The 72,089-nt window shown below is 48.9% G+C and overlaps 5 non-coding genes and 2 pseudogenes across 5 annotated transcripts; 4 read left to right on the top strand and 3 right to left on the bottom strand.

The window, feature by feature from the left end:
* Positions 1-7,035: 7,035 nt before the first annotated feature.
* Positions 7,036-7,107, top strand: trnah-gug (transfer RNA histidin (anticodon GUG)). The gene has a single exon. It is a non-coding gene; the product is annotated as a tRNA-His (tRNA).
* A 1,964-nt stretch (positions 7,108-9,071) lies between these two features.
* Positions 9,072-9,183, bottom strand: LOC125992934 (U5 spliceosomal RNA). Its single transcript, XR_007489870.1, has one exon. It is a non-coding gene; the product is annotated as a U5 spliceosomal RNA (small nuclear RNA).
* Positions 9,184-10,137: 954 nt separating this feature from the next.
* LOC125992929 (U5 spliceosomal RNA) lies at positions 10,138-10,247 on the bottom strand. The gene has a single exon (XR_007489865.1). It is a non-coding gene; the product is annotated as a U5 spliceosomal RNA (small nuclear RNA).
* Positions 10,248-18,859: 8,612 nt separating this feature from the next.
* Positions 18,860-18,932, top strand: trnat-agu (transfer RNA threonine (anticodon AGU)). The gene has a single exon. It is a non-coding gene; the product is annotated as a tRNA-Thr (tRNA).
* A 4,029-nt stretch (positions 18,933-22,961) lies between these two features.
* Positions 22,962-23,113, top strand: LOC125992912 (U1 spliceosomal RNA; annotated as a pseudogene).
* A 1,302-nt stretch (positions 23,114-24,415) lies between these two features.
* LOC125992925 (U5 spliceosomal RNA) lies at positions 24,416-24,500 on the top strand (annotated as a pseudogene).
* Positions 24,501-29,106: 4,606 nt separating this feature from the next.
* On the bottom strand, positions 29,107-29,297 carry LOC125992916 (U2 spliceosomal RNA). Its single transcript, XR_007489862.1, has one exon. It is a non-coding gene; the product is annotated as a U2 spliceosomal RNA (small nuclear RNA).
* Positions 29,298-72,089: the final 42,792 nt, after the last annotated feature.

The following is a 72,089-nucleotide window of genomic DNA, read 5'->3' on the forward strand; positions in this document are numbered from 1 at the left end:
ATTACTATTATTACTTATTTATTTATTTGAGGATCCTCAATGCAGGTTTAAATTGACCTTTCAACAAATTACTAGCCTGTTTTTTTTGCCATGGATCAACGCTAGAACTGCTTTTTAGTCATTTTATCCTACCAGTCACACACTCAATCACACTAACTCCAGCGCTTTTTTAGGCCTCATGGCTCGGACAAACCAAAGCCGTATCTCATAGCTCGGATAAACCAAAGCCGAATCTCATAGCTCGGACAAACCAAAGCCGTATCTCATAGCTCGGACAAACCAAAGCCGAATCTCATAGCCCGGACAAACCAAAGCCGTATCTCATAGCCCGGACAAACCAAAGCCGTATCTCATAGCTCGGACAAACCAAAGCCGTATCTTTAGCGCTTTAACTTACTTGTCCCCTGGTTCGTTGCACCGCCGGATCCCGTCAATCCACCTCTGTCAGACGAAGGCAGACCTAAGATGCTGGCCCAGCGAAGAATTCTCTTCCCAGGACTTTCTTTTCCAGGTCCTCCTAATGGACGCTGGCTTGTCGACAATGCAGCACGTCCTCCTTCGCCGGTCAGATGGTGGGTATGAGGATCCCGGGTTTCGGCACCAAAATGTTAGAGATTTGCTCACTCCAACTTATTTTGCAAGAACGAAACAGGAGACAAGCAAGTTCTTTTAGACACCTGCAGGTGGAGAGTCCATTCGTCGCTGTCTGAACAGCGATTATCGAATGAAGTCTAAAAGTCTCCTCCCTGCAAGGGCATATTTATTAGGAAGAACAGAGTGGGGGTGGGAGTGGACAGGTTTGGTGAACCCCCGGCCTCTGATAAGATCAGAGCAGGGGGTGTTTTACACTATAGTGGGAAACAGACTCACATTGTGAGGGCCAGACGTGGTTGATTCAATTATCACATTGTGAGGGCCAGACGTGATTGATTTAATCATTACAGTCTACATTCCAACATAATCATAGGATCAAACTAACCTGAAAACCCTAACAATGGCCAGTTTGCGCGTATTCTTTCAGGGTCATAATTGTATGTCTACCGCTGCCTCGTGGCAGCCAGGCCTAAAAAAAGATGAAATAAAGTGGATATTAAAACATAGGTGGACGTAATGTCTGGAAGCTTGTGTTTAACAGAAGACTGTTTGGCAACAATGAACAATGGACAAATTCAGCAAGGTAATTTAATTAGGCCGTGACCCAGATTTGTTCCGGGGATGCTGCGGCCACAACGCTACACGATCATGCAATAGCATACAATGAGTTTAGGGTCTTTTTTTAGGATCTGCAGCCAGGACACCCAGGCATACAATGAAAGAATGTTGATGTTAAAATGTTGGTGGAACTATCAGACTTCCAAAGACTTGAGATGAGACAACATTGGAAAAACTTGACAGTGTCCTTAAGTCACTTCAATGCATAAGTTTCAAGTGCACATAGCTAATGTTGACCAAAATGTGCCATATAAGGTAGCGAGGAATTGAAACTAGAATCTTCTGTTCCGTAGTCAGATGCATTATCCATTGTGTCCATTGCCCAGGAATAGGTTGTACCTTCCAAGCTTGTGTGTAATACTTTTGCAAACATGATTCAACCGGAGTTGCTGGGGCCGCAACGCAGAGTACTTATCACTATACGATCATGGCTTATATGTGGAAGCATAAAATGAGTTCAAAACCTTTAGGATCTTCAACCAGGACACCTAGGCAGACCATGAAAGAATGTTGATGTCAAAATGTTGGTGGAATTATCCAACTGCGCAGATCCGATAATCCCAAAGATTTGGGGTGAGACAACATTGAAAAAACGTTTTTCTTTGTTGACAGTGTCACTTCTTTTGTGGCTTACCTCTTCATCATTTCACATCTAAAGTATCGTATCATATTACCTTGCGGGTTATACCACACCGTACATACCATATCATGTCGCCCATACAACTCATGCATGAGATGCAGTGGCTGAGATATTCAGGCGATGTGTTGCTACCCGATTGTGGTCTCCACTCATCATTTCATATCACATCCTCGCCGGATTTTCAATATCTTCACATCGAAAGTATCTTGGCACAACGTACATAATGTGATGTGTCAACACAAATTGTCCAAGAAGAGGCGGCCGAGAGTTTAAGGTGATGGATTGATAATCCGCTGTGCTCTGCACGCATGGATTCCCATCCTCGTCGAAGGGTGGTTTTGAATCTGGAATCTGGCTTGTATTTGACTCTACATAGTAATATTTATATGCTCTTTGGCGGCTTGGTGGTACACTGGTTAGCACGTCCACTTCACAGTTAGGAAAGTGCGGGTTCGATTCCACCAACAGCTGTTGCATGTTGTTGATGATGTCTATTGCTGGGTCAGGAAAACTAAGATGTGGAGTAACGGTTTGTTCTTTATTGGCAAGATCTTGGAATTGTTTAATGGCGGTCAATGCACACGGCACTTCAGCAGATGTAACAACATCCCCCATCTCCAGGTCAAGCTATTATACTGTCCGGAAAAGGCGGGAAAGCGTCACCTGACTATTTTGTATCTATGTTTATGAGAGTCACTGTCCTGTGTGTGTGTGTGTGTGTGTGTGTGCGCGCGTGCGTGCGCGCGTGTGTGTAAGTGTGAGTACGTGTGTGTGTGTCTATTCCATGGTGTAATGGTTAGCACTCTGGACTCTGAATCCAGTGATCCGAGTTTTAAGTTTCAGTGGTACCTCAAATAATTGGTCAAATAGTATTTGATAAAGTAATCACATGTTCTCCGAGTTACAATGTCAACTGGTGGAACTTACTTTAGATCTTGGATGGTTCGAAAGCTAATGCTCTTCTAGATTACCGTATAATGTTGGCATGGTGTGATTGTGAGCACTCTGAATCTAGCAATACAAGCTCAGGTCTTGGTGGAACTTACAATTTGTAGTCATTTGTCTGGAACAAAAATTTGGAAATTCCAATCCAGTACATTGTGTACAGCACTATGAGTGTGTAATCACTGCTTCCACTAATTTTGTCAGTTTAGTAAAATGAGCGCCTTAGAGAGTGCATTGTGCTTAGAAAAATGATGCCCCTCCTTCTGTCACTGCCAGGGTTCCATAGTGTAATGGTAAGTACTCTGGACACTGAATCCAGCATTCTGAGTTCAAGTCTTGGTGGGACCTCAAATATATTGTCATATAGCTGGGTAGAAATTGTGAAATGGTTGCTTGTGTGCTGCCCCATGAAAGCCTATGCTTCTATACACCTGAGGGTTCCTTGAACACTCAACTCTGAAACCAGTGATCCCAGCTCAAGTCTCGGTTGGACCTCAACCCTTTGGTCATACACGGTCATATGCAAAAGTTTCATTCGTATGCAAAATCAATTTCAAGATTTTCCTTTATAAATCATTGGCTGTTCAGATCAGCAATATCAGTTAAATATATCATATAACGGACAGAGACAAAGATATTTGAAAAGTGAAATGAAGTTCATGGGAGTTACAGATTTGTCAAGAAGAATGGTCCAATATACCTTCAACCAGAATCCACACTCACATTAGAAGCAGCTATAGAAGCTTTAGGAAGTATCTAGAGCAGTGTTTCTTAACCTTGTTGGCGGTACCAAACCCCAGCAGTTTCATATGCGCATTCACCAAACCCCTCTTTAGTGATTTTTTTTTTTTTTTTTCAAGACAGAGATGTTTTTACTGGTGCACAAAATGAGCCGTGCATAAACATCACCTTGTTCAAAGAATAAAACAAACACAATGCATGAATTCACAACAAATGACATACCAGCAAATCAGTGTGACTTCTGCTTTTGCCTTTGCGAGACCAGTTCAGATATGTGGATATATAAATCAAGTGTGTTCGGACCTCTGCAGTGGAGGCTCTGTCGAACCCCTGAAAACCACTCACCGAACCCCCAGGGTTTGACCGAACCCAGGTTAAGAACCACTGGTCTAGAGGCTGTTATTTCTGCAAAAGGAGGATCTACTAAATTTATGTACCTGCCTACCTTTGTTGAAATAATGATTGCACACTGTCTGCAAATCCAATAAACTTCTTTTCACTTCTCAAATATCACTGTCGCCATCCACCGTGTATGGATTCGGGCTAGCCCCCAAGATTAAATTGGGCTAGTTGATCAACAGCAATGTTTTAAAGAAGGGTTCGTCTGGGAGTTGAACCCAGGACCTCCCACACCCAAAGCGAGAATCATACCCTTAGACCAACGAACAAGAATGAGGGCTTGCGGACCATGTTACATTCCGTGTAACGTTGGCCTGTCAAACGCTCCACATATTGATAGACAACAGTGTTTGCAAGAGGAGCTTGTCCGGGAGCTAAACCCAGGCAATCATGCACCCAAAGCAAGAATCATGCAAGAATCATTCCCCTGTACCAATGAGCCCCATAGTCGACCAGCTGACCCCGTTACATTCCGATTGGTAGCCCATGTGACATGGACCTGAAGACTGAATGTCAGTGATTAATGGAATAAATGGAATCTGGTTGGCCTAATGCTCCTAATTCCCTAACTTCAAGCCCTAACGCTAACTCTAAAACCCTAATAATAACCAAACCCTAATAATTAACCCCTAACCTGCTAACTCGCTAACGGTAACCCCCTCACATTTAACCCTAACCTTCAATGCTCCCCCTAAAGGTAGTGCCCTCTAAACTTGAAGGCAGGCATATATGAACCAGACCAGCAGATTGTCCCATTTCAGTACTGTTTTAGAAACCTTTACAGATGGTTAAAATCCACATAATAGGTATATGCGCATGTGTTCCGTGAGCGTTCTCCTTTCTGTCCCCTCCCTTTCCTTTCTTCCGCCAAGCAGTGCATCTTGCCCCAACACAGGGCATGTTCCTCGTTAGTATCGTGAATAGTATCTCTGCTTGTTGCGTGAAAGACCGGGGTTCGCTTTTCAACCCAAGTGCGTTAACCTATGTTTGCAGCAGAGTTATTATATAGCTGCATTGGTTGTGCGTGCGTCTGAACTTGAGTGACCTGTAAGTTTTTCAAATTGAACTGAAACTTTCATCTGTAGCCACCTTCTACTAAATCAGTGGTCCCCAACCTCTTTTGTGCCACGGACCGGTTACGTGTCAGAAATATTTTCGTGGACCGGCCTTTATATAAATAAATAACACATTTATACACCGTATGTTTCGGACTATAAGTCGAGGTTTTTTTTCATACTTTGGGTGGGAGGGCGACTTTTACTCAGGAGCGACTTATATGTGAATTTTTTCACAAATTTTTACTTTATCATTAACACTTTACTTATTTACTAGTATAGTTGATCACTTCACATGTTATTTTCACTTTTTAACCGCATGAGGGGGCACTATGGCTGTGGAATAATTGGAGCCTCACTGACAATGAGTTCCATTTACTGACTTCCGAAGTCGGGAGATTTAGTGATTTGGAGTTATACAGATTATTCGATAAACTTGTTATTTATTTTATAGTTATTTGATATGTAGTTTATTTAGAGTAGCAACGTGTATGTTGTTAGACTTCAGTAGTTTCCGATTTTTTAGGGAGGCCGTGAAGGCAGCAGGGCGTGGGGGGGGCGGAAAGAGCGATCCTGGGCGCTTGCGTGTGTTGGCTCACATGTTGAGCTCTTGATTTGTGAAATAAAGAGCCGGCCTGTTACCAAACCCACGTCTTGCCTGGTACTTCTGTAACGCTACGATATAGTTATATATGTAGATCTGTGGAATAATTGGAGCCGCCAACTGAAAATGAGGCTGACATCAGCGCCGCACGTAGGTCCGGAATCGACAGCTGTTTATTTGGGGTTTTTTTTTACACATAGGATGAATATTCCGGTGGATTTAATGATTTGGAGTGACACGGATGGTTTGTTAAAATTGATGTTTATATTACATTTATTTGATATATCTAGTCTGACGTCCGTGGCACACGTATTCTTTCCGGCGTCAATTTTTTTTTCTTTTTTTTTTTTCTCAAGTGACACGGAAGACGAAGATTCTGATGGATTTATTGATTTGGAGTGACATGCATGGTTCGATAAAATAGTTGTTTATATTTTTGTTATTTCATACATAGTTTATATATTGTTATATGGGCCTGTAGCAAAATTTGAACTGCAACGCGCCGCTGACATCGGACTTGTTGACTTGACTTAAATCACTGACATTCAGTCTTCAGGTCCATGTCACATGGGCTACCAATCGGAATATAATGGGGTCAGCTGGTCTAGTATGGGGCTCATTGGTGCAGGGGAATGATTCTTGCCTAGGGTTCTTTGATTACCCGGGTAAAACTCCCGGACGGGCTCTTCTTTGAAACACTGTTGTCTATCGTTGTGTGGAGTGTTTGACAGGCCAATGTTACACAGAATGTAACATGGTCTGCAAGCTTTCTTTGAGGCTCGTTGGTCTAGGGCATGGGTGTCAAACTCATTTTTGTCGCGGGCCACATTGTAGTCAAAGTTTCCCTCGACGGGCCATTATGACTGTCAACCCAAATAAATAAACGCCTCATATTATATACAGTATAAGCTACAAAACAAACTGACAAATAATTGCTTTTTCAAATCAGACTCGTGGAAACTTTTCACATATTTCAAAAATAATTTTAAGAAGATTCTTAAAAGTTCCGACAATTTGCAATGTTAGTATGACATAGATTTAATGCGCAATTTGTCGTTGCGGGCCACAGAAAATGATACGGTGGGCCATAACTGGCCCCCGGGCCTCGAGTTTGACACCAGTGGTCTAGGGGTATGAATCTTGCTTTGGGTGTGAGAGGTCTGGGGTTTAACTCCCAGATGATCCCTTCGTTAAAACATTGCTGTTGATCAACTAGCCCCATTTCATCTGAGGTGCATGTCACATGGGCTGTCAATTGAAACGAAACGGGTTGTGTTCATTTACCTTGGGTCTCTTGAATCTGTTGTTTCGATTCTCATCACTTGAATCTGCCGTCATGTGTCATCCATTGCGCCACTCACCCTACAAGACTGTATCGACTGTAAACCACTACACGATCATGGCCTGTATGCAGTAGCGTTAATAAGATGCACATGTTGGCCATGATCGTATAGTGGTTAGTACTCTGCGTTGTGGCCGCAGCAACCCCGGTTCGAATCCGGGTCATGGCACACTCCAATTACTGTGTGGAATTTGTCCCTTTCTTAATATTGCTAAACAGCCATCTTTTGGACAATGACGATTTTCCACACGTTTGCGGTCGATAGCCTTAACTTGTAGGGCGAGTGGCGCAATGGATAAAGCATCATGGCGTATTCAAATAATGTCACCCATTTTTTATTTTATTTTTTCATTTTTGCAAAAGCTTACAAGCCACATATTCCCGTGGGGCTCGTGGAGCAATGGATAACGAACGCATCTGTCTACAGATCAGAAGATTCCAGGACTCCTGGCCAGCTCACATGCCATTTTGTGGTCAACATTAGCTATGTGTAATTTCTGTGAACTATTGGGTTGAAGTAACTCACAGACACTGTCAACCAATAGTCTTTCCAATTTTGTCTCATCTCGAGACTTAGGGATCATCGGATCTGCGTAGTTATTGGATAGTTCCACCAACATTTTAACATCAACAATCTTTCATGGTCTGCTTGAGTGTCGTGGCTGAAGATCCTAGAGAAAAGACCCTAAACATGCAACTGCATGTTGGCCATAATATAGCATTGAGGCGGCTGCAACCCCAGTTTGAATCTGGTTAATAGCCGAATGAACTTGTTGCAGTTATTTTTTATTCACCCTCAACAGTCTTACGTTGGACCATGACAAATTTACATACACGCAAGCTTACAGAAAATGACAACTTCCCGTGGGGCTAGTGGCTCGTTCCTTGCTCTGAACGGACAGCCAAAACGATTCCTAACACTTACTAATCAAGTCCTAACCAATTCCTGTGTGTGTATGGGGGAGGGGGGGGGGGGGGGGGGGGGCAAAGGAACCAATCAGATGGCCCGAATCCATGCATGGCCGATGACGGCAGTGATCAACACAGTGATATTTGAGAATTGAAATGAAGTTTATAGGATTTGCAGACAGTGGACAATCATTATTTAAACAAAAGTAGGCAGGCGCATACATTTGGAAACCCCAACAGAAAAATGACATCAATATTTAGTAGTTCCTCCTTTTGCAGAAATAACAGCCTCTGAACCAGTGGTTCTTAACCTGGATTCGGTCAAACTCTAGGGGTTCGGTGAGTCGGTCTCAGGGGTTTAGCAGAGCCTCCCTCCACTGCGGAGGTCCGAACACACATGATTTATAAATTCGTGATAACGCATATCTGAACTGGTCTCGCAAAGGCAACAGCAGAAGTACTACTGATTTGCTGGTATATCATTTGTCGTGAATTCATGCATTGTGTTGGTTTTATTCTTTCAACAAGGTGGTGTCCATGCACTTCTGCATAAGTTCCGCTCTAGTCTTCTGGCCCAACTCTTTCGTACATATGATGACCATGGAAAGTTCTTTGCGAATGATCAATCTTTGCCTTTCATGTTCATCGGGACTACCCTTTTAATAGGTACCTACACTGTGTATTTGGATAGAGACTGCTGAAAGGGGACACATATATGCGTCGTGAACTACATGCATTACTGCGGGTGAAGAAGAGTGAACAAATAAGTCAGCAGACAAGCTTGCCGATTTATTAGTGCCCAGAAGAGCAGCACTCTGTTCCGTACTGTAACCTGCTAGGTTTGTTCCCGGTTCTTTATCTTTAATGCTCGATATGCTAACAGCAATTACCAAGAGGCAGCCTTCACAGTTTAACTCTTTAATGTATGCCAGAATGATCGATGCACAGCTGTGGAGCCCTTTCTGCCAGATGCGAAAGAAGGTCCCTCTCTCAGCGCCAAGGTTCCTGCTCTTATACTACTCTGGGCCGCCTTCCTGCAAGGAGGCGACTCTGCCTAATCTGTATGATAACGTGTGACCTTGTCGTCTTAACTGAGAGCGAATTCTACATATGTGCAAAGGGTGTCATAGAGAAGAGAAAGCTAATAAAGCAAGAGAAGGGTTGCAGCGATATAACGGCATAGCTCAAGCTACCCAGCTAAACACATGTGCCAAAGAGGCCTATTCTAACAAACCGTTGGTGAGAATGGCTAGAGATAGACTCTTATTGTTCCTCCCCACGGAAATCTTTAGTAAAAGGCGAACGATTTATTCGATCTGAAGAGAAAAAAGAATGAGCTGATAATCTGGGTGAAAACGGGCCACCCCACTGCTGGTCTCACCAAATTCACAGGGGGTCTCACACTCAAATTGCAGCAACCATTCCTTCTAATACAAACAATAGATTTACTATACTTAGAAGGCCTCAACCTAAATAGAAGGTTTAAACGAACGAGTATTTTGTGTTCATTAATGTCTTTTTTACTTAAAACATTGTTGGCGCACAGGATTGTAGGTACCTGATCGAACACATTCTTTCAAACAGCGATTGGGCGTCTATTTTGAGTATTGAAGGTAAAAACAGTTGTATGTCTTGGTACGTGTACTTTTGATATCAGAGAATGGGAAATGATCCCATCTCTGTGTTTTATTTGAAAACATGTGATTTCATAACGACACAAATCGGGAAAGAAAATACGATCGTAATTTCTCAAATGATTTCTCAAATTTCAGAAGTGCTCTATATCTCTCGTGTCGCAAATAATTGAGGCTTTTGTCGTTGCAGTGGAGGTGAATTTGGAGTGTAATTCACCTCCACTGCGACGGTGGCGTTCGAGATTTGACATTTGAATATAAATCTGTCCGTTACATTCCGATTGGTAGCGAATATGACATGGACCTGAGGACTGCATTTTAGTGATGAACGAATTCTGAGCGACTTCTACATATGTGCAAAGGGTGTCATAGAGAAGAGAAAGCTAATAAAGCAAGAGAAGGGTTGCAGCGATATAACGGCATAGCTCAAGCTACCCAGCTAATCACATGTGCCAAAGAGGCCTATTCTAACAAACCGTTGCTGAGAATGGGTAGACGGGGAAGCCTGTAAGTGAGTCCGTCACTCGCATACTCCATCGCTTCTCGGCCTTTTGGCTAAAATCAAGTGTAGTCTCGGTTCTTGGGTTTGAGGGATTAAGAGAGCTGATCATAGAAGAGAGAATTTTAACCATAAAAGTGGTGCCAAAGAGGCCTATTCTAACAAACCGTTGGTGAGAATGGGTAGAGATAGACTCTTATTGTTCCTCCCCACGGAAATCTTTAGTAAAAGGCGAAAGATTTATTCCATCTGAAAAGAAAGAGAGATCTGATAATCTGGGTCAAAACGGGCCACGTCACTGCTGGTCTCACCAAATTCACAGGCGGTCTCACACTCAAATTGTAGCAACCAGTCCTTCTAATACAAACAATAGACGTTGATAGATTTACTATACTTACAAGGACTCAACCTAAATAGAAGGTTTAAACAAGTATTTTGTTTTCATTAATGTCTTTTTTACTTTAAACATCTTTGGCGCACAGGATTGTAGGTACCTGATCAAACCTTCTTTCAAACAGCGTCACCTATCGATTGGGCGTCTATTATGAGTATTGAAGGTAAAAACAGTTGTATGTCTTGGTACGTGTACTTTTGGTATGAGAGAATGGGAAATGATCCCATCTCTGTGTTTTATTTGAAAACGTGTGATTTCATAACTTTATTCAAATCAGGGAACAAAATACGATCGTAATTTCTCAAATGATTTCTCAAATTTCAGAAGTGCTCTATATCTCTCGTGTCGCAAATAATTGAGGCTTTTCTCGTTGCTGGCATGGTTTGGAGTGTAATTTACCTCCACTGTGATGGTGGCGTTCGATATTTGACATTTGAATATAAATCTGTCAATTTACTTTAGAAAGTAAATGTTGTTTTCTAGAAATCTATACTGAGATGTATGAGGAACAACAATCGGGCGTATTCTTAAAAAGACAGACCTACAGCCGACAAAAAGGTTTTGATACGTTCATATCATATGACGAGTCAGGAACGTGGTAATTCCATATTATTTTGCATTGACTAATTTGGTTAATACAGTTTAGCAAGCAAATGCACAGTTCCATAGTACAGTTAATAACATGCTCAAAAGCATTCAGTGTGTCACAGCACCGCAGACCTAAACTCCATGTACGTACGACTGCGTGTGATTTTTGTTTTAATCAAAAAGACCAGGGGAGAGCGCGAACGCAGTCCACGACTGTTGTGTTTATACGGAGTAGAGATGAACGCGAATGCAACTTCTTTATTCAGCAACTTTTTATTTTCTCCCCACTCATGTCTTACATAGCAGTACAATGCCCCTGGCGCACCACAGAGCCCCCAACTGTCAACATTATTTGAGACCTCCAATAACAAACTATATAATATTATAGTTTCAACATACGATAATACCACATCTCCCTTTTTCCAGGGATCATAGGGTAGACTGCCTTTGTCTCGTCAGACCTTAGAGCAGTGGTTCTTAACCTGGGTTCGATCGAACCCTAGGGGTTAGGTGAGTCGGCTTCAGGGGTTCGGCAGAGCTGGTATGTCATTGCCCCGCCCCCGCCCCGCGACCCCCCCCCCCCCCCCGCCCACGGATGGCTGAACACACCTGAATATCGTGTAAATTCGTGATAACGCATATCTGAACTGTTCTTGCAAAGGCAACAGCAGAAGTCACACTGATTTGCTGGTATGTCATCCCCCCCTATATAGAGGGGTTCGGTGAATGTGCACATGAAACTGATGGGGTTCGTTTAACTCGCCCCCCAAAGAGGGGTTTGTTGAATGCACATATGGACCTGATGGGGTTCGGTACCTCCAAAAAGGTTAAGAACCACTGCCTTAGAGGATTATTCTGCCTCTTGTGTAGAAAGGTCTGTTCCTAACTTTTGCCAAGGTCTTTCAGGGCACCCTGATGGCACGAGTGCCTCTTTTGGGTTGTGTCGCTCTTGTATGCATGTCCTGCAGTTCAGTACCATTTTGTTCACTTGCTGGCTGAGTCCCGGCCACCACACAGATTGACGTGCACGTGATTTACATTCCAGGACACCTAAGTGTCCTTCGTGTAATTTGAACAGCACGTCGTTCCTCATTGCGGAAGGTATTACCAGTCGTGTGTCCTTTAGCATCTTTCACTGTTAATGTGGCTCGCTCCGGCCAGTCATTTTTTAGCGCTGGTTCCTGTTTTGCATGTGCTGGCCATCCTTCCATGCACATGGTCATGACACGCGAGCAGACACTGTCGGCTTTCAACTGCTCTTTCAGGTTTTCTGTATATGATGAGCTGACAGGTAGACTCTCAGTGACACAGTCCACAAATATGTTTGTGCTCTCCATCAGCTCCTGGTCATCAGTGGACATGCGTCATTTTACAGGTTGCACGTGAAAGTGTGTCTGCTGTCCAAAGCGACTTTCCTGGTACGTGCACGATGGAGTATGAGTAGCGCATCACCCTCATCCTGAAACCCTGGATTCTCTGTGGCAAAAGATCCAGTGCTTGGGCTCCAAGCAGGATGAGAAGGGGTTTATGGTCGGTCTCCAGGCAAAACTCCTTTCCAATGAGGAAATCCCGAAACCGTTCACAGGCCCATGTGAGGCCCATGTGAGGCCCAGAGCTTCCTTCTCCACCTGTGTGTATCGTTGCTCAGTTGGAGTGAGTGACCGTGATGCGTAAGACACAGGCTTCCATCCTTCCCCTCATTTCTGAAGAATTACGCCCCCCAACCCATATGATGATGCATCAGCAGATACTTTGGTGTCTCTGCCCGGGTCATACATAGCCAGCACCGGAGGAGAGGACAGAGCTTTCTTTAGGTCTTCAAATGCTGCTTTTGTCCTTTTGGGGCACGACCACCATGCCGGCACACCAATCAGTTGGCTCCTTCACCCGACTAATGACGCCCAGAGCTTCCATGCGCTGGAGCTCTCTCTTGACTTCACCCACCAGTGGTAGTGGAATCCTCCTGGTTTTTTTTACTGAATATGGCACGGCACCTGGCTTGACCTTTATGGTGTATGTTTGTTGTAGCTAACCCAGACCGCTGCGCAACTTGGGGTAACTTGCCTTGAAAGTCTCCATGTCTATGCTGTCGACTCGGATAAGCAAGCCAAGAAATGTGCTCTGGTTTTGATCAATATATCAGTGTTTTTTTTTCATTTGCCGTTCTCATCCCTGATGTTTAGATCTGCTTCAAAATGAGGCTTGTCATCTTTCTGTGGCAACTGTGATTTTTTTCTGTGGCTCATCACCTGACACCTACCCACAGTTTGCGGTGTATTTGTCTCCCTAGACTCAATATATATATTTGTGTGTGTATATATAAACAGTGATCTCCAAGAACCACCATCATGTGTTTTTTTTTTTTAACAACGATTACTTCTAGAACATTCCTTGAAAATAATACGTCCTCATCAGTGAGTTGTTTTAGAACAGGCCTGTCGGCTACTCATGTGGTAGTTGGGGGCTGCCTTTTGCCGATGGGCACAACTGTAGTGAATGCAAACTTCCTGTGTTGCAGAGAAGAACCAGCGGACACACATAGTCATTGCTTTTCTTTTTGTACCTTTAATCAGAAATCTGCTATTGGCTGTAATGAAGATTTGGCACACAAAACGTACCTATATTCCTGGACTTGGACTCTGACTCGGGGACTCGGACTCGGTCGGACTCTGTCATTTTTGCCGGACTCGGACTCAGACTCGGTGCTGATTTTGACCGAGTCCACCGAGTCCGACAATAAAAAAATCACGTTCAATTTTATTTTCATCATGCTGCTCAGAATGCGAGTAGGAATACTGTCCACAGCCCTGCTTACGATCAATGCGGCCACGTTGAGTTGCACTTAGGCTAATGTTTACATTATGTACCAATGTCAAGGACGATTATGTCACCCAGCTTATATCATTGATGTGTTTCGATAGTTGTGGGGTCGTCACTAATTATTTGTGTTTAGATAAATGTCTGAGCTATAATGGTGTAATTAATGATTAAAAAATATTATCTTACATGTCCCGTGTTTCAGAATGGTTATTTAATTGGGCAAGAGTGTTTTCAAGCGTTTTGCCTCATGCCAATGGCACTCAGGGCTAAGGGTGGGCTTCAATGACCATTTTTGTAAAGCCACGCATTTAATACCATGTCAAATAATATATTAGAGTGTAGGTTATGTTCCAATGTATCCACTTCTATCGGTTAAATTGTCAACCGTACATTTATGACTATGCCTCGAGTGATCTACGTTATGAACTAGCACAACTCCGGTGGGGCAGGGAAAATGTTATCGATCCGACGTCCGATTGGAACGTCGCCTCACTTTTACGTCCGCCCTCTCAGCAAGGGATCCTATATAAGCCGAACCAGCCAGTGTGAAAGCAGTTGCGTTCGTTCTGATAGATTTTGATCTAAATTAGCCTTGACTAAAGACGAAGCAGTCACATGAATTAACGGAAAAAATTGACAGCCGGACTGGGACCCGGACTCGGACTCGGTGGTCAAGAGGCCGGACTCGGTGCAAAAATCCGACCGAGTCCACAGCCCTGGCTCAAACCTCATTGAATAAAGTACATAAGCAGACAAGTATATTCACATATTAAATAAATAAAAGAAACATTTTAAACATATAATTATACCTACACACCAAATCAATAAAGAAGACATAACTAGACATTTTTGATAAGTGGTAATGAGAAAGGTTTTTATAACTTTATGATCTGATATATATATTTCTGAGCACTTTGAAATAACAAATGTTTTTTGATATATTGCCTGAATAGCTTAATGACCCTTAAGGAACTGTTCAATGCATGCCTGATGATTTTCTAAATCACGGACACTGCCAAAGTCGTCTAAAAATGTTCAGTACTTGATTGTATCTTATGTTTTGACTAATTCTAGACACCAGTTTTCGATTACTACTGAACGTTCTGGACAGAGGGAAATATTTTGCCTAACAAAGAAAAGATATGGTTGAAAGCATGATTAAACTAAGAATATGATGACGTAAGCAAGTACATGGAGATCAAAAGAACAAACAAACAAAAACATGGTAAGTGGTGAGTACAAACTTTGCATGGTCAGGGAACATTAATAAATAGGTAGATGATGTCACAGCCAAAAGCTCACATAATTCCGTACAAAATGACAAAATTGAAAGAATGATGAATGGATGAGGTGGAACAGTATATGTGCAAGAATGTTTACAGGAAGGTCACTTGGAGATAAAACCAGCAGGTGCCAGAGGGAGACAGCCAAGCCAAAGACGATCGTCAAGGCTGAAAGACGGAAAGGACAACAACAGCCCCCACAAATCGAATCTCCCATAATCAGCACCCAACCCCACGGAACCAGCTCTCACCGAACCAGCACCCACTCCCATGGAATCAAACTCTCCTGTGAACTTGCCCCACCCCAAAGACTCATCACCCATCAAACTCGGCCCACACTGGCCGACTGAATATAAGCTGACCAAAGAACCTTGAAGGTGGCCTTTTCTGAATGGAGACTTTGCGCTCTTGAAAGGCCCAGCGCTGTATTGTACTTTCCTGAAGACAGAGCTTTCTGAACAAGAATTGTGATTGAACTCAACCAACCTGTGTAAGTCTAATTTCTGCTTCAGTGTCTTAGCATTTTCCTAAATCTGAAGAAATCAAACGAGCACACAGTGAGTAAATTGGATAACTGGTGATTGGCAATGACTTTTGCCGTGAGGCGCAGATAGTGCGCTCCCTAAATTGTGGACAAAATCCAACAGGTGCATGAACTCAATCTGTTCTTCAACAGATTTGATTCCGCCTCCCCCCCACCCCTTCACCTCGCTCCGCATCTTTTTCTACCACCTTCGACACTCCAGCCCCCCCGCCAGCTCACCAACCCCCTCCCCCGGAGTCACTCTTCTGTCTCCTGTCTCCACTCCATCACCCCGGTCTTCCGACATCCCCCTCTTCTTTACAGATCTTCAGGTTCACTTCAGAAAGATCAAAGCAGGGAAGACCCCGGGCCCAGACGGCATCTGGCCGAGACTGCTCAGGGATTGTGCGGACCAGCTGAGTGGTGTGGTCAGGTACCTGTTCAACCTAAGCCTGAGCCTGAACAAGGTCCCAGTACTGTGGAAGACCTCCTGCGTGGTCCCTGTACCAAAGGTGCCATGCCCCAAGGAGCCTAACCACTTCAGGCCTATTGCCTTGACTTCCCACCTGATGAAGACTATGAAGAGGATCATCCTGGGTCACCTGCGTTCACTAGTGGGAGCGCAGCTGGACCCCCTGCAGTTTGCTTACCTGCCTGGTGTTGGGGTGGACAATGCATTGATTTATTTACTGCACAGAACACTGCTTCACCTGGAGGACAACAGGAGCACTGGGAAGATCATGTTCTTTGTTTTCTTCAGCGCTTTTAACACCATCCAGCCGTCACTGCTTAGGGTGAAGATGGAGAAGGCGGGTGTGGACCAGTGCCTGACTGCATGGACAACGGACTTCCTCACCGACCGGCCGCAGTTTGTGAGGTTACATCGCAGTGAGTCCGACGTGGTGCACTGCAGCACTGGTGTCCCCCAGGGTAGGGTGCTCCTTTCCTTTTCACCCTGTTCACGTCAGACTTTACCCACGACACCGCACACTGCCAAATCCAGAAGTTCTCCGACGACATGGCCATTGTTTGAAATGTCGCAGAGGGGAACGATCTGGAATATAGGTTGGTCATCAAGGACTTTGTCAGCTGGTGTGAGCTCAACCAGCATCAGGTGAACAACACCAGCAAGACGAAGGGGTTGATTGTGAGCTTCGGGAGGACAGCACCCATCTTCACTCCAATGAACATCCAGGGATCGGACAGTGAGGTAGTGGAGAACTACAAATTCCTGGGTGTTCGCCTTAACAACAAACTGGACTGGACTGGACTGATCACACCCATATCCTGTACAAAAAGGGCCAGAGTCGCCTCCATCTGCTGAGGAGACTGAGGTCCTTCGGTGTGTGCAGGGCTCTCCTCCGGACCTTCTATGACTCTATGGTGGCCTCGGCCATCATCTACGCTGTGGTCTGCTGGGGTGGGGGCAGTAGTGACCGGGACAGGGGGGGACTGAATAAGATGCTCAGAAGAGCGAGCTCTGTTCTGGGCTGTCCCCTGGACTCCATTGAGGTTGTGGGTGAGAGGAGGACGTTGATTAAGCTTAAATCCATCATGGACAACACCTCTCACCACCTCCATGAGAGTGTGCGGTTCCTGAGCAGCTCCTTTAGCGGCAGACTTTTGCACCCTCGGTGTAGGAAGGAACGGTTCCTCAGGTCCTTCATTCCCTCTGCTGTCAGACTTTACAACATGCATGCCGCCTGATAAAATGAATGTGTTTCGTCTCTACTAGCAGCACTTGTGTTTATCCTTGTCTGTTATTTACCCTTTTTTGTAATTCTGGCACTTGTTTTATTCTTGCACTCGTATTATTATTGCACTGATATGCGCTGCTGTGACAAGTGAATTTCCCTGCTGTGGGATGAATAAAGTTCAATCAATCAGTCAAGAGTTGGTTCAGACTGAAGTCAAGTTTTTGATTTCAAAGCATGACACGTTAAATTGACTATGAAAGGGATCGTCTGATCCGAAGTCAGGTGCCTTATCCATTAGGCCACATCGCCATGTGAAATACTCCATGTTTTCAGTGTGGCCTTGATAAGACTGTTTAACGGTTCCCAACAAGCAAGGATGCCCAATGTGGGAACCGAACCCACGGCCCTGAGTTTAAGAGTCGCATGTTCTCCCCACTGAGCTAACCAGGCTTTTCGACCTTGGAATTGTTTCATTTTTTCATTTTTTTTGAATGGGTTAGGGAAATAGAGAAATGTTTTAAGTGTGGCCTCTGAAACACATCTATTGATAAGACTAAAGAATCAAAGGTTCCCGACAAGTGTGGGCTGCCCAATATGGGGATAGAACCCACAACCCTGAGATTAAGACTTGCATGCTCTACCACCTCAGCTAACCAGGCTTCTCCTAATAAGAACTGTTTCATTCTTTCACTTTTTTTAATGGGTTTGGTTCATGAAAACCAGAAGCCACGTTTTAAATCTGGCCTCTGAAACACATTCGTTGATAAGACTAAACATTTAAAGGTTCCCAACAAGTGGCAGCTGTCCAATGTTGTCTCTAGTTGGAAACCCCAGCCCGAGTTGGAAACCCTAATTGGAAACCCTTGCCCCAGTTGGAATTCCTAGTTTGAAACCCTACCCGGAGTTGGAACCCTAGTTGGAAACCCTAGCCCTAGTTGGAAATGCTGGCTCTAGTGTGCAATAGAGAAAGCATTTTTTCTTTTGGTTTTTGTCACTTTGTTGCACTGAAAATGGAGATTGGGGGGGAGTCAGCACAACAAAAAAGAAATCAGAAACCAAAACCTTTCTGACAGTATAGAAAAGAATAATAAATAATACATAGAATAAGGGGCGGCTCGGTGGCGCACTGGGTAGCACGTCCGCCTCACAGTTAGGAGGGTGCGGGTTCGATTCCACCTCCGGCCCTCCCTGTGTGGAGTTTGCATGTTCTCCCCGGGCCCGCGTGGGTTTTCTCCGGGCACTCCGGTTTCCTCCCACATTCCAAAAACATGCTTGGTAGGCCGATTGAAGACTCCAAATTGTCCCTAGGTGTGAGTGTGAGTGCGATTGGTTGTCTGTCTCTGTGTGCCCTGCGATTGGCTGGCAACCAGTTCAGGGTGTCCCCCGCCTACTGCCCGATGACGGCTGGGATAGGCTCCAGCACGCCCGCGACCCCCGTGGGGACTAAGCGGTTCAGAAAATGGATGGATGGACATAGAATAAGGTTTACTGTCTGTGAAGTTGAGTTTAATTGAAATGGCCAGTGGTTGAATCAATTTTACAGTAAAATAGCTCTGTAAAACCAACTATTCATGGCCTCGGTAGCGCAGGCGGTAGCGCGTCAGTCTAGTAAACTGAAAGTCGTGAGTTCAACCCTCACACGGGGCTATGTCTTATTTAGTCCTAACCCTAACTCGAGCCCTTGTTGGAAACCCTAGCCCCAGTTGGAAACCCAACTTTGAGAATGGTCAGACAGAAGTACCTTTTTCTTTTGATGAAGTTCAGTTTGATGGAAATGGCCGGTGGTTGAATCAATTTTACAGTAAAATAGAATTTTAAGACAGGTGCCACAAATTCTCGTTGGCGCAGGCGGTAGCGCGTCAGTGTCGTAATCTGAAAGTCGAGAGTTTGATCCTCACACGGTGCATGATTTATATATATTCCAACCCTAAATCTAGCCCTACCTGTAAACCCTAGTCCTAGTTGGAAATCCTAGCCCTAGCCTAGTTAAGTTTGATCAAAATGGGCGGTGGTTGAATCAATTTTACAGTAAAAAACAATTGCACAAATTGCAAATGCATAGCCTCGTTCGCGGAAGTGGTAGTGTGTCAGTCTCATAATCTGGAGGTCGTAAATTCGACCCTCACACAGGGCACACTTTTATATAGTCCTAACTCTAGCCCGAATTGGAAACCCTCATCCTCGTTGGAAGCCCCAGTTGGAAACCCTGGCCACAATTTGAAACCTTAGTTGGCTTCCCTAACCCGAGTTGGAAACCCTAGTTTCAGAATGCTCAGACTAAAAGTCACTTTATCTTTCTGTGAAGTTCAGTTTGATTGAAATGGCCGGTGGTTGGATCAATTTTACAGTAAAAAAGAATTGTAAAACTGTAAATGCACAGCCTCATTAATGCAGGTGCTAGCATGCCAGTCTCACAATCTAAAGGTCAAGAGTTCGGTCCTCAGGTGGGGCAGACTTTTTATATACCTAGTCCAAACTAGCCCTAACCCTAACTCTAGCCCTAGTTGGAAACCCTAGTCCTAGTTGGAAACCTTAGTTGAAAACCCTATTTTCAGTAGGGAGCAGGTTGCTCAGACTAAAATAACTTTTTCTTCTTTTAAGGGGTAGGGCAGCAAAGTAAGCAGGGATTGTGAATATCAGCAAGCACAGGTTGCTCAACTGGAGTCAAGAGAAACAAATTAAAAATTGTACATCAGATGAAAAATGTGCCTCTTTCTTTTGGCTTTTGTCACTGACATTTGGGGTCACCACAACAAAGATCAAAACAGCACAAAAACAGTTTACCTATATTTTGTCACGTCTCGCCCCCAACTGCTCCACTATGTGTCTGTCTTGGTTTCTGTCTGTGTGCTCGCCCCTCCCCTCCTGTGTGCCCATGATCAGTGTGATTGTTCCCACCTGCCTCTCGTTACCTGTCGTGTATAAAAGTCCTGTCTGCCCCTCTCTCCCTGTCGGATCATTGGTTTTGGTTTTGGTTGCTGTCGTTCGGTGTTGGCGTGCTGTCTTGGTGCCGTCGTGTCCTGCTGTCTTCTTGTTTCACGTCCTGGTCAGTCAAGTTATTGTTTAGGTCATGTCAGTTTACCGAGTCTGTATTTTGAGTTGCTTCGGTGGACCCTGGTCCGGGCTGCACTTGGTCGTCCTGCTCCATGCTCCACACCCGACCGTGACATATTTTCCTCTTTCAATTTGATGATACACTAGACATGAATACCTGTTTAGATTTGAAATCTTATCCATTAGGCCAGATAGCCATACAGGAAATTCTGACAAGTGATAGCAGTGCAATGATTTTTGAGCATATACAGTAAATCTACAGCCTAGATTCAAGTGGAGTTAACTGACTGGATCAGAAGATTAAGGGGTTCAAGTCCCTTCGTTGTCAATTTAATGAATGTCAAGAGGAAAGTAGTGGATAATGTGTCTAACATTAAATAATAGTTTTTATTTTGTTTCTGCATTACCCAATACATCTCCTTCACATTGTGACACATTCTCCCATTATCTGTCTGTGTTAGGTAGAGAAAAAGATTTTAAAGGAAAGGTAAGTATTGTTGTGTTGTGTTTTGTTGTATTGTGTGTTGTCATTACCGTATTTTCTGGACTATAAGTCACGCTTCTTTTCATAGTTTGGGTGGGGGGGCGACTTATACTGAGGAGCAACTTATACGTGATTTTTTGTCACAAATTTTCAAAATAAAAAAAAAAAAACGAAAAATGGATAAACGAACCGTGATGTAGCAAGGGATTACTGTAGTTTGAACTGCAAGTGACATCAGCGGCGCGGCGGTTGTTTACTTAAAGGACAAAGGATTCGATCACGGGATGACGAAGATGACGAAGGGCCCCATGTACTACCGGCATCTTTAGTGGCTTTGCTTGTAAGTGACACAGAGGACGGAGAGTTTTTTTTTCCCAATGATCATCACACACACATCTGGGTGTGGTGAGATTTGTCCTCTGCATTCAACCCATCCCCGTGTGATTTTGATCCATCCCCTGGGGGAGAGGGGAGCAGTGAGCAGCAGCGGTGCCGCGCTCGGGAATCATTTGGTGATCTAACACCCAATTCCACCCCTTAATGTTGAGTGCCAAGCAGGGAGGCAATTGGTCCCATTTTTATAGGTATGACCCGGCCGGGGTTTGAACCCACAACCTTCCAGTCTCAGGGCGGACACTCTACCACTAGTTTGAAGGATTTAATGATTTGGAGTGACACAGAAGGTTTGAAAAACTATTATATGTTTCACGCACACCCGGTCCTATTCTATGGAGCTCTCTTCGACCTCTGTGGCTGGAAGTGCCACCTCCAGGGATGGAAGTCCACGCTGCCACACGCCTGGAAGTCGATGCCGGTGCTTGGGGCTGTGTGGCGGTGAACTGTTTATGTTATTGTTATTTGATATATTTGTCATTTTCAAAACTTGTTCAGGAAAAAAAATATTATTCAGTGGTAATGTTGGACGTTTTCAATAAATACAAATTCATACAGTTTTAGGGTTCTCAGGTTAAAAAAGGCAATGCATGCACGGGGGCCCCCAGGGCTGCGTGCTTAGTCCATTGCTCTTCACCCTGCTGACGCATGACTGCACTGCGACCTACAGCGACAACCGCATAGTGAAGTTTGCTGACGACACGACTCTGGTGGGTCTCATCACGAAGGGCGACGAGACTCGGTACAGGTCGGAAGTTGACCTTCTGACCATGTGGTGCAGGGACAACAACCTCCTGCTGAACGTCAATAAGACCAAGGAAATCGTTGTTGACTTCCGGAAGGGTCACACAACACACCTGCCGCTGATCATCGACGGTGCTGTGGTGGAGTGGGTGAGCTGCACCAAGTTCCTGGGGGTGCACATCAGTGAGGACCTCTCCTGGTCCGCAAACACCTCGTCACTGGCAAAGAAAGCTCAGCGCCGCCTGTACTTCCTGCGGAAGCTCAGGCGTGCATGTGCTCCTCAGGCAGTCCTGTCTACATTCTACCGTGGCACCATTGAGAGCGTCCTCACCAGTTGCATCGCTGTCTGGGGTGGTAACTGCACTGAACAGAACTTGAAGGCCCTGCAGCGCATAGTGAATACGGCTGGTAAGATTATTGGTGCTTCGCTCCCCTCCCTGAAGGACATTTACACCTCCCATCTCGCCCGCAAGGCAACCTCGATTGCCAGAGATGTGAGTCACCCGGCTCACTCTTTGTTTGACCTTCTGCCCTCTGGGAAGAGGTATAGGAGCCTGCGCTCCCGCACCACCAGACTCGCCAACAGCTTCTTTCTCCAGGCTGTTAGGGCCCTGAACTCGCTACCCCCTTCTGCGTAGCGTGCGGCACTGTTGCGCTATTTTCTGGAATGTCTGCTGTACGCACACTTGCTCCTTTTTTTGCTCCTCTTATTTATTTATTTATTTGTTGTGTTATTTATTCATTATTTATTCAGCACGCTTTTGTTATACTTGTTTACTTGTTTGTCTGTTGTGGGCCATGTCTTGTCACCATGGGATAGGGGGGAACGAAATTTCGGTTTCTTTGTATGTCTTCGGCATGTGGACAAATTGACAATAAAGCTGACTTTGACTTTGACTTTGACTTAAACAGTTCTACGAATCCTGTTTCATCCACTGAGTGTGTATGTGTGCCACACGTTTTTAGCAATTAAGCCCGTGACTGAAAATGCCGTGTGCGGTAAAGACGTCGGCCCATGATCAAGAAGGTGGTTCACCCCATGTGAGGCTCAGCCATTGCACTACGGTTGTGCTGACCTCTGCAAATTCCCCTACTGTGTGAATCTTGACTCTATTATTTCTGGTAGTGGGGGACTGTGTTCGCGCTCTCCTCTGGTCTTTCTGATGAAAACAAAAATTAAGCGCAGTAGTATGCACATGGAGTTTAAGTCTGCGATGCTGTGACACACTGAACGCTTTTGATTATGTAATTAACTGTACTCTGGAACTGTGTGTCAGGGTTCTCCAGATTATTCTTATCGTATGATTATGTTGGAATGCAGCCTGTAATAAATAACCTAGCTAGATTAGTTTTATGCTTATGTTGGAATGCAACCTGTGATAAATCACCTAGCGTGTCCCATCCTACACAAAGTCGTAAAACACCCCTTGCTATGTTTTGACTAGAGGTCAAGGGCTTTCTCTATTCAGTCCACTCTTACCCCCACCCTGTTTCTCTTAATAAAAATGCTCTTGCAGGAGGCGAGAGTCAGACCTCCATTCGAACATCGCTGTACGCACAGCGACGAATGGACTCTCCACCTGCAGGTGTCTAAAGGGACTTACTCGTCTCCCGTGTGGTTCTTGCAAAATAAGTTGGACTGAGCGAATCTCTAACACTGTGCATTTGCTCGTTAAACTGTATTCACCAAATTAGCAAATGCAAAATAATATGTAATTACCACGTTCCTGACTCGTCATATGATATGAACGTATCAAAACCTTTTTGTCGGCTGTAGGTCTGTCTTTTTAAGAATGCGCCCGATTGTTGTTCCTCATACATCACAAGTATGGATTTCTAGAAAACAACTTTTACTTTCTAAAGTAAAATGACAGAAATATTTTCTAATGTCAAATATCAAACGCCACCAACGCAGTGGAGGTGAATTACACTCCAAACCATGCCAGCAACGTCAAAAGCCTCAATTATTTGCGACACAAGGGAGACATAGAGCATTTCCGAAGTTTGAAAAATCATTTGAGAAATTACGATCGTATTTTGTTTCCCGATTTGTGTTGAATAAAGTTATGAAATTACAAATTTTCAAATAAAACACAGGGATGGGATCATTTCCCGTTCTCTCAGACCAAAAGTACACGTACCAAGACATACAACTGTTTTTACCATCAATAATCAAAATAGACGCCCAATATAATTGAAAGAACGAGCGCCATCAGTGTTCGATCAGATACCTACAATCCTGTGCGCCAACAATGTTTAAAGTAAGTGAGACATTAATGAACACAAAATACTCGTTTAAACATTCTATTTTGCTTGAGTCCTTGTAAGTATAGTAAATCCATCAACTTCTATTGTTTGTATTAGAAGGAATGGTTGCTGCAATTTGAGTGTGAGACCGCCTGTGAATTTAGTGAGACCAGCAGTGGGGTGGCCCGTTTTGACTCAGATTTTCAGATCACTCGTTTCTCTTCAGATCGAATAAATCTTTCGCCTTTTACTAAAGATTTCTGTGGAGAGGAACAATAAAGAGTATACCATTTCCGTGGAGAGGAACAATAAGAGTATATCTCAATTTGTTGATGCTCTGCGAAAGAATATCAATATTGCAACGGATAGCCGCCTATATCATACTCCGTGCAACAATCATACGTTCACATAATTTATACCGGCACGTGTGAACATGTTCACATAAACAGAGAAATTATGCCGAGTGCAGACAGACAATCACGTTTAAAACCTCGTTTATCATCCATCCATTTATCCATCCTATTCCGCTTATCCGGGTTGGGTCGAGGGGGAGACAGCTTTAGGAGGGACTCCCAGGCTTCCCTCTCACTTCATCCAACTCAACCCGGGGAATCCCAAGGCGTTCCCAGGCCAGCCGAGAGACATAGTCTTTCCAGCACGTCCTGGATCGCCCGCGAGGTCTCCTACCGGTGGGACATGTCCGGAACACTTCCAAAGGGAGGCGTCCAGGAGGCATCCTGATGAGATGCCTGAGCCACCTCATCTGGCTCCTCTCACCGTAGAAGAGCAGCGGCTCTACTCCGAGTCCCTCCCGGATGACCAAGCTTCTCAAGGGAGAGCCCGGACACCCTGCAGAGGAAACTCATTTCGGCCGCTTGTATTCTGGATCTCGTTCTTTCGGTCACGACCCAAAGCTCGTGACCATAGTTGAGGGTAGGAGCGTAGATCGACCGGTAAATTGAGAGCTTTGCCTTTTTTCTCAGCTCTCTCTTCACCACGACGGATTAGTACAGAGTTCGCATTACTGCCGACGCTGCACCAAACCGCCTGTCGATCTCGCGCTCCATCCTGCTCTCACTCGTGAACAAGACCCAAAGATACTTGAACTCCTCCACTTGGGGCAGGATCTCATCCCCGATCCGGAGAGGGCATCCCACCCTTTTCCGACCGAGGACCATGGCCTCGGATTTGGAGGTGCTGACCCTCATCCCGACCGCTTCACACTCGGCTGCGAACCACCCCAGTGAGAGCTGGAGATCACGGCTTGAAGAAGCCAACAGCACCACGTCATCTGCAAAAAGCAGAGACGCAATGCTGAGGTCCCAGAACTGGACCCCCTCAACGCCTTGGCTGCGTGTAGAAATTCTGTCCATAACCATTATGAACAGAATCGGTGACAAAGGGCAGCCTTGGCAGAGTCCAGCCCTCACTGGGAAAGAATCTGACTTACTGCCAGAAATGCGGACCAAACTCTGGTATTGGTGATACAGGGACCAAACCGCCCTTATCAGTTGGCTCAGCACCCCGTACTCCCGAAGCACCCTCCACAAAACTTCCCGAAGGACACGATTGAACCCCTTCTCCAAGTCCACAAAACACATGTGGACAGGTTGGGCGAACTCCCATGCCCCCTCGAGGATCCTGCCCAGGGTGTAGAGCTGGTCCACTGTTCCATGGCCAGGACAAAAGCCACACTGCTCCTCCTTAATCCGAGGTTCGACCTCCCGACAGACCATCATCTCCAGCACCCCTGAATAGACCTTACCAGGGAGGCTGAGGAGTGTGATTCCCCTATAGTTGGAACACAACCTCCGGTCTCCCGTCTTAAAGAGGGGAACCACCACCCCAGTCTGCCAATCCAGAGGCACCGTCCCCGATGTCCACGCAATGCTGTAGAGGCGTGTCAGCCATGATAGTCCCACAACATCCAGAGCCTTTAAAAACTCTGGGCGGATCTCATCCACCCCCGGGGCCATGCCCCAGAGGACTTTTTTGATTACCTCAGTGAGTTCGACCCCAGAGATTGGAGAGTCCACCTCAGAGTCTCCAGGCCCTGTTTCCACAATGGAAGGCGTGTCGGTGGAATTGAGGAGGTCTTCAAAGTACTCTCCCCACCGACTCACGACGTCCCGTGTCGAGGTCAGCAGCACGTCATCTCCAGTGTAAACAGTGTTGACGGTGCACTGGTTCCCCCTCCTGAGACGCCGGATGGTGGACCAGAATTTCCTCGAAGCCATCCGGAAGTCATTCTCCATGGCCTCGCCAAACTCCTCCCACGCCCAGCTCGGGCTCCTTTTCAGTCAGAGAGGCGATATTCCATGTCCCAAGAGTCAGCTTCTGCAGCCAGGGATCGGTCCGCCAAGGTCCCTGCCTTTTTCCGCCGCCCATTTTGCACTGCACCCGACCCCTTTGGCCCCTCCGGCAGGTGGTGAGCCCATGGGAAGGGGGACCCATGTTTCCTTTTCGGGCTGTGCCCAGCCGGGCCCCGTGGGCGAAGGCCTGGCCACCAGACGCTCGCCTTCGAGCCCCACCTCCACGCCTGGCTCCAGATGTGGGGCCCGGGCGAGGGAAAACAAAATCCATTTATGTTTTTCTTCATAAGGGGCTTGTGAGAGCCGTGCTTTGTCTGGCCCTTCACCTAGGATCCGTTTGCCATGGATGACCCTACCAGGGGCATGAAGCCCCAGACAAGATGGCTGCTAGGATCATTGGGGCGTGCAAACCCCTCCTCCACGGTAAAGTGATGACTAACGAAGGGGCTTCGTTTATCAATGCAGTTTAACTTCTGGTGGGACCCATTTGAATTGGCACATGCCAGTCTATTGTAATTTGGCAAAAAATATTGTTTTTAAATAAAAAACAATAACCAACCCTGTCAATTGCACAAGCACTCCTCTTTACTGTTCACAAGCACAATCACAAGTACAAGTCGTCTTCATCCATAAGCACATGAGTCTTTCCTTGTTAAAACACAGCAGCCCTACAAAAAATGTTCCATCAACCTTTAGTGTCTTAATAGACAATGATGGTATTTATTTAAATATTGAAACAAAATATCTACCTCCTTCAATGTTACACGTGAATGCACATACAGAGAGAAGTTTTATTCATTTTGATAAGGCTACATGAAGCAAAATATAAAGGTGAATACACACTGTTTTCGTGCACCATTTTAGCCCAATTCCATCATTTCCTTGTCTGTCTGTGCCTCCTTACCAGCAAATTTCTGGAAGTCCACATGGCGTCTTTGATGGCAGCAAAAGTGAGCCACTGCTTTGTAAAGTCTTCTTGCTTGATTTTCAACGGGCTCACCCCATAGAGTACAAGGTTCAAGATTCAAGATTCAAGAGTTTTTTATTCGCCATGTTTGAGCGTGCCAAACAAGGAATTTGACTTCGGTAAATCACAGCCTCTGTTCAACATTTAGGTGACTAACAACAACATGTGAAAAATGAAAGATATTCTCAAACATCCCCTGATCTTAAACTGATCTTAAACTCCCAAGAGGGCAAGGAAAAACTCATAACTCCAGCTAGGGGAAATGAGAAACCTTGAGAAGAGACCACAGATGGGAGGGTCCCTCTTCGAGGATGACCAGGCTGCAATGGATGCAGAGAGGACACATAGTACAAACAGTGTAAACAAAAAAGGTGTGGAAAGCGGGATGTTATTGCACAGTAATGACTCTGAGACTCTAAGAGTGGTGTGAGTTCATCAGAGCGACAGCCTGGGGGAAGAAGCTGTCTCTGTGTCTGCTGGTTTTAGTGTACAGAGCTCTATAACGGCGTCCGGAGGGGAGTAGTTCAAACAGGCTGCAACCTGGGTGCGAAGGGTCTGTTGAGATGTTGATGTCTGCATTCAACACTTCCCTTGCCGGGAACTGCAGGTCGCCCACAGGTATACGGCAGCCATGAACTACCTGAGCAGGTGCCACACTGACTCCTGGGCGCCACAGCCAGGTCGGGGGCACGTTGAGAGCGCTGATATGCCCCGGGAGTGCATAACGGACCTGACTGGGAGGCCATCATGGGCCACCATCCACGACAGGTCCCAACAAGTTTGTTTCGAGAGGGCGGGGTGGTTGACGTTGTGCCAAACTGTTGTGGGCTCGCCGAATGCGGGTCCGAGCGCTGGACAAACCACTTCCCGCTGTACGACAGAGATCATAGATCTGTGACTTGTTAAAATGTCACTATTTTCTTGCTCTAATTTAAAGTTCTTCAAAAACTTTTTGGTGAAGAAATAAGAAGGTGGCGCGTTAAAAGACACAGGAATTCATTGGTCGATGGGTATTAGCTTTAGTTTCCGGAGGTATGTGTCACGTCTCGCCCTGCTCCACTATGTGTCTGTCTTGGTTTCTGTCTGTGTGCTCGCCCCTCCCCTCCTGTGTGCCCATGATCAGTGTGATTGTTCCCACCTGCCTCTCGTTACCTGTCGTGTATAAAAGTCCTGTCTGCCCCTCTCTCCCTGTCGGATCATTGGTTTTGGTCATTGGTTTTGGTCATTGGTTTTGGTTCCTGTCGTTCGGTGTGTCGTCCTGTCTTGGTGCCGTCATGTCCTGCTGTCTTCTTGTTCCACGTCCCGGTCAGTCAGTCAAGTTATTGTTTAAGTCATGTCAGTTTACCGAGTCTGTATTTTGAGTTGCTTCAATAAACCCTGGTCCGAGCTGCACTTGGTCGTCCTGCTCCATGCTCCACCACCCGACCGTGACAGTATGAGCCCATCCAGAATCGTGTCATTGCTTGGCTTTTCGATGCATTTGGTGTAACGAGCGCGCTTCGCAGGTGCAGGGCAACATATCTGCTTCCGAGGAAGAGTTTTAAGTTCGGGACTCCTTCTCCTCTGTTTTTTTTTCTTTTTCTTCATGGTGTCCCTCTTCAGTCCCTCTGACTTGGATTTCCAGGTGAAGTAAAAAATGGCTCGGTCCAATTCTAAAAGCAACTTACTTGCTGGGATGAAAACAGAACTGATTAGTAAAAGCAAGGGTAAAATTATGGTTAAAATTCTCTCTTCTACGGTCAGCTCTCTTAATCCCCCAAACCCAAGAACAGATACTACACTTTATCTTAGCCAAAAGGCAGAGAAGCGATGGAGTATGCGAGTGAGGGACTCGCTTACAGGCTTCCCCGTCTACCCATTCTCACCAACGGTTTGTTAGAATAGGCCTCTTTGGCACATGTGATTAGCTAGGGAGCTTGAGCTATGCCATTATATCGCTGTAACACTTCTCTTGCTTTATTAGCTTTCTCTACTCTATGAAACCCTTTGCACATATGTAGAAGTCGCTCTCGGTTAAGATGACAAGGTCACACATTATCACACAGGCTAGGCAGTCGCCTCCTTGCAGGAAGGCGGCCAGAGTAGTATAAGAGCAGGAACCTTGGCGCTGGGAGAGGAACCTTCTTCTGCATCTCGCAGAAAGGGCTCCACAGCTGTGCATCAATCATTTTGGCATACATTAAATAGTTAAACTGTGAAGGCTTTCTCTTGGTAATTACTGTTAGCATATCGAGCATTAAAGATAAAGAACTGGGAACAAACCTAACAGGTTACAGTACGGAACAGAGTGCTGCTCTAATGGGCACTAAAAAATCGGCAAACTTGTCTGATGACTTATTTGTTCACTCTTCTTCATCCGCAGTAATGCATGTAGTAGTTCACGAGGCATATATGTGTCCCCTTTGACCAGTCTCTATCCAAATACACAGTGTAGATACCTATTAAAATGGTAGACCCGATGAACATGAAAGGCAAATGAGAATTTGCCAAGAACTTTCCAGGGTCATCATATGTACAACGGCTGCGCCAAAAGGAGTCAGGCCAGAAGAATAGAGCGGAACTAACACAAGATTTGAACGCACGCCTTAGTAGAGACTGAGAGCCTAAATCCAGCGCTTCAGCGACACTACCTACCAACTGCAGTTTCAACATTGAATTTTGTTGACATTTCTAATAAAATGTGAAAGTGGATAAAAAGTTGGTTTCTCCACCAGCATCCAGGTTAGTGCTGCCCGACTGAGCTTTGTTCATAATGTAATGAGTGACAGTCAGAATCCAGTTACGAGTTGGAACCGAATGCTTGTTAGCCGATTAGAGGACTTGATGAATTGCTAGCACTGAGCAGCAGAGTGGCGCAGCGGGAGCGTGCTGGGCCCATAACCCAGAGGTGGATAGATCAAAACCATCCTCTGCTGTTTGTCTGGTTTGGACCTTCTTTCAAGTCATGCTTTTGAGAAAAAATGTCGTGCGCATTATCTTTTCCACACGTTGGTTGTGCTGCACCTGGAGGCAGGGCTCGAAGGCGAGCGTCTGGTGGCCGGGCCTTCGCCCATGGGGCCCGGCCGGGCACAACCCGAAAAGGAAACGTTGGTCCCCCTTCCCATGGGCTCACCACCTGTGCGAGGGGCCAAAGGGGTCGAGTGCAGTGTGAGCTGGGCGGTGGCCAAAGGCAGGGACCTTGGCGGTCTGATCCCCGGCTGCAGAAGCTAGCTCTTGGGACATGGAATATCACCTCTCTGGCTGGAAAGGAGCCCGAGCTGGTGTGCGAGGCAGAAAAATTCTGACTAGATATAGTCGGACTAGCCTCCACGCACAGTTTGGGTTCCGGTAGAAGCCCTCTCGAGAGGGGCTAGACTCTCTTCCACTCTGGAGTTGCCCACGGTGAGATGTGTCGAGCAGATGTGGTGGGTATACTTATTGCCCCCCCGGCTGGGCGTCTGCACATTGGGGTTCACCCCGGTGAACGAGAGGGTAGCTTCCCTCCGCCTTCAGGTGGGGGGACGGGTCCTGACTGTTGTTTGTGTCTATGCCCACCCTTCTTGGAGTCCCTGGAGGAAGTGCTGGAGAGCGCTCCTTCTGGGGACTCCATCGTTCTACTGGGTGACTTCAATGCTCACGTGGGCAATGGCACCAGGACTTTGTAGTTGTGTCATCAGATTTGCGGCCGCATGTTTTGGACACTCGGGAGAAAAGAGGGGCGGAGCTGTCAACTGATCACCACCTGTTGGTGGGTTGGCTCCGATGGTGGGGGAAGATGCTGGTCCGACCTGGAAGACCCAAACACTCTGTGAGGGTCTGCTGGGAACGTCTGGCAGAATCTCCTGTCAGGAAGAGCTTCAACTCCCACCTCCGGCAGAGCTTTTCCCACGTCCCGGGGGAGGCGGGGGTCATTGAATTTATATAACTCGACCTCTACGTTTTAAGCTTGATGAGCCAAAATATCAGATCTTGCTCTTGTTTCCTACCGTTTTAGCCTATTTGTTTTATCCAAATCTGTTCAATCTCTGATTATAATCTGTAGCCCTACGTATTTTTCAAATTTTTATTTATTTATTTATCAAATCTCCTCAGTTCTGTCAAACTCAGTGCACAATGAACCTCCCTTCCACTTTGAACCAAGCTTCACCAAATTTGGGAACGCCGTAGCAAGGAGTGCGATTTGGTTGTCGGACACTCCAAGTCCATATCTTTTTGCCGCACTTCACCCTCTCAAGTTGGTGTTCTTTTGTTGTTGCTTCAGAGCGACCCCATCCATCACTCTTGAATGAGTCCATTGTTCAAATGAGTCAATTTTCATCATTGTGAGTTCCTCCGCTTTTCACTGTCTTTTCTCGTCCCCGAGGATGTTGTCTGTCCTCCGGAGTGTACTTGTCCTCCTCCAAGCACAACAGCAGTCTTTTCTTGTCCTTCGCCAAAGGTCAAAGGTGCTTCAGAGCCAGGCACCATTTTGTAGTTGTTCACGGCTGCAGGCGAAGTCTCGGATTGGGTTTCAGGGACTCTGACACTGAGAATGACAGGCTGGGACATCAAACTTGTAAGACTATTTCCAAATGTAGCTGCTTCCATCAATTTGCTGGTAACGTTTATTTACCAAACTTCAAATTCTCCTAATAACAGCGGTCTCGGTTTTATATCGTAAATCCTGCAACTCATCCTATTTTTGAGCTACATTTTATCTATAGTTCCAATTTAATCGGACAGTATGTTGTCTTCAGTATCATTATTGAAAATCAACTCATCGAGGTCTGCTTTCCACATCAAGCCCTGATCTGTATGTCTTGACCTCTCACATGTTATTGTCATGCTTGCTCAAAAATGTGACTTAGAGTATGGTGCTGTGAATTCTCAATCTCCCCAATGAAATTGGATCCCACCTCGTAGTTCTTATCGTTCTCATGTTCCTGTTAGCCTGCAATTGTCCAAATCAAAAATGTTTTCTTTTAACTGTCTTTCTTTTGAACCTCTAAATCTCTCGTGTTGCTAACCTATCTACACCAGAACAAAAAAATTACCACAATATAACACCAAATGTATTCGAAAATTCATTGTCATAACGTGTTGTATTATTACTATCTTCCACTATCTGTCCTACTCACTCCCCCCTTTTTGAGGCTTGGCAACGCCCATGCCTCACACCTTGACAAACTTTTTGGGAGAATGCGTTCTTTACTACATACGATTCCATCATCATTTAAGTTGACTTTCTTTCCAAAACGCTTCTCAATTTCTCAGTTCACACATCTTCTGCATGTGTTACTGGTTCTCCAGTTTTTTTTCTTCTAGTTAATTATCAATCCAAAAGCTATGTGTTTCTTTCTAACATTAAACCTGCTCAAAATCACTCTTTCATCGAAGTCGCTCTACTAATTTTCTATAGTAGTCGCCAACGACTTCAACCATTCAACCTGTAATTTCTTTTCATTCAGGCTATCATTCATCAATGTTCATTTGCATCTCACACGCAGTCTCCAAAAAGGAGTCTTTCTATCACATTGGTCCCAATTCATCCAAGCTCACCACACAACATTCATATATCATTTTCAACTCAGGTTTCCTGGTAGAACAATCCACCAATTCAAAAAAACTTAACTAAAACAAACAATTGGCAAATTAATCTGAATTTCTTTTCTTTGTTTTTAAATTTGAAGAACTCAATCTCTCAGATTTAGCTTGCATTTAAAAGTTTGCATAATCTTATAACACAACCAATCAATTATTCCTATTAAATGTAGCATTGCAAAATCTTAAATTCACAATTTAGCTTCTCCCAATTCCTGAAAGCATGTTCTGTTGTTTTGTTAACTCCGAATTTCTCATGAGGGCTTGACACTAACATGCACTAGTGTGGATTAGTTTCTGTTCGCAAACAGATTTCTCTCTTTTTCTTTCATTTTTATCTGTAAGGGAACGGACAGTACAGCCAAGTGCGTAGCGACGGGCTTTATTGGAGAAGGGGATGATGGGAACAGCGGGCGCTGGAGCGGCGATCGGGCTGGAGAGGACAAACGATTCTGCGGGGGTTCCAAGTAGTCAAGCGAGTCCGTAGCTTCGGGACTGATGAGCAAGGCAGCATCAAGGGACAGACTGACACTCAGGTCTGCGCTGGCGGCGCTGATATAGTGCTGTCCATGAGCCCGTGGCAGGTGACGGCGATTCCATTGACAGGGGGGCGTGGTCCTGTCGCCGGTGGCACCAGCACGTGACAGAACCCCCCCCACAAGGGACGGCTCCCGACGTCCCCAGGAACCAAAAACAAAACAACAAAAAAAAACAAAAAAGGAAGGCAATTCCCCGGGCGACCAGGTGGGGGGGTCAGCACACCGCCGAAACGTCCGACACCTCGCCAGACGCAGGATCGACGGACGCGGGAGCAGAAGACCCCGGTACCGGCGGGCAAGACCTCCCCTCGTCCCTCCTCGGACGCCCGCGCCGAGGACCCGGTTGGTCCGGATGGCAGCGATGGAACTCCGTGATGAGCGAACGGTCGAGTATCCAGCGGCTCGGAACCCAGGAGCGGTGCGCGTCGTCATAACCCTCCCAGTCCACGAGGTATTGGAGACCACGACCGCGCCGCCGCGATCGGAGCAGGGAGCGGACAGCGTAAGCCGGGCCCCCCTCAACGAGCTGGGGCGGCGGCGGCGGAACGGGCGCCGGCGCCAACGCGCTCTCATGGATGGGCCGCACACGGGACACGTGGAACGTGGGGTGAACCTTCATGGACTCTGGAAGGAGAAGACGGACTGCGGCCGGGCCAATCACCTTCTGAATAGGGAACGGTCCAACAAAGCGGGGCGCCAGTTTGCGGGATCCTGCTCGCAGCGGCAAATCCCGCGTCGAGAGCCACACACGCTGCCCCACTCTGTACTCCGGAGCCGGTGTCCGGTGCTTGTTCGCCTGGCGGGCGTAGCCTGAAACAGAGCGGAGAAGAGTGACCCGGGCCCTCGCCCAGGCGCGATGACAACGGCGGACACAAGCCTGGGCCGACGGGCACGCCGCACCACGCTCCTGGTGGGCGAACAAGGGTGGCTGGTACCCGAAGACGCAGTGGAAAGGCGAAAGTCCAGTAGCCGAGCTGGGGAGGGAATTGTGAGCGTACTCTACCCAGGGAAGCTGTTGGACCCACCCGCGCTGGTCCCCGGCGGCCATGCATCGGAGAGACCTGCCCAGTTCCTGGTTCAGGCGCTCCGCTTGACCGTTGGACTGAGGGTGAAACCCCGAGGAGAGGCTGGCCGTGGCGCCGAGGAGTCGGCAGAACTCCGTCCAGAAGGTGGAAGCGAATTGAGGTCCTCGGTCTGACACGATGTCTTGTGGGAGACCGTGGTGGCGAAACACCTCCCGCACCATGATGGACGCCGTCTGCTTCGCAGATGGGAGCTTAGGCAGAGGGATGAAATGCGTCATTTTGCTAAAACGGTCCACCACCGTGAGGACCACCGTGTTTCCCTCAGAGGGGGGGAGGCCCGTGACAAAGTCGATCGACAGGTGAGACCAGGGACGCTGGGGGACCGGCAAGGGTTGAAGCAGCCCGGCCGGAGGACGAGTAGACGTCTTGTAGCGGTTACAAATTGAGCAGGCTCTGACGTAATCGCTGGTGTCCACTTGCCAGGTGGGCCACCAGAAACGCTGTGCTACCACGTACCTCGTGCGTGCCGCGCCGGGATGACAGGCCAGGCGTGAGTCGTGCGCCCATTGCAGCACGGACGACCGCAGACCTTCAGGGACGAACAGGCGACCCTCCGGGCAGTTGCTGGGGCCGGGTTGATCGCGTGATGCGGCTTCCACTTGGTGTTCGATCTCCCATGTAAGAGCCGCCACCCGAACTGAGCTCGGGAGGATAGTGGGAGGCGGACCCTGTCCCTCCTCCCCCCCAGGAAACAAACGCGACAGGGCGTCCGCCTTCGCGTTACGGGAACCCGGTCTATAGGAAAGAGAGAACTCAAACCGGTCAAAGAACAGAGCCCACCGTGCTTGTCTTGCGTTCAGCCTCTTGGCCGATCGCAGATACTCCAAGTTGCGGTGGTCGGTCCAGACGATGAACGGAGTGGTGGCGCCCTCCAGCCAATGCCGCCACTCCTCCAAGGCCAACTTGACGGCGAGGAGCTCCCGATTCCCGATGTCATAGTTTCGTTCCGAGGCCGACAGACGGCGAGAAAAGAAGGCGCACGGGTGGAGGCGATCGTCTTGGCGGCTACGTTGAGACAGCACCGCCCCGACACCCACGTTCGAGGCGTCCACCTCTACCACGAACTGTCTGTCGGGATCGGGAACCCTGAGGATGGGAGCGGATGTGAACCTCCTCTTAAGCTCCTGAAATGCCCGTTCTGCCCGTTCCGTCCATTTGTACGGGGAGGCGGGTCTGGTAAGGGAGGTGAGGGGCGCGGCCACTGTGCTGTATCCACGGATAAAACGGCGATAAAAGTTCGCGAACCCTAAGAACTGTTGCAGTCGCTTGCGTGTTTCGGGAACAGGCCATGACGTGACCGCTTGCACCTTCCCAGGGTCCATCTCGATGGATCCCTCACGCACCACATAGCCGAGGAATTTGACAGAGGAGGCGTGGAACTCGCACTTCTCCGCCTTCACGTAGAGCGAATTCTCAAGGAGACGGCGCAGCACCGCCCGTACATGCTTGATGTGCTCAGGGAGCGAGCGGGAGAAAATGAGGATGTCGTCTAAATAAACGAACACAAATTTGTCCAGCATGTCTCGTAGCACGTCGTTAATCAGTGACTGGAAAACCGCTGGGGCGTTGGTGAGCCCAAACGGAACCACCAAGTACTCGTAGTGTCCGCTCGGGGTGTTGAAAGCCGTCTTCCACTCGTCTCCCTCCCGGATGCGGATCAGGTGGTAGGCGTTGCGAAGATCCAGCTTGGTGAAAATGGTGGCTCCCTGAAGGCTCTCGAAGGCGGAAGACAGAAGAGGCAGAGGGTATCGGTTCTTCACAGTGATCTCGTTTAGTCCCCGGTAGTCGATACACGGGCGTAGCGTGCCCTCCTTCTTCTTCACGAAGAAGAACCCCGCTCCCGCAGGTGAAGAGGACGGTCGTATGATACCGGCTGCCAGGGACTCCCGGATGTATTCCTCCATAGCCCGGCGCTCAGGAGCGGACAGGGAGTAGACGCGTCCTTTGGGAGGGAAGGTGCCGGGTAACAGCTCGATAGCGCAGTCGTAGGACCGGTGTGGAGGAAGAGAAGTGGCCCTGGCTTTACTAAAAACCTCCTTGAGCTCGTGATAAAACGCTGGGACATTGGGGATGTCGGGACTGTACCTCGGCGGGGCTCTGCTGAGTGGGCTGGTGGCCGCCTTCAGGCACGCCTGATGGCAGCGTTCGCTCCACTGCCGAACAACCCCCACCTCCCAGTCCAGCACCGGGTTGTGCTGCCGCAACCAAGGGTGCCCCAGTATGAGCTGCTGTCCTGGGAGGGAGAGAAGAAAAAACTGGATGGTCTCGTGGTGATTGCCCGAGAGCAGTAACTTAATTGGTTCCGTCACGAAAGCCACCTCGCCGATCAGACGGCCATCAATGGCACGTGCGGGAATAGACGGGCTCAGAGGGAGGAAGCCGACACCCCACTTGCGTGCCAGGCTAATGTCCATGATGTTCCCCTCCGCGCCGGAATCCACCAAGGCCGCCACGTTCTGGTCGCCCGCCGCGAGCTGGACGCGTGCCTGTAGCGTGAGCGTGCTGGGGCTGGGAGAGCCGGTGCTGGTCGAGCTCACGCGGATCCCCCGACGCCGCGTGAGCTCCGGCCTCTTTAACGGGCACCCCTCTACCCGATGGCCCCCCTCCCCACAGTAAAAACACAAGCCCAGTGAGGGGCGTCGACGGTGCTCCTCCGAGGGAACCCGAGCCCCTCCCAGATCCATGGGCTCGGCGGGTGGTGTGGTTGGCGGGTCCCCAGCAGACGGAGGAATGTGACCACACGGGTTTCGCGGGGACCTCCTCTCCCGATCGCGCCGCCGCGTCTGGATCCGCCGGTCTACTCGGGCCGCCAAGTCCATCGCGCCCCTCAGGGTTCGCGGGCGATCGTACGCAACCAGTCCATCTTTCATGTACTCGGCAAGTCCGTTTAGGAAGGTGCTAACGAGCGCCGGCGTGTTCCATCCGCTGCTGCCGGCCAACGTCTGGAACTTAAGGGCGTACTCTGCGACCGATCGGCTACCTTGACGCAGCGTCGCCAGTTCCTCGGCGGCGTCCTCGGCGGCGGATCCCAGGTCGAACAGGCGGAGCAATTCCTCCGCGAAGGCGTCGAAGGAATCGCAAGCCGGGGCCATCCTTTCATATTCGGCCAGGCCCCACAGCCGCGCCTCGCCCGTGAGGTGGGTTAGGACGAACCCGACCTTGGCTGATTCCGACGAAAACGTGATCGGCTGGAGGCTGAACATTATGCGGCAGTTCGTCACGAATGCCCTCACGTGCTTGGGATCGCCGTTAAACTTCTCGATGTTGCCAAGGCGGGGCTCCGGGACGTCCACGAGCGTCCTGGCCTCGGCAGACGAGCGGTGTGGGGGTACCGTGACAGCCGGGGACGCAGCCACCGACAGTCTCTGGAGGGCTTGGGCCATCTCCTGCTGCTGTAGCTGTTGCTGCTGACCAACCTTGATCAGGTGCCGGATGTCGGCAGACAGGCTGCTGACGGCGGTCTCGGCTCGCTCCAGTCAACTCAATGCCGTCTCGTCGTTCGCTGGCTGCATAGCGTTGGTCAGTCTGTACTGTAAGGGAACGGACAGTACAGCCAAGTGCGTAGCGACGGGCTTTATTGGAGAAGGGGATGATGGGAACAGCGGGCGCTGGAGCGGCGATCGGGCTGGAGAGGACAAACGATTCTGCGGGGGTTCCAAGTAGTCAAGCGAGTCCGTAGCTTCGGGACTGATGAGCAAGGCAGCATCAAGGGACAGACTGACACTCAGGTCTGCGCTGGCGGCGCTGATATAGTGCTGTCCATGAGCCCGTGGCAGGTGACGGCGATTCCATTGACAGGGGGGCGTGGTCCTGTCGCCGGTGGCACCAGCACGTGACAGAACCCCCCCCACAAGGGACGGCTCCCGACGTCCCCAGGAACCAAAAACAAAACAACAAAAAAAAACAAAAAAGGAAGGCAATTCCCCGGGCGACCAGGTGGGGGGGTCAGCACACCGCCGAAACGTCCGACACCTCGCCAGACGCAGGATCGACGGACGCGGGAGCAGAAGACCCCGGTACCGGCGGGCAAGACCTCCCCTCGTCCCTCCTCGGACGCCCGCGCCGAGGACCCGGTTGGTCCGGATGGCAGCGATGGAACTCCGTGATGAGCGAACGGTCGAGTATCCAGCGGCTCGGAACCCAGGAGCGGTGCGCGTCGTCATAACCCTCCCAGTCCACGAGGTATTGGAGACCACGACCGCGCCGCCGCGATCGGAGCAGGGAGCGGACAGCGTAAGCCGGGCCCCCCTCAACGAGCTGGGGCGGCGGCGGCGGAACGGGCGCCGGCGCCAACGCGCTCTCATGGATGGGCCGCACACGGGACACGTGGAACGTGGGGTGAACCTTCATGGACTCTGGAAGGAGAAGACGGACTGCGGCCGGGCCAATCACCTTCTGAATAGGGAACGGTCCAACAAAGCGGGGCGCCAGTTTGCGGGATCCTGCTCGCAGCGGCAAATCCCACGTCGAGAGCCACACACGCTGCCCCACTCTGTACTCCGGAGCCGGTGTCCGGTGCTTGTTCGCCTGGCGGGCGTAGCCTGAAACAGAGCGGAGAAGAGTGACCCGGGCCCTCGCCCAGGCGCGATGACAACGGCGGACACAAGCCTGGGCCGACGGGCACGCCGCACCACGCTCCTGGTGGGCGAACAAGGGTGGCTGGTACCCGAAGACGCAGTGGAAAGGCGAAAGTCCAGTAGCCGAGCTGGGGAGGGAATTGTGAGCGTACTCTACCCAGGGAAGCTGTTGGACCCACCCGCGCTGGTCCCCGGCGGCCATGCATCGGAGAGACCTGCCCAGTTCCTGGTTCAGGCGCTCCGCTTGACCGTTGGACTGAGGGTGAAACCCCGAGGAGAGGCTGGCCGTGGCGCCGAGGAGTCGGCAGAACTCCGTCCAGAAGGTGGAAGCGAATTGAGGTCCTCGGTCTGACACGATGTCTTGTGGGAGACCGTGGTGGCGAAACACCTCCCGCACCATGATGGACGCCGTCTGCTTCGCAGATGGGAGCTTAGGCAGAGGGATGAAATGCGTCATTTTGCTAAAACGGTCCACCACCGTGAGGACCACCGTGTTTCCCTCAGAGGGGGGGAGGCCCGTGACAAAGTCGATCGACAGGTGAGACCAGGGACACTGGGGGACCGGCAAGGGTTGAAGCAGCCCGGCCGGAGGACGAGTAGACGTCTTGTAGCGGTTACAAATTGAGCAGGCTCTGACGTAATCGCTGGTGTCCACTTGCCAGGTGGGCCACCAGAAACGCTGTGCTACCACGTACCTCGTGCGTGCCGCGCCGGGATGACAGGCCAGGCGTGAGTCGTGCGCCCATTGCAGCACGGACGACCGCAGACCTTCAGGGACGAACAGGCGACCCTCCGGGCAGTTGCTGGGGCCGGGTTGATCGCGTGATGCGGCTTCCACTTGGTGTTCGATCTCCCATGTAAGAGCCGCCACCCGAACTGAGCTCGGGAGGATAGTGGGAGGCGGACCCTGTCCCTCCTCCCCCCCAGGAAACAAACGCGACAGGGCGTCCGCCTTCGCGTTACGGGAACCCGGTCTATAGGAAAGAGAGAACTCAAACCGGTCAAAGAACAGAGCCCACCGTGCTTGTCTTGCGTTCAGCCTCTTGGCCGATCGCAGATACTCCAAGTTGCGGTGGTCGGTCCAGACGATGAACGGAGTGGTGGCGCCCTCCAGCCAATGCCGCCACTCCTCCAAGGCCAACTTGACGGCGAGGAGCTCCCGATTCCCGATGTCATAGTTTCGTTCCGAGGCCGACAGACGGCGAGAAAAGAAGGCGCACGGGTGGAGGCGATCGTCTTGGCGGCTACGTTGAGACAGCACCGCCCCGACACCCACGTTCGAGGCGTCCACCTCTACCACGAACTGTCTGTCGGGATCGGGAACCCTGAGGATGGGAGCGGATGTGAACCTCCTCTTAAGCTCCTGAAATGCCCGTTCTGCCCGTTCCGTCCATTTGTACGGGGAGGCGGGTCTGGTAAGGGAGGTGAGGGGCGCGGCCACTGTGCTGTATCCACGGATAAAACGGCGATAAAAGTTCGCGAACCCTAAGAACTGTTGCAGTCGCTTGCGTGTTTCGGGAACAGGCCATGACGTGACCGCTTGCACCTTCCCAGGGTCCATCTCGATGGATCCCTCACGCACCACATAGCCGAGGAATTTGACAGAGGAGGCGTGGAACTCGCACTTCTCCGCCTTCACGTAGAGCGAATTCTCAAGGAGACGGCGCAGCACCGCCCGTACATGCTTGATGTGCTCAGGGAGCGAGCGGGAGAAAATGAGGATGTCGTCTAAATAAACGAACACAAATTTGTCCAGCATGTCTCGTAGCACGTCGTTAATCAGTGACTGGAAAACCGCTGGGGCGTTGGTGAGCCCAAACGGAACCACCAAGTACTCGTAGTGTCCGCTCGGGGTGTTGAAAGCCGTCTTCCACTCGTCTCCCTCCCGGATGCGGATCAGGTGGTAGGCGTTGCGAAGATCCAGCTTGGTGAAAATGGTGGCTCCCTGAAGGCTCTCGAAGGCGGAAGACAGAAGAGGCAGAGGGTATCGGTTCTTCACAGTGATCTCGTTTAGTCCCCGGTAGTCGATACACGGGCGTAGCGTGCCCTCCTTCTTCTTCACGAAGAAGAACCCCGCTCCCGCAGGTGAAGAGGACGGTCGTATGATACCGGCTGCCAGGGACTCCCGGATGTATTCCTCCATAGCCCGGCGCTCAGGAGCGGACAGGGAGTAGACGCGTCCTTTGGGAGGGAAGGTGCCGGGTAACAGCTCGATAGCGCAGTCGTAGGACCGGTGTGGAGGAAGAGAAGTGGCCCTGGCTTTACTAAAAACCTCCTTGAGCTCGTGATAAAACGCTGGGACATTGGGGATGTCGGGACTGTACCTCGGCGGGGCTCTGCTGAGTGGGCTGGTGGCCGCCTTCAGGCACGCCTGATGGCAGCGTTCGCTCCACTGCCGAACAACCCCCACCTCCCAGTCCAGCACCGGGTTGTGCTGCCGCAACCAAGGGTGCCCCAGTATGAGCTGCTGTCCTGGGAGGGAGAGAAGAAAAAACTGGATGGTCTCGTGGTGATTGCCCGAGAGCAGTAACTTAATTGGTTCCGTCACGAAAGCCACCTCGCCGATCAGACGGCCATCAATGGCACGTGCGGGAATAGACGGGCTCAGAGGGAGGAAGCCGACACCCCACTTGCGTGCCAGGCTAATGTCCATGATGTTCCCCTCCGCGCCGGAATCCACCAAGGCCGCCACGTTCTGGTCGCCCGCCGCGAGCTGGACGCGTGCCTGTAGCGTGAGCGTGCTGGGGCTGGGAGAGCCGGTGCTGGTCGAGCTCACGCGGATCCCCCGACGCCGCGTGAGCTCCGGCCTCTTTAACGGGCACCCCTCTACCCGATGGCCCCCCTCCCCACAGTAAAAACACAAGCCCAGTGAGGGGCGTCGACGGTGCTCCTCCGAGGGAACCCGAGCCCCTCCCAGATCCATGGGCTCGGCGGGTGGTGTGGTTGGCGGGTCCCCAGCAGACGGAGGAATGTGACCACACGGGTTTCGCGGGGACCTCCTCTCCCGATCGCGCCGCCGCGTCTGGATCCGCCGGTCTACTCGGGCCGCCAAGTCCATCGCGCCCCTCAGGGTTCGCGGGCGATCGTACGCAACCAGTCCATCTTTCATGTACTCGGCGAGTCCGTTTAGGAAGGTGCTAACGAGCGCCGGCGTGTTCCATCCGCTGCTGCCGGCCAACGTCTGGAACTTAAGGGCGTACTCTGCGACCGATCGGCTACCTTGACGCAGCGTCGCCAGTTCCTCGGCGGCGTCCTCGGCGGCGGATCCCAGGTCGAACAGGCGGAGCAATTCCTCCGCGAAGGCGTCGAAGGAATCGCAAGCCGGGGCCATCCTTTCATATTCGGCCAGGCCCCACAGCCGCGCCTCGCCCGTGAGGTGGGTTAGGACGAACCCGACCTTGGCTGATTCCGACGAAAACGTGATCGGCTGGAGGCTGAACATTATGCGGCAGTTCGTCACGAATGCCCTCACGTGCTTGGGATCGCCGTTAAACTTCTCGATGTTGCCAAGGCGGGGCTCCGGGACGTCCACGAGCGTCCTGGCCTCGGCAGACGAGCGGTGCGGGGGTACCGTGACAGCCGGGGACGCAGCCACCGACAGTCTCTGGAGGGCTTGGGCCATCTCCTGCTGCTGTAGCTGTTGCTGCTGACCAACCTTGATCAGGTGCCGGATGTCGGCAGACAGGCTGCTGACGGCGGTCTCGGCTCGCTCCAGTCAACTCAATGCCGTCTCGTCGTTCGCTGGCTGCATAGCGTTGGTCAGTCTGTACTGTAAGGGAACGGACAGTACAGCCAAGTGCGTAGCGACGGGCTTTATTGGAGAAGGGGATGATGGGAACAGCGGGCGCTGGAGCGGCGATCGGGCTGGAGAGGACAAACGATTCTGCGGGGGTTCCAAGTAGTCAAGCGAGTCCGTAGCTTCGGGACTGATGAGCAAGGCAGCATCAAGGGACAGACTGACACTCAGGTCTGCGCTGGCGGCGCTGATATAGTGCTGTCCATGAGCCCGTGGCAGGTGACGGCGATTCCATTGACAGGGGGGCGTGGTCCTGTCGCCGGTGGCACCAGCACGTGACATTATCTGTCAAAATTGTTTCTGTTCTGCGGTGTAAATTGAATAGACCACAGTCTAGCAAATTTTTTTATACTAAAACTTTAGCCAATGTTCATCATTTTAACATATACGCACACACATGCACAGCTCTCGCATGCAAAAGGTAGTTCCCAGCACCAATGATTCGTCACAGGCTGGCCATTTCCTGTGGTCGATCATGAGCTGGTCCCTCCCATGCACACGAGGACAGCACATTCTACTTTTATTTATTTATCTTCTAGAAGCAAGTTGCATTTCTTTACCACTTGATTTGCATATTTTAACTTCAGTGTAACACAATTTGATCCCTATTCATTTGTAATTGGGCCTACAAACAGCATTGTCATACTTCTTGTGTGGACAGGGGCTCTAACAATCTAAAACGATTTTTGATAACCTGACAATGACATGTTTTGCTGTCATATGGGAGAGGTTTCAGATCTTTTAAATTTCGATACATGATTTGCATAGGACCGGAAACTCCTCTTGCCCCTTGCTTGAGCCGCGGCTTGAGCTGCGGCCTTGCACCTGCTCACAGGGGCCTTATTGTCTCCTGGTCTGACAAACACTTGTGACCGCATCAGTTTTCATCTTTCTAGCTTTTGTCTCTTGAATTCGTTCTCATCTCTTTGTGAAGATTTCAACCACACTCTAGCACTTCTACCACTTCAGCATGTATTCCATACAATTAAGAAATCTACTTGCCATGAACTTCTCGTTTTAAAGAAGAGCAGAGCAAGAGATTTACCGTTCTTTTTTCCCATCTTAATTTCAGTAGTTTAAGGTTTTACATTTTTTTTTCAATTTTTTTTCTTTGAGGATCCTCAATGCAGGTTTAAATTGACCTTTCGACAGATTACTAGCCTGTTTTATTGCCGTGGATCAACGCTAGAACTGCTTCTTAGTCAATTTATCCTACCAGTCACACACTCAATCACGCAAGTTATCCCTGCCTACGCGAAGTCCTCCTTTTAAAAAAAAAAGGAGCTGCTTCATCCAGTGAGGGGACTCTACAACACCCCCCACCTTCCCTGGGAACTAAAGACAAAAGTCCTTGTCCCCAGCCCTGCCAACGCGAAGTCCTCCTTTTTTTTTAAAAAAAAGGAGCTGCTTCATCCAGTGAGGGGACTCTACAACACCCCCCACCTTCCCTGGGAACTAAAGACAAAAGTCCTTGTCCCCAGCCCTGCCAACGCGAGGTTGTACTCCCTAGAACAGTGGTCGTCAAATAATGATTCACGGAGGTACTGAGATTTTAAAACAGTTTGAGAACCACTGCTCCAAAAGAGACACCTCATCCAGAGGGGGACTCTACAACACCCCCTCCTTCCACAAAACTTATTCCTGTGCACTTCTTCCTTTTTACGCGTTTCACAAGCAACAACACAATCACACAACTTCAGGCCTTTAACTTACTTGTCCCCTGGTTCGTTGCACTGCCGGGTCCCGTCAATCCACCTCTGTCAGACGAAGGCAGACCTAAGATGCTGGCCCAGCGAAGAATTCTCTTCCCAGGACTTTCTCTTCCAGGTCCTCCTAATGGACGCTGGCTTGTCGACAATGCAGCACGTCCTCCTTCGCCGGTCAGATGGTGGGTATGAGGATCCCGGGTTTCGGCACCAAAATGTTAGAGATTTGCTCACTCCAACTTATTTTGCAAGAACCACACAGGAGACAAGGCAAGTTCTTTTAGACACCTGCAGGTGGAGAGATCACTCGCTTCAGGAATGAAATCTGCCCTCCTTCCTGCACGTGGATATTTATTAAGAGAAACAGAGTGGGGGTATGGGTAGGCTGGCTAAAGCCCTTGTCCTCTAGTCTAAACATGTCAGGGGATGTTTTACGACCTTGAGATAAGGAGGACAAGGTAAGGTATTTATTACCTGTTGCATTCCAACATAATCCTACGATAAAGATAACCTGGAAAACCCTAACACTAGTGCTGTGTTGCATTGGTGTGTGCATGAGGAGGCGGAGCTTCGCTACCGCCAGCTGACGCAAGAATATCAAGCGCTGCAACGAGCCTACGCGCTTCTCGCCCAGACCAGCGGAGGGGACTACGACGCCGAGAAGGAGATCAAGGTGGCGCCCCTTCCCGCAACCCCCGGCCGGGTCGCAGCCTCCCCGTTCTCACCCAGCCTCGGGTGTTCTCTGGTCTGAAAGGAGGAGGAGGAGCCTCCCTCCTCCTCCTTTCAGACCAGAGAAAAGCTGATGGTAGAAATGGGTCACTATCAAAGCAGAGTAGCAGATCTGGAGTCAGCGCTGAAGCAACAAGGACAGGTAAGCTCATCAATGAGCACACCTTTTTCTCAGACAAAATAGCTACATTCTTCAGTCACTCATTCGTCTGGCATTACTGGACCAACCCCCCCCTGAACGTGGCTGGGAAAATGCGGAGAAAAGCAAATGTCATTTTCCAGTCAAACAAAGAATTTGTGGATGAAAATGACACAACATTCCAAAGCTGTCCACGCGTTTGTCTCTTCTAGAATGTCAAGTGGGTGGAGGAGAAGCAGCTGCTGCGTCAGAGCAATCAGCAGTTGGCCGAAAAGGTGACGGAAAGAAAGGCGCTGGGCGGAGTCGCTTGGCGTCACACCCGTCGGGAAGCCCCGCAGATGAGGTCTGACTGTCTTTTCAGGTCAGGCGGATGGAGGCGGAAGAAGCGCGTCTGAAAGAGCACATCCAGGATATCCGAGACCAAAACGAACTGCTTGAGTTCCGCATCCTGGAGCTGGAGGTGGGAAGACTCGCACAAGCGTGTTGAGGCCAGAGATGTGACAGACGGACGGACGGACGGATGCATGCCTCTGCCTTTCAGGAGAGGGAATGGCGCTCCCCCGTCTTGAAGTTTCTGCAAGTCCGTTTCCCAGACAGCCTCAGCCCTTTGCAGATCTACTGCGAGGCCGAGGGCGTGAGCGTACGTAAGGCGTCCCTCGCAACCCTAACCTTAACCCGAGGTCCCAGAACACCTTACATTGCTCCTTGCGCCTTTCCCCCGGACATCGTCATCAGTGATCTGATGAAGAAGCTGGACATCCTGGGCGATAACGCCGTAAGTGTATGTCGAACTCCTTATGTTCGCACTCCACGAGACTCGGCGGCTCAAATGTGACTTTTGGAAGGCTTTGCGCTGAAAGAAGCTTGTTGACGCTGTGCCTTTGGGCTCTTGCAGAATCTCACCAACGAGGAGCAGGTGGTCGTGATTCACGCCAGGACCCTTCTCACCCTAGCCGAGAAGGTAACGGGCACGTCCACGCACGCTCTCGCATTCTGCTTATGTGACAGCAGCCTTTCCTCAGTGGTTAGAATACATCAAAGTGACCAAGTCAGCACTTCAACAGTAGATGTTGGACATTGAAAGTGAGAAGGTAGACAGACACGCGACATCAGCCAAGGGGAACTCCGGCAATGTGCCCCAACAATTCTGACCTTGAGCTGTGCTAGGATATGTTCTGTAAGCAGAAGGGCTACCTGGATGAAGAGTTGGACTTCAGGAAGCGTTCCATGGACCAGGCTCATAAGGTAAGCCGCCCTCAAATCTCCCGCCGGACCACTGATGGACGAGGATTGCGGCCCAGAGGATCCTGGAGCTGGAGGCCATATTGTACGAGGCGCTACCGCAGCGGGACTGGCCCGCCACGGACGGCGAAAAAGCCAGCCACGCTGGCGTGAATGAAGTGCTGACGGCGGATCAGAGAGAAGAGCTTAGAAGCGCGGTGGAGCAATGGAAGCGAGCCCTGATGTGCGAGTTAAGGGAGCGCGACGCTTGCATCCTCCAAGAGAGAATGGATCTGCTGCACAGCGCGCAACAGGTAAGGGCCCAAAGCCAGCCCGGCACTTACTTGCACGCTTACTGGCTTTTGAAGGCCGCTTTCCATTTCTCCGTCCTAGAGGAACAAAGAGCTGAAAGAATTCATCGAAGCTCAGAAGAGACAAATCAAACAATTGGAGGAGAAGTTTCTGTTTCTCTTTCTATTCTTCCCCTTGGCCTTCATTCTGTGGCCCTAACACCAGCTGGTGAGTGAGCTCCAGCGGCACCGCACTCGACACTTCCGATACACCGCCAGCCGGTCTCAGACGTTGGCAGACGCTCCGATGCCGACGTATACCCCCCGCCACAGTGACAGAGGCACCGCGTCACACCGGCGCTCATCCAATCAGAAGGCAGGAAAGGCAAATTCACATGCAGGGCACTCTTGAACCAGAAGAGAGCACCACAAAAAACGGTTGTTGCCCCAAACGCGCACTAAAAAGGGTCAGAATAACAAGAGTCCCACCGGCCAGCCGGGGCCACCCGTCCATCCATTTCTTCAGGGGGGAAAAAAATTGGAGTCACCGGTGAGTACATTTTGCATTTAGCTCTGCTTTTCTGCTTCTGTCTTCAAGTGTGTGGCATCCTGCGACCAAAGATTCAGCCAACCCCAAAGCGGTTGACCTCAACGTCCCACCACCATGCCGACCAGAGCAGGTGACGTGATGCTTTGGACATCCTTCCGTCTCAGATGCCCAAAAGTACTCTTTGCCACATCTGCGGCAATACGGTGTCTTTTCAAAGGTGCAAATAAATCCAGCGTGGGCGGAACACGCACGTCTTCGTTTTTTCCCGCTTTGTTTGTGGGGGGGGGGGGGGGGGGGGGGTTGTGCGTGTTGGCTTCACTTGAGTTCAATTTGGTATTTTGGTCAAAAGCGCATGTGGTGAAATTCCACAAAGTAGGATGGGCAAACACATTCCAGTAAACTATTAGTGTCAATTGGGCTCTCGAAATGGCAGGGAAAAGATGCACAGCAAAACGGAAATATGTAGATGAACACAGGACGTTTTTATCAGAGTGGGAAAGTTTCTATTTTTTGTTGAACGTGATGGCAAACCATTCTGCCTGATATGTCAGACCTCAGCGCATTTCAAAGATTCAAATCTTCAGCGCCATGCACTTCAGCTCACTCCATGGCTAACATTGATCAGGCGTCGAACCCGCAACATCATGCTTAAGAGGTGGACATGCTAACCAGTGCGCCATTATGTCAACGCATAATAACTAAGTCTACTGATCAAAACAGCGGTTACTATATGACGTCGCTACGTCGTGGTCAAGTGACGCAGACAAGACATCAATGGACGGACCTTCCTCCGAAATTAGAATCCGTGGGCAGAGTTAACTTGTTTAAAAGGGAGTGGGCAGAAGAAATATTTAATTTATTTAAATCTATTTTGAGTGCACACCATTATGCCAATGCATAACAACTGTAAATCTACTAAATGGAATGTCTGCTGTACGCGCACTTGCTCCTTTTTTTTCTGCTCCTCTTACTTATTTATTTATTGTTGTGTTATTTATTCATTATTTATTCAGCACGCTTTTGTTATACTTGTTTACTTGTTTGTCTGTTGTGAGCCATGTCTTGTCACCGTGGGATAGGGGGGAACGAAATTTCGGTTTCTTTATGTGTCTTTGGCATGTGGAGAAATTGACAATAAAGCTGACTTTGACTTTGACTTTGAAAACAAAACAGCGGTTGCTATATGACATCTGCCACGTTGTGGTCACGTGACAGACGTGACGTCGATGGGCGAAACTTCCGCCGGAATTCAAATCCGCGGGGAGAGTTAACTTGTTTAAAAGGGAGTGGGCAGAAGAATTATTTAATTTATTCAAATCCATTTGGAGTGTGCGCCATTATGTCAATGCATAACAACTGTAAGTCTACTAAACAAAACAGCGGTTGCTATATGACGTCTGCCACGTCGTGGTCACGTGACGCGGATGTGACGTCGACGCCTACTTTACATCCCACCGATCACAGGACCCCTCGGCTGCATAACCGCGCCCCCTTCCCAACCAATCGGATTTGCTATACGCGAAAACGACGCCAATGGGCGGGCTCTTCCGCCAGAATTTAAATCCGTGGGCGTGGCTCGCAACAGGAAGTAGGAAAATGTTGACAAAGACACAGCGGATGGTAACATACGACTAACGAGAGAAATATTTTTATTTTCTGCTTGCAACTGGACCGTCCAGAGTGTACACGGTAAGTACAACTCATCGTTTTTAAAAAGAAGTACTTTTGTTGCCCTGAAAAGCGAGTGAGTGTGGCGTTTGGGGGGAACGTCGAATTTCGACGATTATTTCGACTGGTCAACGGTTGTAAATGATTGCGTTGATTAAAAACTTTATTTAACTCTACTCTTAACTTTGCCGTTTCAGATATGCGGGTATTACACCGCGGAAATGACGTCAATAGGCTGAACTGTCACCAAAATTCAAATCTGTGGGCGCAATGGCCTTGAGCGAGACAACGGATACAAACACGACGACTATCAACAGAAATATCTTTATTTTCTGCTTGCAAGTGGACCGTCTAGAGCACATATGTCAGAGTCAAGGCCCGCGGGCCACATCCGGCCCGCGAGAAGGTTTTGTACGGCCCCTGGGATGATCTTGATTTATTATTAGAACCGGCCCGCAGACCGCAGCAAGCCGGCAGCCCACAGATCTTTCACACGCACCAATACTATATTTTCCCACAATGCAACGCTGAAGCACCGAGCAGTAGGTTGCTTGATTTCAGTGTTTATTAGCAAAGCAGTCGTCAGCATAACTGTAAAATTAACCCTCAGATACCCATCATAAATGGCAAAAAGGAAGGTGGACACTGAGAACCGGGGGTTTCAAACAAGGTGGGAGTCGGAGTATATGTTCGCGGAGGTAGCTGGAAAATCTGTGTGTCTTCTGTGTGGAGAAAGTGTGGCGGTACTGAAAGAGTATTATCTGAGACATTATGAAACGAAACACGCGGACAAAAACAAGAATATAGACATGGAACAAAGGCTACAGAAGGCCGAGGAATTAAAACGAGGCCTCAAATCTCGACAGGCTCTGTTCTAAAAAGCCAAAACACAAGGCTAGGCTGCTGTCAAGGCCAGTTTTATTTTGGCAGAAGAGATCGCTAAATTAGCCCGGCCATTTAAGGAGGGGGATTTCATCAAAAACTGTCTGATTAAAGTTTGTGTTTTTACTCAGTTCAAGTTTAAAAGTTAAAGTTTAATATTTTTTTCACTGCATGTTACTTATCCTTGAGGAAAGTGTTGTTTTTGATTAACAGATTTCTGCACTTTATTTTATTGTATTTCAATCCAATTATATTTTTAAAATATTTCAGTTGAGTGGATAATAGAAAATTGCTATTATTTTTTTCTTTGAAGTAAATTTAGCTCACTTTTGCTAAAATAGAAAATATAGGTTACTGGTGGTGCCTTGAATAATACAGGTTTCTTTCATTTAATGTTCATGTTATGGGGATTTTTATATAAAGGAAATTTGTCTTTTCTGTCTGTTGAAAAATAAAGATTATTGACAAAGCCATAAGAAAATATTGCTTTATTAATCTGATCATATTGGAATATATTTGTTAGGTTTTCAGTAGGTTCAATTAGGTTCACTAGACTACATGCGTCATTTAAAAAAAAAATTCAATGAACATTCGATCAGTCCGGCCCTCGGCTTGTAGCTAAATTTTTTATTGGGCCCTCCGTCCATTTGACTTTGACACCCCTGGTCTAGAGCGTACACGGTAAGTACAACTCACGTTTGTGTAGTTTGCGTTGCGTTACATCTGTGAATGTTGGTTGAGGCTAAATGTTAATGTTCAATTTCCTTCCTTTAGGTTCCACGGTGTTTGTTGGCTGTAAGTTTTCCACTGCAAGAAGAGGCTCGTATCATTGACCAGGAGCGAGCTACAAGTATCATTGACCAGGAGCGAGCTACAATGGTGAGTAGCCATAACATTCATGTTAAACACTTCCTATTTCATGTCTAACAGTACTTGATTTAACAAATAACCATAAATAAATACAGTGTGGGCACTGAAGTTAACATATGTGATTATACTGCCTAATCCGTCACCGAGTATATTGTTGCAAAGTAATAAAAGATCCAAAGTTGTAATTCAGAATAGTTTTCAAAAGAAGGCCATTAGAATTATATACAAGTCTGATTACCCTGAACATAATAACAAGCTATTAATTAAATCACAAATTCTTCAACTCAAAGATTTGGTAGATTATCAGACAAATAATGTCTAACAGTAATTGATTTAACACATCACGATAAGTAGATTGAGTGTGGGCACTCTCAAGTTAACATATGTGATTATACTGCCTAATCTGTTACAGAGTATGTTGTTGCCAAGTAATGTAGAATAGATCCAAAGTAGTAATCCAGAATAGTTTTGAAAAGGCCATTAGAATAATAAACAAATCTGATTACCTTGAACATAGTAACAAGCTAAGTGTTTAATATGTCCTATGAAGTCAAAATTGGGCACCATCATGTGGTGAAATTTGGAATTGCATCACATCCAATTTTGCCTGGGAACAAACAGATTAAATAAATCTTAGTTTTGAATAAGCCACTCCTTCTCAAACAAGTAAACTCTGCCCATTTTGCGCAGTAGATGTTCTGTTAATATCTAGTATTTATACAAAGTCATAATTTAAATTGCTTTCAACCTTCATTCATCGGTTCAACCAACATTACTCGCTCTTATTACCAATTTGTATCGATTTAACTAAGCGTTTAATACTTCCTATCAGGTCTCAAGTCAAGATTTGGCAAAATACAATTTCAGCAAATCCAATTTTGCCAGGGAACAAAAATAGATTAAATAAACTAAATAAGTCTTCTTCCCATTAAATACATCAGAAAAGTTTGTCTTGTAACCAGTCCTCTTCAAACAAGTAAAGTCTGCCCATTTTGTGCCGTAGATTTTGTGTCTATGCCTAGTATTTATAAAAAATCATAATTTAAACGACTTCTTTCCTTCATTCACTTTGGAAATTTGGAATTGCAGCAAATCGAATTTTGCCAGGGAACAAAAATAGATCAATTAAACTAAATAAGTCTTCTTCCCATTGAATAAATTAAAGAAGTCTGTCTTGTAACCAGTCATTTTCAAACAAGTAAAGTCTGCCCATTTTGTGCCGTAGATTTTGTGTTTATGCCTAGTATTTATACAAAATCATAATTTAAAGGATTTCATTCCTTCATTCACTTTGGAAATTTGGAATTGCAGCACATCAAATTTTGCCTGGGAAGAAAAGTAGATTAAATAAATTTAATAAGTCTTACTACTTCCCATTAAATAAATTAAATACGTCTTACTTGTTCCCACTCCTTTTCAAAAAAGTAGTTTAAAACGAGGGCCCTTCACTCAACCTTTAACCCTATTTATTCACCTTCTAGGCTAAGTGTTAAAGGCTAAATGTTAAAGGCTAAGTGTTAGAGGCTAAGTGCCAGAGGCTAGGCGCCAGAGGCGAGTTTTTGTGGGCTGAAGTTTTAGTAGGGTTAGTGTGAATACAATCCAAAAGAATACAACAGAATACAATACAATAGAATATAATACATAGATTAAATTCAATAGCTCTTACTACTTCCCATTAAATAAATTAAATACGTCTTACTTGTTCCCAATCCTTTTCAAAAAAGTTGTTTAAAACGAGGGCCCTTCACTCAACCTTTAACCTCAACCCCGCACGTCACATTGTGTTGTATCTGTGAATGTTGGTTGTGGCCAAATGATAGTTTTCTTTCATTCGTTTAGGTTCCACGGTGTTTGTTGGCTATATGTTTTCCACTGTCAGAAGGATGAAAATACAAAGTACAACGCTTGGACGTGGGCAAAGACGTCACCGGTGAGTCCTTCCTGTTAAGGATCGGACAGTACAGCCAAGTGCGGGACGACGGACTTTATTGGAAGGGGATGAGGGGAACAGCCGGCGCTGGAGCGGCGATCGGGCTGGAGAGGACAAACGGTTCTGCGGGGGTTTCGAATAGTCAAGCGAGTCAAGTTTCTCCGGGACTGATGAGCGAAGCAGCATCAAGGGACAGACTGGCACTCGGTTCTGCGCTTGCGGCGCTGATATAGCGCTGTCCATGAATCCGTGGCAGGTGACGGTGATTCCACTGACAGGGGGGGCGTGGTCCCGTCGCAGGTGGCACCAGCACGTGACACCAGCACGTGACAGAACCCCCCCCACAAGGGACGGCTCCCGACGTCCCCAGGAACCGAAAACAACAAAACAACAAAAAAAAAAAAAAAAAGAAAGGCAATACCCCGGGCGGCCAGGTGGAGGGGTCAGCACACCGCTGAAACGTCCGACATCTCGCCAGACGCAGGCTCGACGGGCGCGGGGGCAGAAGAACCCGGTACCGGTGGGCAAGACCTCCCCGGACCCTCACCCCTGGTCCCCTCGTCCCTCCTCGGGCGCCCGCGCCGAGGACCCGGTTGGTCCGGATGACAGCGATGGAACTCCGTGATGAGCGAACGGTCGAGTATCCAGCGGCTCGGAACCCAGGAGCGGTGCGCGTCGTCATAACCCTCCCAGTCCACGAGATATTGTAGGCCCCGACCACGCCGCCGCGATCGGAGCAGGGAGCGGACAGCGTAAGCCGGGCCCCCATCGACGAGCTGGGGCGGCGGCGGCGGAACGGGCGCCGGCGCCAACGCGCTCTCATGGATGGGCCGCACACGGGACACGTGGAACGTGGGATGAACCTGCATGGAGTCTGGAAGGAGCAGACGGACTGCGGCCGGGCCAATCACCTTCTGGATAGGGAACGGTCCAACAAAGCGGGGCGCCAGTTTGCGGGATCCCGCTCGCAGCGGCAAATCCCGCGTCGAGAGCCACACACGCTGCCCCACTCTGTACTCCGGAGCCGGCGTCCGGTGCTTGTTCGCCTGGCGGGCGTAGCCTGAAACAGAGCGGAGAAGAGTGACCCGGCCCCTCGCCCAGGCACGATGACAACGGCGGACACAAGCCTGGGCCGACGGGCACGCCGCACCACGCTCCTGGTGGGCGAACAAGGGTTGCTGGTACCCGAAGACGCAGTGGAAAGGCGAAAGTCCCGTGGCCGAGGTGGGAAGGGAATTGTGAGCATACTCTACCCAGGAAAGCTGTTGAACCCACCCGCGCTGGTCCCCGGCGGCCATGCATCGGAGAGCCCTGCCCAGTTCCTGGTTCAGGCGCTCCGCTTGACCGTTGGACTGAGGGTGAAACCCCGAGGAGAGGCTGGCCGTGGCGTCGAGGAGTCGGCAGAACTCCATCCAGAAGGTGGACGCGAATTGAGGTCCTCGGTCTGACACGATGTCTTGTGGAAGACCGTGGTGACGAAACACCTCCCGCACCATGATGGACGCCGTCTGCTTCGCAGATGGGAGCTTAGGCAGAGGGATGAAATGCGTCATCTTGCTAAAACGGCCTACCACCGTGAGGACCACCGTGTTTCCCTCTGAGGGGGGGAGGCCTGTGACAAAGTCAATTGACAGGTGAGACCAGGGACGCTGGCGAACCGGCAAGGGTTGAAGCAGCCCGGCCGGAGGACGAGTAGACGTCTTTTAGCGGTTACAGATTGAGCAGGCTCTGACGTAATCGCTGGTGTCCACTTGCCAGGTGGGCCACCAGAAACGCTGTGCCACCACGTACCTCGTGCGTGCAGCGCCGGGATGACAGGCCAGGCGTGAGTCGTGCGCCCATTGCAGCACGGCCAATCGCAGGCTTTCAGGGACGAACAGGCGACCCTCCGGGCAGTTGCTGGGGCCGGGTTGATCGCGTGATGCGGTTTCCACTTGGCGTTCGATCTCCCATGTGAGAGCCGCCACCCGAACCGAGCTCGGGAGGATAGTGGGAGGCGGACCCTGTCCCTCCTCCCCACCAGGAAACAAACGCGACAGGGCGTCCGCCTTCGCGTTACGGGAACCCGGTCTGTAGGAAAGAGAGAACTCAAACCGGTCAAAGAACAGAGCCCACCGTGCTTGTCTCGCGTTCAGTCTCTTGGCCGCTCTCAGATACTCCAAGTTGCGGTGGTCGGTCCAGACAATGAACGGAGTGGTGGCGCCCTCCAGCCAATGTCGCCACTCCTCCAAAGCAAACTTGACGGCGAGCAGCTCACGATTACCGATGTCATACTTCCTTTCTGAGGCTGACAAACGGCGAGAAAAGAAGGCACACGGATGGAGACGATCGTCTTGGCGGCTACGTTGAGACAACACCGCCTCGACACCCACGTCCGAGGCGTCCACTTCGACCACGAACTGTCTGTCGGGATCGGGAACTCTGAGGATGGGAGCGGATGTGAACCTCCTCTTAAGCTCCTGAAATGCCTGTTCCCCCCGTTCTGTCCATTTGTATGGGGAGGCGGGGCTGGTAAGGGCGGTGAGTGGCGCGGCCACCGTGCTGTATCCACGGATAAAACGTCGCTAAAAGTTCGCGAAACCTAAGAATTGTTGCAGCCGCTTGCGTGTCTCGGGAACAGGCCATGACGTGACCGCCTCCACCTTCCCAGGGTCCATTTCGATGGATCCCTCACGCACCACGTAGCTGAGGAATTTGACAGAGGAGGCGTGGAACTCGCACTTCTCTGCCTTCACGTAGAGCGAATTCTCTAGGAGGCGTCGCAGCACCGCCCAAACATGCTTGATGTGCTCAGGAAGCGAGCGGGAGAAGATGAGGATGTCGTCCAAATAAACGAACACAAATTTGTCCAGCATGTCTCGTAACACGTCGTTTATCAGGGACTGGAAAACTGCTGGGGCGTTGGTGAGCCCAAACGGAACCACCAAGTACTCGTAGTGTCCGCTCGGGGTGTTGAAAGCCGTCTTCCACTCGTCTCCCTCCCGGATGCGGATCAGGTGGTAGGCGTTGCGAAGATCCAGCTTTGTGAAGATGGTGGCACCCTGAAGGCTCTCAAAGGCGGAAGAAAGAAGAGGCAGAGGGTATCGGTTCTTTACGGTGATCTCGTTTATTCCCCGGTAGTCGATACACGGGCGGAGCGTGCCCTCCTTCTTCTTCACGAAGAAAAACCCCGCTCCCGCAGGTGAAGAGGACGGCCGTATGATACCGGCTGCCAGGGACTCCCGGATGTATTCCTCCATAGCCCGGCGCTCAGGAGCGGACAGGGAGTAGACGCGTCCCTTGGGAGGGAAGGTGCCGGGCAACAGGTCGATGGCGCAATCGTAGGACCGGTGTGGAGGAAGAGAAGCGGCCCTGGCTTTACTTAAAACCTCCTTGAGTTCGTGATAAACTGCTGGGACATTGGAGATGTCGGGACTGTACCTGGGCAGGGCTCTGCCGAGTGGGCTGGTGGCCGCCTTCAGGCACACTCGATGGCAGCGTTCGCTCCACTGCCGTACCACCCCCACCTCCCAGTCCAGCACCGGGTTGTGCTGCCGCAACCAAGGGTGCCCCAGGATGAGCTGCTGTCCTAGGAGGGAAAGAAGAAAAAAATGGATGGTCTCGTGGTGATTGCCGGAGAGCATTACCTTAACCCGTTCCGTCACGAAAGCCACCTCGCCAATCAGACGGCCATCAATGGCACGCGCGGGAATGGACGGGCTCAGCGGGAGGAAGCCGACACCCCACTGACGCGCCAGGCTAATGTCCATGATGTTCCCCTCCGCGCCGGAATCCACCAAGGCCGCCACGTTCTGGTCGCCCGCCGCAAGCTGGACACGTGCCTGTAGCGTGAGCGTGCTGGGACTGGGAGAGCCGGTGCTGGTCGAGCTCACGCGGATCCCCCGACGCCGCGTGAGCTCCGGCCTTTTAACGGGCACCCCGCCACCCGATGGCCCCCCTCCCCACAGTAAAAACACAAGCCCAGCGAAAGGCGTCGACGGTGCTCCTCCGAGGGAACCCGAGCCCCTCCCAGATCCATGGGCTCGGCGGGTGGTGTGGTTGACGGGTCCCCAGCAGACGGAGGAATGTGGCCACGCGGATTCCGCGGGGACCTCCTCTCCCGATCGCGCCGCCGCGTCCGGATCCGCCGGTCTACTCGGGCCGCCAAGTCCATCGCGCCCTTCAGGGTTCGCAGGCGATCGTAAGACACCAGTTCGTCTTTCATATACTCGGCGAGGCCGTTTAGGAATGTGCTAACGAGCGCTGGCACGTTCCATCCGCTGCTGCCGGCCAACGTCTGGAACTTAAGGGCGTACTCCGCGACCGATCGGCTACCTTGACGCAGCGTCGCCAGTTCCTCGGCGGCGTCTTCGGCGTGTCGTGTAACATGGGGGTAGAGATGGTCCAAAGGGTAGAATATGGATTGTTCACAGGGATAAATTGACAGAGCTAAAATTCCAAATTTGTCCAAAAGATGGCGCCAGACCAAAACATGAGACCAAAAGAGGGGCCAGAATAAGCTAGACCAGTTAAAATAGAAAAGAGGAACACGGTGTCAGAGTGTAAGTCACGCATGGAGGCACAAATGAAATGTTTATTATGTGATTTTTAATTTTTGATTTCTTTGCTTGGCTAAAAATGTATTCTGTAACCGCTTTAAGCAATATTATTTGTCAATTTGATCAAGAGACCCGTCACTGAGAATAGTGGCTTCTCAGTGGCGTGACATAAATTGTTTGGAGAAGCACAAATGAAATGTTTATTATGTGATTTTTAATTTTTGATTTCTTTGCTTGGCTAAAAATGTATTCTGTAACCGCTTTAAGCAATATTATTTGTCAATTTGATCAAGATGTCATGCGGTCGCGTTTATTTTTTCAGTTTTTTGTCTCGTCAATTGTCGTAACTTTACTTCCGGTTTTATTTTGTCATTCCTTCCGTTTCAGTTCGTGTTTCCTTCCTCGGTGTTGGTTGTCTTGTCTTCCCTGATCCCGATTGTGTGCACCCGCGTAATCGATACTAATTGTCATCACCTGTGTCCCCGCCCGTTTGTGTGTATTTAGTCCGTGTCTTCCCCTTGTCTTGTGCCAGTGTGCCTAGCCTCGTCCCGACCACCAGCGATTCCTTGATGTCCGAACTCTCTGAAAGAACTCTCCTTTTTGTCTCGCCGCCGAGCGACGCTTTTGGTTGTGCCTGGGTCTCCAGCGCCTTTTTGTCTCGTTCCAGTGCGACTCCTTTTGTTGGTACTTTTTGCTACACGTTTTCCCTCGAAAGAGGCGTTTTGATTTGTACTTTTAGCCTTTTGACTCGCCACAGTGCGACGCCTTTTGTTTGTACTTTTTGCCCCGTGTTTTCCCTCGCAAGAGGCGCTTTGTTTTGTACTTTTGCTCTGAGTGCTTGCTGGAATAAATCCCAGATAGATACGACTCTGCATCCGAGTCCTTCGCCTTGTCCTCTGCCTGACAGTACACACTGGCCAGACATGGACTCGGCAGAGTCGGAGCACCTGTGCGCCACAGTGCGCTCCCATGCCTCACTGCTCGCCCAGCACCAGAGGGAGGTGGGCGACTTGGGAGAAGAGATCCGAGGACTCGCTAGGAATCAAGAAAATTTCAGAGGAGCGGTCGCCACCCAAGTAGCAAAGCTGGGTCAGCAAATGCAGGAAGTGCTCTCGCTCTTGAACGCGGGACCAGCAGCGACCTCCAGTACACCCGTCGCTTCCCCCGTTCCTTCCCTTGCAAGAGGTCCCATGACTGGCAGTGCCAGACTGGCTCCTCCAGAGCGCTACTCCGGAGAACCCGGCCTTAGCCGGGCTTTTATTACAGAATGCGAGATGAACTTTGAGAGTTCCCCAGCAGAATTCCCCACCGAGCGCTCCAAGGTGGCCTACATGGTATCCTACCTGACGGGAAGGGCCCGCACATGGGCCACCGCGGAATGGGCCAGGGATTCCATCTCCTGTCACTCTCTCCCCGCTTTCATCCAGGCCCTGCGAACGGTGTTCGATCCCATTTCCGCTGACCGAGACAAGGCTCGCCAACTCTGTCAGATAGACCAGGGACAAGACACCGTCGGAGACTACGCCATCCGGTTCCGCACGCTGGCCGCGGCGAGCGGGTGGAATGCGGCGGCACTATATGACATCTTCCTCCGGGGCCTGTCAGGACCCATCCAAGATCAGCTAATCCCCTTAGATCTTCCCACCGACCTCGACGCCCTCATCGCTCTGGCTATCCGCACTGACAACCGGCTGCAAGAGTGGAGAAAGCACCGACGCAGCAACGCTCCCGCCTTCGTTCCAGTAGCCGGCCCTGACGCTCACCACTCCAGGCCGTACGGGGATCGGCAGCGCCAGGAGCCAGAACCGATGCAGTTGGGCAGAGCCAAGTTAACAGAGGAGGAGAAGTTACGGCGGCGCCGAGAGGGAAGATGCTACTACTGCGGCGAGCTCGGACACCTCCTTCTCTCCTGTCCAGTGAGGAGGACCCTGAAGGTAAGCGCCTTCTCGGCGGCTCTGTCCCCGGGGCGAGTGCTTCCCAAGGGCAGGATCACCCAGTCGGGAAGAGAGATAGAACTCGAAGTATTAATAGACTCAGGAGCAGACGAAAGCTTGATAGACTGGGCATTTGCTCGCCGGTGCGGGGTAAAGACTGAGCTACTGAACACTCCCGTGAAAGCTAAGGCACTCAATGGACAGGCACTCTTTGAGATAACTCACATAACCGAACCAGTCTCGTTGTCAATTGGCCTCCACCAGGAGAACATACGTCTACATGTCGTGACCTCACCAATGAACCCTCTCGTTCTCGGGTATCCATGGCTTCAACGCCACAACCCCGCTATAGACTGGGGATCAGGGGAAATAACGGGATGGGGGTCCGACTGTCATGATTCCTGTATCAAGTCTAACCCGCGCCCTGTGCCTTCCGCTCCAGACGCGCCAACCCCAGACTTAACCGGGGTCCCTGCGTGTTACCACCAATGGGCCGAGGTATTCAGCAAGGTCAAGGCTACCTCTCTGCCTCCCCACCGTCCGTATGATTGCGCCATTGACCTGCTGCCGGGATCAACGATACCCAAGGGGAGGCTGTATTCTCTCTCGGGACCTGAGAAGCAAGCCTTGAATGAATATATAGACTCCTCCTTGCAAGCAGGGCTGATTCGACCGTCGTCGTCGCCTGCGGGGGCGGGGTTCTTTTTCGTGGGCAAGAAGGACGGCACCCTACGTCCCTGCATTGATTATAGTCCCCTCAATCAGATCACCATCAAGAATCGGTATCCGCTCCCACTGATGTCGACCGTGTTCGACCAATTACAGCAAGCCCGGGTGTTCACCAAGTTAGATCTGCGCAACGCCTACCATCTGGTGCGCATCCGGGAAGGGGACGAATGGAAGACAGGGTTCAACACGCATCGAGGACATTTTGAATACCGCGTCATGCCATTTGGCCTCACCAATGCTCCCGCTGTGTTTCAGGCCATGATAAACGATGTTTTGAGAGACTGTTTGGACCGGTTTGTGTACGTATATTTGGACGATATTTTGATTTACTCCCCAGATCTGAAGACCCATAGGGTTCACGTCGAGACGGTGTTGCAACGACTCCTGGAACACCAACTATACGTAAAGGCCGAGAAAAGTGAATTTCACAAGAGCACCGTTTCTTTTCTCGGCTTCATCGTAGCCCCGGGCAAAGTAGAGATGGACCCGGCGAAAGTAAGCGCGGTAACGGAATGGCCTACCCCTGACTCACGCAAGAAGGTGCAACAATTCCTGGGCTTTGCCAATTTTTATCGGCGATTCATTAAGGGCTTCAGTGCCACAGCGGCTCCCTTGCACGCGCTCACGTCTCCTAAAGTCCCCTTCCGCTGGTCAGCAGAGGCGGAGGCGGCCTTCCAGGAGCTAAAGAACCGTTTCAGCACCGCTCCCATCCTCACGCTCCCTGATCCGTCGCGGCAGTTTGTGGTGGAGGTGGACGCCTCCAATCAAGGAGTAGGTGCCATCCTTTCGCAGAGGGCCAAGAGCGACAACAAGCTCCATCCGTGCGCGTTCCTGTCTCGACGGCTGACGCCCGCCGAACAGAATTATGACGTGGGGGATCGCGAACTGTTGGCAGTCAAGCTGGCATTAGAAGAATGGAGACATTGGTTAGAGGGAGCACAGCAGCCTTTTTTGGTCTGGACAGACCATAAAAATTTAGAATACATTAAGTCAGCTAAGAGACTGAATTCACGCCAAGCCCGCTGGTCACTTTTTTTCAATCGTTTTAACTTCACTTTGTCCTACAGACCGGGAACCAAGAACACCAAGCCTGACGCCCTCTCCCGTGTTTTCAACTCGGACCCAGAAATTAAGAAGCCTGAGACTATCCTGCCTTCTCATTGCCTGGTTAGAGCCGTGACCTGGCCTATCGAAGGCCGGGTACAGCAGGCCAATGGTAACGAACCACCCCCTAGTGGTTGCCCTGAGAACCGACTATTTGTCCCTGCTCAATTACGATCCCAAGTCATCCATTGGGCTCACACCTCCAGACTCTCCTGCCATCCGGGCATGCGCCGAACGCTGTTCGTAATCCAGCAGCGATTCTGGTGGCCCTCCATGAGGGCAGACGTCAAGGAATACGTTGCCGCCTGTCCCGTCTGCGCCCGGAATAAGAACGCCCACGGCGCCCGCATGGGGTTGCTGCATCCCCTACCCATTCCTTCGCGCCCGTGGGCGGAGATATCTATGGACTTCGTCACCGGGCTTCCGACCTCGCATGGGCGAACCACCATACTCACAGTGGTGGATAGATTTTCAAAGATGGCTCATTTTATCGCCTTGCCCAAGCTCCCGTCCGCTAAACGAACGGCCACCGTGATGATGGACCACATATTCCGGGTTCATGGGTTCCCGAAAGACATAGTTTCCGATAGAGGGCCCCAATTCGTATCCAGGTTTTGGCGGGAGTTTTGCAAGCTCATAGGGGCAACCGTGAGTCTCACGTCAGGCTATCACCCGGAGGCAAACGGACAGACAGAACGTATTAATCAACAGTTGGAGACAAGTCTCCGCTGCCTGGTCTCCCAGAACCCCTCCTCGTGGAGCAAGAACCTCTCCTGGGTGGAGTATGCCCACAACTCCCTGCCCACCACGGCTACAGGTATGTCCCCCTTCAAGTGTGTGTTTGGCTACCAGCCCCCTGTCTTCCCTGACAGTGAGCCGGAGGTGACGGTGTCTTCGGCCCACGCCTTGGTGCGCCGCTGTCATCGCGTCTGGTCGGCGGCTCGGGCCACGCTGGTCCGACAGGGGGACCGGGTAAAGCGGATGGCTGACCGGAGGAGACGTCCGGCGCCCGTGTACCAGAGAGGTCAACGTGTCTGGCTATCCACCAAGGATCTTCCCCACCGGGGGGACTCCAGGAAACTGGCGCCTCGCTTCGTGGGTCCGTTCCCCATCGCCAAGGTCGTGCACCCGGCCGCGGTGCGTCTACGCTTGCCCAGGTCCCTTGCAGTCCACCCCACCTTTCACGTTGGGAAGGTCAAGCCGGTGGTGGACAGCCCGTTGGTGCCGGATCCGGCGCCCCCTCCGCCTCCGCGGACTGTGGACGGTGGGACGGCCTACACCGTCAAAGAACTATTGGATGTGCGCAGAAGAGGCCGGGGCTGGCAGTACCTGGTGGACTGGGAGGGTTATGGACCGGAGGAGCGGCAATGGGTGCCGCCTAGTTATATTTTGGACCCGGGACTTTTTGAGGACTTCTATGCGGCTCACCCTGGGGCTCCTGGGCCGTCTGGGATCCGGCCCTAGGGGGGGGGTTCTGTCATGCGGTCGCGTTTATTTTTTCAGTTTTTTGTCTCGTCAATTGTCGTAACTTTACTTCCGGTTTTATTTTGTCATTCCTTCCGTTTCAGTTCGTGTTTCCTTCCTCGGTGTTGGTTGTCTTGTCTTCCCTGATCCCGATTGTGTGCACCCGCGTAATCGATACTAATTGTCATCACCTGTGTCCCCGCCCGTTTGTGTGTATTTAGTCCGTGTCTTCCCCTTGTCTTGTGCCAGTGTGCCTAGCCTCGTCCCGACCACCAGCGATTCCTTGATGTCCGAACTCTCTGAAAGAACTCTCCTTTTTGTCTCGCCGCCGAGCGACGCTTTTGGTTGTGCCTGGGTCTCCAGCGCCTTTTTGTCTCGTTCCAGTGCGACTCCTTTTGTTGGTACTTTTTGCTACACGTTTTCCCTCGAAAGAGGCGTTTTGATTTGTACTTTTAGCCTTTTGACTCGCCACAGTGCGACGCCTTTTGTTTGTACTTTTTGCCCCGTGTTTTCCCTCGCAAGAGGCGCTTTGTTTTGTACTTTTGCTCTGAGTGCTTGCTGGAATAAATCCCAGATAGATACGACTCTGCATCCGAGTCCTTCGCCTTGTCCTCTGCCTGACACAAGAGACCCGTCACTGAGAATAGTGGCTTCTCAGTGGCGTGACATAAATTGTTTGGAGAAGCACAAATGAAATGTTTATTATGTGATTTTTATTTTTTGATTTTTTTGCTTGGCTAAAAATGTATTCTGTAACCGCTTTAAAGCAATATTATTTGTCAATTCGATCAATTCATGTAACAGAAAGTAGGTCAAAGGTGAAAAGGGGAAGTGAAAGGTTTTACCACTAGCTGTGCATTTGGTGGAAAGTACTGCGTGGTCAGGGCGGAAACAGCGGCTGAAGGCCACAGATAACAAAGCGTGGGGAGGCTGGCCAGTTCCCTCTATGGGCGTGGGAAACTGGCCTGTTCCCTGCTATAGGCGTGGGAAAACTGGGCAGTCTTACCCTATAGGGAAAGTACCGGAGAAAAGAAAGGGGAGGGGGGGGACGGAGAGGTCTATAAAAGGTCCTGCTGGAGAAGCTTCAGGGCTTTTCCCCCCAAAAGAGCTCTGATACGTGAAGAGGCCCGGAGGAGTTTCAAGATTTTTTCCAAAGTCCCAAAGATCTTTGTGTGAGACGCAGGATCACTGGACTGAAATTAACTTGGATTTACTCCTAAAAATTGGACTGGACAACTTTAAACGAGAAATTGGTGAGGATGACCGTTTTTATGTATTTTAGCGAGAGGGGGGAATAGTCATCGGGCCGCCGGCTTCCTCGTGGCCAGCCTGTTTTTTTAATTTGGATTTTAGAAGCAAGATCGAACTGATCACTCGACTTTGCTTCCACCAAAAATAGCACGCAACTGGTATTTACCTCTTCCCTTTTTTATGAACTGTGTTTTGCAATCGAATTGTTCTGGGATTGAATGATTTTATTAACACGGGTATCAGTGAGTGAAATTGTTCAGTTTCTGGAGTAATTGAGATTTGTAATTCTATTCCATGTTTCTTCAATAAATGTGTTTTGTATATTACTTACTTCGTTGTGCGCGGATTTGTACTAAATATGCAACCGAAGGCTCAGGCCCGCTTCCCCTTTTAGACGGGCCGCGTAAAAAGGAACTCCGATCAAGTTAGAGACTTAAATAACTTCCGTAGTTATCTGAGCCACGAGTGAATTTCGATTTGTTCGAAAGTTGTTTCGTCTGAATAAAATTAAAGGAAGTGTTTAAATCAGATTATTGGTTTTGTGTAGAACGGAAAGTTATTTAACTATTTGAAAGGCTCAGGCCCGCTTCCCCTTTTTTGACGGGTCGCGGAAAAAGTAACTCCGAGGAAGTTGGAGAATTAAATAACTTTCGCAAATATTTAAGGGAAGAGTGGATTTCGTTAAAAGTGAATTGTTGGAAATTTACTTCTTCTAAATAACATAACGACGATGATTAAAATAAATCAGTGAAGTTGGTGGAGGATAAAAGTATTTCGATTGTCCGTCGGGCGCGGCCCAGTTCCCCTTTTTGACGGGCCGCGTAAAAAGTAACTCTGAGCAAGTTAGAGAATTAAATAACTTTCGCAAATATTTAACGGAAGAGTTGAGTTTGTTGAAAGTGAATTCGGTTGAGAATTTACTTCCTTTAAATAACATAACGACGATGATTAAAATAAATCAGTGAAGTTGGTGGAGGATAAAAGTATTTCGATTGTCCGTCGGGCGCGGCCCAGTTCCCCTTTTTGTCGGGCCGCGTCAAAAGTTAAATAGGACACGATCAAAAAATAGACTTGCCTTCCAAATTAATTATTGGGCAAAGCTAAATACAGCACGACATTTTTATTCGGTTTAAGAAAGTCGCTATTTTTTTCGAAGCAATTAAGTGGGGTGAAGAACTCCGACAGTCAAGTGCTAGATCTACGTATACGAAGTTAGAATTAATCATATAGGGTGCATTAATTTTCTTCTTAAATGCTATTATTGTCACGCTTTTATTAATTCGATTCTCCTTCGAATAAAAAAGTTGGTCGGCTCGCTGCATGAGCGACCAAGTGGAACGGACCCATATTAAAATTTACTTCGGCGAAACTAGTGCTTGGGTGCGCTATACAAACGAATCCCTGAGGTCTTAACAAAGACATCTAAAAAATATCCGTAACGAATAAGAACTTCAAACATTAGCGGGGAGCCATCAATACGATGCGGTCACTTCGAAGTCCTGCCTCGAATTGAGTTACTCGGCACGCGCTTCGGGTGACTTGAGAGGGATTGGCGTCGTACAGAAATTAGATTGATTCCGGAGGAGTTAATTTAACTCGGGTGGTTAGATTACGGACGAATCTCCGAACCCGGCTAAAATAAACCCGTTACTGGGAAGCCTGGGGCACCTGATTGCAAGAGGTGCGTTTGACAGGCGGCGGATCCCAGGTCGAACAGGCAGAGCAATTCCTCTGCGAAGGCGTCGAAGGAATCGCATGCCGGGGCCATCCTTTCATACTCTGCCAAACCCCATAGCCGCGCCTCGCCCGTGAGGTGGGTTAGAACGAACCCGACCTTGGCTGATTCTGACGCAAACGTGATGGGCTGGAGGCTGAACATTATGCGACAGTTGGTCACAAACGCCCTCACGTGCTTGGGATCGCCGTTGAACTTCTCGATGTTGCCGAGGCGGGGCTCCGGGACGTCCACGAGCCTCCTGGCCTCGGCAGACGGGCGGTGCTGGGGTGCTGTGACAGCCGGGGACGCAGCCACCGACAGTCTCTGGAGGGCTTGGGCCATCTCCTGCTGCTGCAGCTGTTGTTGCTGACCAACCTCGATCAGGTTCCGGATGTCGGCGGACAGGCTGCTGATGGCGGTCTCGGCTCGCTCCAGTCGGCTCAATGCCGTCTCGTCGTTCGCTGACTGCATAGTGTTGGCCAGTCTGTACTGTTAAGGATCGGACAGTACAGCCAAGTGCGTGACGACGGACTTTATTGGAAGGGGATGATGGGAACAGCCGGCGCTGGAGCGGCGATCGGGCTGGAGAGGACAAACGGTTCTGCGGGGGTTTCGAATAGTCAAGCGAGTCAAGTTTCTCTGGGACTGATGAGCGAAGCAGCATCAAGGGACAGACTGGCACTCGGTTCTGCGCTTGCGGCGCTGATATAGCGCTGTCCATGAACCCGTGGCAGGTGACGGTGATTCCACTGACAGGGGGGGCGTGGTCCCGTCGCAGGTGGCACCAGCACGTGACACTTGCTTCCTATTTATTTACCTTCTAGGTGCTAGAGGCTAAGTGTTAGAGGCTAAGTGTTAGAGGCTAAGTGTTAAAGGCAACACAATCCGAACAACACAACACAATACGAACAACTCAACACAATACGAACAACACAATATGAACAACACAACACAATACGAACAACACAACACAATACGAACAACACAACACAATACGAACAACACAACACAATACGAACAACACAACACATTACTAACAACACAACACAATACGGACAACACAACGATACTGCACTGAACAACACGATACCGCACTGAACAACATGATACCGCACTGAACAACACCATCCCGCACTGAACAACACCATGCCGCACTGAACAACACCATGCCGCACTGAATTACACCATGCCGCACTGAACTACACCATGCCGCACTTAACAACACCATGCCGCACTTAACAACACCATGCTGCACTGAACAACACCATGCCGCACTGAACAGCACCATGCCGCACTGAACAACACCATGCCGCACTGAACAACACCATGCCGCACTGAACTACACCATGCCTTACTGAACAACACCATGCTGCACTTAACAACACCATGCCGCACTGAACAACACCATGCCGCACTGAACAACACCATGCAGCACTGAACTACACCATGCCGTACTGAACAACACGACGCCGCACTGAACAACACGACGCCGCACAGAACAACACGACGCCGCACAAACAGTTTTAGATAATATTATGTCGCAGTCATGTGACGCGGACATGACGTCAATAGGCGGAACTCACGGCAAAAGTATAATCCGTGGGCGTGACTTGCAACAGGAAGTAGGAAAGCGGCAATGCTGGCAAACAAGACACAGCGGTTAGTAACACGACGACTAACAAGACAAATATTTTTGTTTTCAGCTTGCAACTTGACCGTCTAGAGCGTACAGGTAATTACAACTCATTGTTTTGAAAAATATGTTTTTTTTGTGTAGCCCTGAAAAGCGAGGGAGTGTGGCGTTTGGGAGGAACGTCGAACTCGGCGTCTGCTTCCAGCCACAGACGCCAAATTTCGACGATTATTTCGACTGGTCAACGGTTGTAAATGATTGCGTTGATTAAAAACGTTAACTCTACTCTTATTTTATTTAAATATTTATTTAAATAATAAAGATGGCGGCGCGTGCACACGCAGCGGCCACTCTCTGTCCCGTTCGGTGTTGTGTGAGTGTTTACTGAGTGTTTGTCCGGCAGTTTTGTGTGTGTTCGTCTCGTGCGATACGTCGTGCTACTAGTGCGGCGGGCATGTTCTGCTCAACATCGGCGGAAGTGGATTTTATGGCGTTCTGGACTTTGGTGCGGAGAGATTAAGGGCGCTCGGACTGCTTCGTCATGGAGCGACGCCGGACTGGCCTGCTCTTCCTCCCCCGGTTGGACTGTGTCGTGAGCTCGGACTGCTCTGTCCTGGAGCATTGTTGGGATGCGTCGGCAGTGGGTCTGCGAAGCAGCAGAAGAGGGGCCAGCACGGAGACGTCGGGCCAGGCTTGCGGCCAACCCAGCTCGCCCAGCGTTCCATTCTCCTGGCGTACGTTCGTTCGCGACAAGATGGGTTGCGTTCGTCTGATAGGATCCACGAACCGGACAGTGCGTGCCTGCTGTGTGCTCGTGTTCACACACAGTGGCCTGGTTGACTGTCATCTTACCGGACTCTGCTGTGCATCGGGAGCGGCTAGCGTGCTATCACGCTTATTGTTCATTGATGTTGACTTCTTGTGTTATTTTTCCTGTGTTGTTTACTTGTATGTGCGTTGTGAACTCTGTCTTGTCACCCTGGGATAGTGAGAAACGTAATTTCGATCTCTTTGTGTGTCTTGACATGCGGAGGAATTGACAATAAAGGAGACTTTGACTTTGACTTTGACTTTAACTTTGCCGTTTCAGATATGCGGGTATTACACCGCGGAAATGACGTCAATAGGCTGAACGCTCGCCAAAATTCAAATCTGTGGGCGCAATGGCCTTGAGCGAGACAACAGATACAAACACGACGATTATCAACAGAAATATCTTTATTTTCTGCTTGCAAGTGGACCGTCTAGAGCGTACACGGTAAGTACAACTCATTGTGTTTAAAAATATTTACGTTTGTGAATGTTGGTTGAGGCTAAATGTTAATGTTTAATTTCATTCCTTTAGGTTCCATGGTGTTTGTTGGCTGTATGTTTTCCACTGCAAGAAGAGGCTCGTATCATTGACCAGCAGGAGCTACAATGGTGAGTACCCCTTTCGTCGTCCATTTATGTGAAACACTTCCTATTTCACGTCTAACAGTACTCGATTTAACAAATAACCATAAATAAATACAGTGTGGGCAGTCAAGTTAACATATGTGATTATCCTGCCTAATATGTTTATCACAAATATGTCACTAATCACTAAAATGTTTGTTTATCACAACACCTTTGGACCTTCAGCAATCGATTATTTCCCTTCATCTACATAGAGACAGAACGATGGTGTCATAAACATCTCATTCATTTCACCAAATAACTTCACGCAGGTGGATAACGGCCGTCTCGGTCACGCTATGTTGCGTGATGCAGTTTTGAAGAACTAAATGCATTTATTCAATGAATAAGTCAAGCTAGATCTATGTTTACGATGTTGTAAGTTACGGTACCGATTGAAGTTGAGTCCGAAGCCAGTGGAAAACAGCACTGCGTTTGTGCTCTCCAGGTACAAATGTTGTGATCTCTGACTGACGACCGGGCGAGACTCGAGTAAGAGATGTCCAAACGAGCTCCGGCAGGGCGGGCCGAGGCGGAGTGAACGGGCGCCCTTCAGGCCGCCAATGACGAGCTGAGAGCCAAACTGATGGACGTCCAGTTAGAACTTCAGCAGGAGAAGAACAAGGTGAAAACCTCAACAGACAGACACTGCCTGCCTCCAGTGGCAGAGTTTACTTGTTTGAGAAGGAGTGGCTTATTCAAAACTAAGATTTATTTAATCTGTGTGTTCCCAGGCAAAATTGGATGTGATGCAATTCCAAATTTCACCACATGATGGTGCCCAATTTTGACTTCATAGGACATATTAAACACTTAGCTTGTTATTATGTTCAAGGTAATCATATTTGTTTATTATTCTAATGGCCTTTTCAAAACTATTCTGGATTACTACTTTGGATCTATTCTACATTACTCGGCAACAACATACTCTGTAACAGATTAGGCAGTATAATCACATATGTTAACTTGAGAGTGCCCACACTCAATCTACTTATCGTGATGTGTTAAATCAATTACTGTTAGACATTATTTGTCTGATAATCTACCAAATCTTTGAATTGAAGAATTTGTGATTTAATTAATGGCTTGCTATTATGTTCAGGGTAATCAGACTTGTATATAATTCTAATGGCCTTCTTTTGAAAACTATTCTGAATTACAACTTTGGATCTTATATTACTTTGCAACAATATACTCGGTGACAGATTAGGCAGTATAATCACATATGTTAACTTCAGTGCCCACACTGTATTTATTTATGGTTATTTGTTAAATCAAGTACTGTTAGACATGAAATAGGAAGTGTTTAAGATAAATGTTATGGTTACTCACAATTGTAGATTGCTCCTGGTCAATGATACGAGCCTCTTCTTGCAGTGGAAAACTTGCAGCCAACAAACACCGTGGAACCTAAAGGAATGAAATTAAACATTAACACTTCGCCTCGACCAATATTCACACGTACAACGCAACGCGGCTACACTTCTGCTAGGGTTAGCGCCTCAGCTACACGTTGCTATTACCGTGAACGCTAGCTACATCAACAACTTTAGTCAAACTACACAAACGTAAATCTCCTTAAACACAATGAGTGTTACTTACCGTGTACGCTCTAGACGGTCCAGTTGCAAGCAGAAAATAAAGATATTTCTGTTGATAATCATCGTTGCTCAGTGGCTCACGGCCATCGCGCCAACAGATTTGAATTTTGGCGGAAGTTCCGCCAATTACGTCATATCCGCGGCACATGACTGCGACGTAATACCCGCTTATCTGAAACGGCAGTTAAAAGTAGAGTTACATCAAGTTTTCTTGGAACCTAAACGAATGAAAGAAAACTATCATTTGGCCACAACCAACATTCACAGATACAACACAATGTGACGTGCGGGGTTGAGGTTAAAGGTTGAGTGAAGGGCCCTCGTTTTAAACTACTTTTTTGAAAAGGAGTGGGAACAAGTAAGACATATTTAATTTATTTAATGGGAAGTAGTAAGACTTATTAAATTTATTTAATCTACTTTTCTTCCCAGGCAAAATTTTATGTGCTGCAATTCCAAATTTCCAAAGTGAATGAAGGAATGAAGTCCTTTAAATTATGATTTTGTATAAATACTAGGCATAAACACAAAATCTACGGCACAAAATGGGCAGACTTTACTTGTTTGAAAAGGACTGGTTACAAGACATACTTTTATAATTTATTTAATGGGAAGAAGACTTATTTAGTTTAATTGATCTATTTTTGTTCCCTGGCAAAATTCGATTTGCTGCAATTCCAAATTTCCAAAGTGAATGAAGGAAAGAAGTCGTTTAAATTATGATTTTTTATAAATACTAGGCATAGACACAAAATCTACGGCACAAAATGGGCAGACTTTACTTGTTTGAAGAGGACTGGTTACAAGACAAACTTTTCTGATGTATTTAATGGGAAGAAGACTTATTTAGTTTATTTAATCTATTTTTGTTCCCTGGCAAAATTGGATTTGCTGAAATTGTATTTTGCCAAATCTTGACTTGAGACCTGATAGGAAGTATTAAACGCTTAGTTAAATCAATACAAATTGGTAATAAGAGCGAGTAATGTTGGTTGAACCGATGAATGAAGGTTGAAAGCAATTTAAATTATGACTTTGTATAAATACTAGATATTAACAGAACATCTACTGCGCAAAATGGGCAGAGTTTACTTGTTTGAGAAGGAGTGGCTTATTCAAAACTAAGATTTATTTAATCTGTTTGTTCCCAGGCAAAATTGGATGTGATGCAATTCCAAATTTCACCACATGATGGTGCCCAATTTTGACTTCATAGGACATATTAAACACTTAGCTTGTTACTATGTTCAAGGTAATCAGATTTGTTTATTATTCTAATGGCCTTTTCAAAACTATTCTGGATTACTACTTTGGATCTATTCTACATTACTTGGCAACAACATACTCTGTAACAGATTAGGCAGTATAATCACATATGTTAACTTGAGAGTGCCCACACTCAATCTACTTATCGTGATGTGTTAAATCAATTACTGTTAGACATTATTTGTCTGATAATCTACCAAATCTTTGAATTGAAGAATTTGTGATTTAATTAATAGCTTGTTATTATCTTCAGGGTAATCAGACTTGTATATAATTCTAATGGCCTTCTTTTGAAAACTATTCTGAATTACAACTTTGGATCTTATATTACTTTGCAACAATATACTCGGTGACGGATTAGGCAGTATAATCACATATGTTAACTTCA

Source organism: Syngnathus scovelli, unplaced genomic scaffold, assembly GCF_024217435.2.
Source record: "Syngnathus scovelli strain Florida unplaced genomic scaffold, RoL_Ssco_1.2 HiC_scaffold_24, whole genome shotgun sequence".
Taxonomy (NCBI): domain Eukaryota; kingdom Metazoa; phylum Chordata; class Actinopteri; order Syngnathiformes; family Syngnathidae; genus Syngnathus; species Syngnathus scovelli.